Source organism: Trichechus manatus, unplaced genomic scaffold (genome assembly GCF_000243295.1).
Source record: "Trichechus manatus latirostris isolate Lorelei unplaced genomic scaffold, TriManLat1.0 scaffold00027, whole genome shotgun sequence".
Taxonomy (NCBI): Eukaryota; Metazoa; Chordata; class Mammalia; order Sirenia; family Trichechidae; genus Trichechus; species Trichechus manatus.
In genome coordinates this window covers 23611705-23682030 of record NW_004443963.1, presented here as the reverse complement: position 1 = coordinate 23682030, position 70326 = coordinate 23611705, and the positions used below count along the sequence as shown (strand labels likewise).

Genomic DNA, 70326 nt, shown 5'->3' with positions numbered 1-70326 from the left:
AGAGGGTTGTGGAACTAAGTAGATGGAGCAAAAGAAATATTTGACCATTGACCAATGGCCTTCAAATCCAGTTTAGGGCCCCAAGCATACAAGTCAAGATGGTATTATTCAACAAAATCTGTGAGTTCCCCCATGACCCCCTGTGAGCAAACAGCCTGCCTTAGAGGATAGGATAAGAATGGACAACTCAACACCAATTTGCTCCCTACTCAAAGAACAAAAAGTCTAGTCGAGTACAAGAAAGTAAACCCAATCCCAGTGACTTAAGAGCACTTGAAAAATCAACATAGAATTTAACACAAGAAATTGTGTAAATGCTGAGGCAAAAGGAAGAGCGGGAGCACTCAAAATCTGGTAAAGTTCCCCAGAAGGTTTTTTCAGCCTGTATTAGAAATGGTCAGGGCTGTGCTGAGAAGAATATCTAGTCAAGTGTAGAGGTTAATTCCTACAGTTTCAGGTCCTGGCACCAAAGTCACCTGCTGTGGCCATCCGTCCAGGACAATGAAACCTCTAAGAAATAGCCCTCTTTACTACCCCCATTCCTGGTGAACCAGCCTACCCTGGCTACTCTCTCCTTTAAGAAGCTACATGAATTCTTCCCAAACACTAAAGGGCTGCTAAGGTAGAGATAAGACCTGTTGCTGTACAGTCGGTTCTGACTCATAGTGACCTTATAGGACAGAGTAGGACTGTCCCATAGGGTTTCCAAGAAGCAACCAGTGGATTTGAGCTGCCAATCTTTGGGTTAGCAGCTGAGCTGTTAGTCTCCTGTGAACACCCATAGGTGGACCAATGGTCAGTGGGCATAGATTAGAGTTCTATGGAAAAGGAATAGCAAAGGAAAATGAGCCACTCTCTAAATGTGAGACTTGAGACCAGTGGGTCATGTCCTATGGAAGCTGGTCTTGGTCTAGCGTCCCTTGGAGCCAACTTAGAAACACCCTGACTTCTCAGGAGGAGGCATTTTGGAAAGCTTGGACCTGGTTCTATTGTCTGGCTGACTGTTCTTCTCTCCCTAACTCTAAATACTGGGCTTCCTTGGGGCTGAACTTGGGCCCTCTTCTCTTCTCTTTCTCTAGGACATCTCATCAGTTCCCATGGCTTTAAAAACTATCCTAACCATCCTTATTGCTGATGTTGTCCAAATGTGACCCTCCAACCCTGACAGGCCGCCCTTCTGAATCCACACTCACATCTCCAACTACAGTCTTGACATTTCCATTTGGCTATCTCCTGAACAGCTCAAGCTTGTCTAAAACGGAGCTCCTGAGGTTCCTCCTCAGGCCCATCCCACCGTCCTTCTCGCACCTTCCTGGGAAATGGCACCACCAGCCACCCAGTTGCTCATACCCGGAAACTGGGACTCATGATTGCATCTTCTTTCTCCCTTACCCCCCACATTCAGTCCATTAACAAGTCCTGTCATTCTCTACCTCAGCCCCAGTTGGTTTTCTTAATACACTACCACAGCTTGAAATTATTTTATCATTTGCTTGTTTACTTGGTTTTTGTCAGGCTCCCTTACAAGAATGAGAACAGGGGCAACGTCTGATTTTTGCTCAATGCATCTCCAACATTCAGCCAGCCTGACAGAGAGCAAACACTTAACAACTATTGGTTGAATGAAGAAAGGAAATAATTTATTGGTGCTTTCATCCAGAGTGAAATAGCTGCCCCATAATCGGCGGGCTCTATCCCATAGGCTAACTTCTGAGCTAGGTCAGGAACTGAGTCTCCCTGCCTATCTCCCCTACTCTTTCTCCACAGAGGGATACCAACCAGAAAAATACCCTCCTGCCCAAAAATGAGGCAACAACTACTAAATCCCACCTGTTTCAAAGAGCCTTCATAGATGATCACAGTGAAATTGGCAGCTTTATTGCTCTGCCAAGTGTGGAAATGTGACTTCCTTACGGAATCTCTGATCCACAGTTGCTATTTGGTTTGTTTGTTTAACTGTCCTTCCCCATCTCAGGGATGTAAATAGCGCTTCCCTGGCCTGGCCTGATCTGGCCCTGCTAAGTGTTTCTATTCCACAGCCTATGTGTTCTTGGCTGCCCAGGTGGGGGGGCACGCCTAGGAGGGCAGCAGCTGCAGCCTCAGAGAAGTGTAGGGAAGGGAACGAGCTCTGGACCCAGAATAATATGTCTATTCCCAGCTCAGGCCCTCACATACTATCTAACCTTAAGCAAGTCATTCCACTTCTCTGAACCTCCATCTTCCTGGACTTCTTGAGCCTCAGTGCCTTCCAGCAGAGATCTTCTGGACAGCACTCCATGACCAGTTAACACCATCAGAGCTTCCTGGGGTCAGGGCATCAGGCACTTCGGTGGCTGATGCCTAGAAATGGAGACCCAGAGCTCACTCAGACAATGCTCAGGTGCAGGGTGTTTTCTGAGGGACATGAGTTGTTTATTGAAAAGACGACCTTTGTGGTAAGTATAGGTTAAAAAGAGCTAACAAGTTGCCTTGCAACAGGACTTCTCAGAACCTTTAATATGAGCTTCAAGGAGGGAAGATTTGATGGGTGTGGAACCCCTCCTTGATGGACTGGTGGCCCATGGGTCCGACTTAGAAATGGCTCTCAGAACATCCCTGTATCCCTAGGTTTTAGCAGCTCACAACTTTCCCAAGGGCACTTTGTTGGGGAAAAGTTTTCAGGATGTCAGCTTAAGAGGGGAGTGGCACTAAGGGAAAGATCCCTCTGTCCCCAAGCCCCTAAGAAACTCAAGGCCCTCTTAGGTTTTCCCAAATGAGGAAAGTGGGGAGGAGATGGATGCCTGCATGGTTCAGCCTTCACCCCTGAGAACCGAGAGGCCACTCAGCCTCCTGGAGCGTGTCCCCATCCCCAAGTCTCAAAGAATAAAGGGACAACCAGATCTTGCCCATTTAGATGTCACACAATGGACAGTAAGGACTAACTGCCTTGGTTTCAGAGGAATGGGACTCCATCACTCTGCAGACCACACAGATCCTGTGGAAGAGGTGAAAGGCAGGGAGACCAGGGAGAGGACAGAGAAGTCAGTACAGTGGGGAGAAAGATGGGGAGAGAAATACAGAGGCCTGCTGTGAAACACAATGCATTTTATTGGCGACAGAACAGGTGGCAGAGGGGACTCCATGTTATATATATCAGAACTCTGGTAACCATCCCACCCAGAGAGGGGACCTCAAGGGCAGCAGAAGCCAGCTGAGACCCCCCTGAACAATCACAGGCACAGGCAGGAGCCAGAAAGAGGAGAATCTGAAATTTCCTTGACTGAGCATGGCCAGGGTCTGAATGGAGGAGCAAGAAGCCTCCAGTCTTCTGGCCCCAAAGAGCTTCTCCGCTGGAGGCGTGGGGATGAAGGGCGCCGGGGGTGGGGGTGATGTCAGGAGGGGAGGCGCAGATCAGGAGGGGAGACGCGGAGTGGTTGCGATGCGAGGGGCGTTATTTATCTGGAGCAGCGCTGGGAAGACGATGAGAACTTGATACTGCCCCCGCGGTTGCTGCCCGAGCTGAAGCCTCCGCCACTGATCCCGCAGCGACCGCCGGAGCCGGAGCCAAAGCCGCTGCCGCCGCCAAAACCACCGCCGCCCCCGAATCCACTGCCACCTCCCCAGCCAAAGCCGCTGCCTGCGCCACCTCCCACGCCGAAGCCACCGCTGTAGCCACCTCCATAACCACCAGCTGAGGCTGAAGTCTTGTTGCTGCTGCTGACCACTGCTGTAGGAGGGAGAGGAGAGTACATCAGTCAGTGCCCATGTCACTGTATTATAATCAATTAATGACCCACTGTGCCAGGATAATTGGGAGAGGATCAAGGCAGGCTTTGTACCAATGATCAGTGTGAGCCATTCTAATGTCATAAATTTTCATTCCCATCAAGTTAAGCCATTATGAATTATCCAGTGGCTGCTTCTACATATGATCAACTCTCCACCACCCATTGGAGATTACTCAGCCCGAATGTCTCCTCCCATTAACAGGCTCCCTATTGGATATTCCCCATCTACAGTCTAGATCTATTAATATTGTCCTGAACCCAGAACAATTACAAAAGCCAATCTGCTGTCCCCCCTTGCCCCACTCCCAGAAAATCCCTCCTACTTCCTTAGAAATAATTGTTTTGATTAGTTGCTACTGCCCTGTATTGGCAGATATTTGAGGATGGACTGTCATTGTCATGGTTACTTTGGCTACTTACAGATGCTCACAGCACTCTGACACTCTCCAGACATCCTGTTTGAGAAAGCAAGAGAAAGATGGTGTTCCATCACAAAGTTCACGGATCAAGGTGATGAATAGTAACCAGAACTAAATTCAGAAGTCTGGCAGTTCAGTACCCTTTCTCCATCCTTCTATGTACAATAACACAGAGACCCTGTGAACACTGGCTGCAGATGCACTTTGACTACATATGAAGGGAATGGTCTGGTAAAGGCAAGTACTTCTCCTCAAGGCCTGTGGAAGGCGGGAGCCTCTCTATAGACTGCAGTTCTCCATCCCCATTTACTTGATCACTTATCTGGCCCACAGCATTTGACCTCGGGCCAGGGGCTACGTGAAGATGGGATTGGAGGCCCACCTGCACTCTTCGCCTTCCAGCAGTTTGCGATAGGTGGCAATCTCCACATCCAGGGCCAGCTTGACATTCATGAGCTCCTGGTAGTCACGCAGCAGCCGGGCCAGGTCATCCTTGGCCTGTTGTAAGGCAGCCTGCAGGTCTTGGAGCTTGGCATTGGCGTCCTTGAGGGCCAGCTCCCCACGCTGCTCAGCTTCCGCAATGGCTGCCTGGAGGTTAGCATTCTGGGGAGGGGGAAGTAGGGAAAGGGATGAGCCAGTGAGAGGGCCTCAGGGTCTCTGAGTTTTAGAATGGATTGTTCCATAGCAAGCATCTTAAAGTCAGGCAATGTCACCCATCCCCTAGCTCCTCCATTTTGTCTTCATCCATGGAGATATTTTCCCATGGATTAGCCAGCCATCTAGACTGGCTTGTTCCTTGAACACCCTGCAGGCAGATGTTCCCTGAGATGACTTCTAGGAGTCCATCCTAGGCTAGGATTCTTAAGATCCTAGCTGTCATCCCTCACCAGTCTTCCCAGGCACCAGCACCTGTCACCATCCCACCTGCATCTTGACATTCTCAATCTCTGCCCGAAGCCTCTGGATCATCCTGTTGAGCTCCATGATCTCACTCTTGGTGTTCCTCAGGTCATCACCATGTCTGCCAACTGTGGTCTGCAACTCTCCCAACTAGAGAACAGAAGGGCAGATGAGATGTTAATGCAACTTTACGATTTGTTTTTATTTTCCCAACATCATCCACTGATACTTGAGGACCTTGGTAAGCATGTGTTAAAATGACATTGAATTGTGTTTCAGCGTGGGCACCCCTAAGGCAGCAGGGAAGGGAATGCCTGGGTTGTTGTGGGGAAATTTTCCCACCCTGAAGTTTCTGAGCAAGCTTGATGCCATGATTTAGCCTAGCTAGAATCAATCTCATGTGGCCTGGCATTGGGCAGGGGAACCACCTCCCCACAGGGGGTAGGGCTTTTTGTAACTCAGCAGCTATTAGAGGGATGTGTGCAGAGTGTAGAACCAAGAGGGGTCCACCCGCTGACCACTGACGCCTCACCACCCAGCAGCACCACAGGCCACAGCCTCCCTGAGGTCCTCAGTGGATCCTTTGAGAGGTACCTCACACACACCTTCGTCTGGTATAGGGCCTCAGCCTCAGCCTTGCTCCTTTGAGCAATATCCTCATACTGGGCCTTGACCTCAGCGATGATGCTGTCTAGGTCCAGAAAGCGGTTGTTGTCCATGGACAGCACCACAGAAGTGTCACTGACATGGCTCTGCATCTGGGACAGTTCCTGCCAACAAAAGGGATCTGTTCACTCTCTGGTCCTCTGCAGCAAGCACAGTGAAGCCCCAAGAGACTCCTGATCAACAATCCCATTCACTGATTATTAGCTCTGAATGTACATCTGCCCCACCCTTGTCCCCAACCGCTCAGAGAACCGCAAGTATGTAGCCCGTCCTATGGGACACCCACCATAAGCCCTTATCTCTAGGCTCATACCAGATAGCCTTCTAGGACCCTAGGTACTAAAATGCCCCAGCCTCAGATCTGAAAGCATCTTACCCTCCACCCCTACCCCTGTTAGCTCCAGAAGTAGGAAACATCCTCACCGCATCATAAATGCTCTTCAGGAAATTGATCTCATCCAGCAGGGCATCCACCTTGGCCTGAAGCTCAACCTTGTTCATGTAAGCGGCATCCACATCCTGAGAGAAAGATAGAAGCATAAAGGCTTCATTCCACCAAGGACCAAACAACAAACTGCTACTGCAGCAAGAGTTGGGGAAGACCATCCAAGGCTGGTCTCCACATGAAGGAGCCATTCACATCTCACTGGCATGGTTTAAGTTCAACCCTACTCAAATCTAAGAACAAATGAATTGATTCTTTTACAAGTCTTTCCAGACTAAGAGGCACTTGGCTTGTGTTTATCCCTCCAACTGCCTGAATTTCGCAGCTCCGTGGCAGCGGAGTAAGAGGAGATTGCCAAACCCAGCTGAAAACCTATGACTACAAGCCCCAGGAACCTCACACACAACCCTTACCTTCTTCAGGGTTACAAATTCATTCTCAGCAGCTGTACGTTTATTGATTTCATCCTCATATCTATGAGAGTAAAAAAGAAATAGCAGAGTTTGGGTTTTTAGGTGGTCATAAATACCACTGTTCTTTGAAACCCTGAACATTTATCTCTTCCATCCTTCTGTAGATGAATATATTCCCTTTACTATCTCCCTATTAGGGTGACCAACCGTCCAGTTTCTCAGGCAAACAGCCCTTGTTTTAGCACTGACAGTCCTGTGTCACGGGAAATCCCTCAGTCCCAGGCAAACCAGGACAGTTGATCACCCTACCATAAGTTGTCCCAGAATCCTTCAAATCCTAGAACCAGAATTTCCCCCCAACCTCCCGCCAACCTGGCTTATGAGGAAGTACTTCTACAACTCTAAACTTACCCCCTCTTACTACAATTTTATTTATAAAGGACTAAGCTTGGAGAAGGAAGGTGAGGAGGAACTTAATGAACCAAGCTATCCTCTATGAAGAAAAGGAGAGGAAAATAGGCTAGGCAACACCACTGCCCAGCAGTCAGCAGGAAGGCAGTGAGAGCCAGGACTCTGAAACAGGGTGGCCCACGGCATCTTCTCACTCGTACCCAATCACTCACTTCCTCTTGAAGTCCTCCACCAGGTTCTGCATGCTCCTCAGCTCTGAGTCTAAGCGTCCTCTCTCCCCGAGGATGCTGTCCAGGTAGCTACGCAGAGAGTTGATGTGGCCCTCAAAAAGGGGCTCAAGTTTGTTTGTGCCCATAACGGAATTTGTGCCCTGCTGCTGGAGGAGGCTCCACTTGGTCTCCAAGACCTTGTTCTGTTGCTCCAGGAACCGCACCTGCAATGCATTGGGAGAAGCAACATCAGGCAATGCTTGTAGCAGAGGAGGGAAAACTTCTTAGCTAGCTGAGGTAGAACTGGGCTCTGTATTTCCTGGTCCCTCAGCACAAAAGCACATTCTAGAAAGAAGGTAGAGTTGGGCTACTGTAGCTAGAGAGATTATGGTCAGACGGTTGCATCGGTTAGGGTACTAAAGATACAGCATGATTTGGAAAGTTGCAAAAGGAGGAGAGATGGGTAAGGGGAACTGGAAGCAGCCCCTATCTGGAAGCAGGGGAATTATAAAGATGAACCCCTTGGAGTTCCTGTGGACTTCATGTCTCAATCCCAACGTCCAAAAGTTCAAAGCACTCTGCAAAAAGGTGCATAAACCTCAGTGGCATCATTTCTGTCTAAGGCTCCAGTGAAACTCCAGCTCTTGAAAGGATGTGAATCACTAGGAACTGATACTGATTGAAATACCATAATCAGCACAACACTCTCTTGAGCCTCAAGGGAGACAGCGTGTGACCTACCCTTTCCTGGGGAAGGTCACCAAACACTCATCTTTTCCTGAGGAGGTTGGTAAAGCGTGCAAAGTGAGTTGCCAACTTCTCTACAGCCCCTTGAGACTAAGGTTCCACTTAAGCCTCTTTAATCCCTTCTACAGGGCATCAACTTCCTTTTCCTGGCACAGCAACATGTAGGGGAAAGGGTCACCTAAAAATCCACATAGGGCAGCTCATGTTTGGAAAGTTCATATTTGACCCAGTTCTAGGTCAGACTGTTCCCTGCTGGTGACTATGTCCCTTGTGTCCCTGGCCTCAGCTCATCTCAGGGTTGCTAGCTCTGCCAGCCTAGGCCTGGATAAAGCAATAGATGGGAAACCTGAGCAGACATTTAGACACCCAGAACTAAAGGATGGCATCTTCCCACTCTTGCCCCATAACTCACTTCCTCTTGAAGTCCTCCACCAGGTCCTGCATGCTCCTCGGCTCTGAGTTCCACTCACTTGTACATGTGGACAAACTTATCAGCCCTGAATATCTTCCCAGACCCTAAAGTTCTACCTAACCCCTCCTCCTCCAGCCTTGCCCCTCCTGAACTGATCCTAAATACTATGTCTAAATGTCAAACTCAAAGTCACAGCCTAGAAATGGAGATCCAGTCAGAGCCTTCATTACCTTGTCAATGAAGGAGGCAAACTTGTTATTGAGGGTCTTGATCTGCTCCCGCTCCTGGGCCTTTACTTGCCCAATCTGGGGGTCAATTTCCACATTAAGGGGCTGCAGGAGGCTCTGGTTGACAGTCACTTCCTGGATTCCTCCAGGGAAGCCACCAGGGCCAAAGCCACCAGGACCACCAAAGCCACCAGCTCCACCAAAGCCACCTCCTACTCCTCTGCCTCCACCAAAGCCACCTCCATAGCCACCCCCAAAGCCACCTCCATAGCCACCCCCACAGATGCTACGTCCTCCACCAAAGCCACAAGCCCGGGAGCCACCAGCTGCCACACTGATGGAAATACTCTTGTTGCCACCCAGGTTATAGAGGCTGCTGCTGCCAAAGCCGCCTGGTCCTCTCCAGAACCCATAGGCTCCTCCACCGGCTCCCCGAGAAAGGGCCACACAGCTCATCCTGCTGCTGCCGGAGACCACGGCGGAGCGGCCAGAGAAGCCCTGGCTCCCGCCACCAGATGTCTTGAGGACTTGTCTGTTCATGGTGAGAGAGCTTGATGAAGAGAAAAGTGTAAGAATCAAGGAGGAACGCTGAGAGTCGGAGGAATAGTGAAGGGAACTAAAGACCTCTGCAGAACCAATCCCTTTATATACATCTGAGGAGGCCGTTGGGCTCAAACGAAGGAGAAATAATTAATCCCAAATATTCATGGGTTGGGTTTGCCTCTGAGGCAATAGTTTATTCCAGGCTACTAAACACACCTTGAAAATAATCTGAAATGGTAAAAGTGCTAAGGTGGCAGGCTTACCTGTCAGGGGTATGGTGCCTGGCGTTGCCCCATGCTTGGGCATAGCCACCTCCTAGCTTTGTCTGACAGGACCCAGGAGGCTTGCTTATCTGCGTCAGATGCTCACTGGCCGTCTGTCTGCCTGTAGCTGCACCAGGGCCCTTTTAGAGCTGGAAGGTGGGGTGGCGAAAGTTCTGGCTGTCTGTGCGGTAGAGGCAGTGAAGCCCCCCAAAGACTCAGGGACAGTATCTCAATGAATGTCATGAATAACTAGAAGAAGGGCTGATACAATTTATTCCATAGTCAGCAGGTGGTTGTAGAGTGCCCACTATGTGCCCGCCTCTGTGCTAGGCTTGGGGACAAAGTGATGACTTCTCCCACTCCAGAAAGCCCAGAGCCATCATAAATCTGCCTCCTGGATTCTCCCTCTATCCAAAGGGAATTTTAGCACCTATGCACTTTGATGAGACATTGGCAACATTCAACTTGCCAAATGTGTGCTTGTTTTGAAAAAGCAGAGAAACGATACACTGACACATCTTGGGACTTCTCTAAGGCTTCTTTTTTTTTGCTCTCCACCTTTTGGCATTTCTCCGGTTTTAGTCCAAGTCCCAGGGAACAGGAAACTCAAACATTAATTCAACAAGAGATTCAACAAGTATTTACAGGTGGCCTAATGCGTGCCAACCCCTGTGCAAGGCAGCAGACACGCAGGAACCCTGGGGGTGGGGACCCAGTCTCCGGTGGAGGGGTTACGCTCCGGGGAGGCCTGCAGCCTCAGGTCTCCATAAACCTCCACCCCAGGGGGCCAGAGCCGGCAGAGCCAGCAGACTACTGAATGCATCTGACTCCAAAAGCATGAGAGTCAGCCTGCCTGGCGTTTTTCAGAGACCTAGGGAATGAGCTTGCTTTGTCCCAGAGGAAGACTTTCCTGCACAGCTCTGGAGCCTGCCCAGCCAGCTGCTTATCTCTCCAGGACAGGTCTTTTTTTGTTCTGTCTGCTGCATGTTAGACCCTGCCAAGGGTGCAGCCTGTGTGGCCTTGCAGGAGCCTCCTCAGAATCAGGGGAAAGGAAGAAAGGACAGGGCTTCTTCAAGTTCACTAGGCAGGGCTGGTGAGGGGCTCAAGTGCAGAGGCAGTGAAATCTTCAGTGACCTAGTTTTTGCATTTTTTCTCTCCCCCATATGTCACCTTTAAGCTATGCAACATCTCCTCCCTCTCCCAGGATAAAACTGTAAACTCTGTAGGAGCTTACAGGTTTATTGCCCAGTTAACATACCACATTCCTTGATTCTTTGGACAGTGCTTTGGCAACAATAAATAGGTGCTGGTAAAGGTTGGTCGGTTGGTTCGTTGATTGGTTGGTTGAATGACTGAGTCAATAAATCAATTAATTAAGCCCTTATGCTGGATTACAACCAGATAAAATGGAAAACTGGTTCAAATCCCATTACATAAGGTAGACTAACCTTATTGAGATCATCTTAACATGAGGAATCCAGGCTTCTCAAATTTGGGGTTCAGATTTAGGAAAATACACATGCAAAATAAAAGTCCTAGTGGAAAAATGTTGGAAGTTAACTAGACACTTGAGGTCACACAATCTGCCCCCTGCCCAGTGTTGGGATCTCCTCTCTAGCTTCTCTGACTTATATCCCTCATCTTCCACAACTGCTATCCAAGCAGTAAATGGAGTGTGAAATTAACCCAGGCCCAGGGATGGTTGCACACAGACATCTGCCTACTCTTTGCTCCCTCAGAGGAGCCAGGCTTGGGGAGTTAACCAAACCCAGGGCTGGACCAGACCTTCCCCACGACTAACGGCGACCCCAAACCCGTTGCCATCAAGTTGATTCCGACTCATAGCGAACCTATAGAGCAGAGTAAAACTGCCCTATAGGATTTCCAAGGAGGGCCTGGTGGATTCAAACTGCTAACCTTTTGGGTAGCAGCCGAACCCTTAACCACTGTGCCACCAGGGTTTCCAAGGCTGCTTAAATTCTCAGTGTGTCAGCCTCGTTAACCATCAAAGAAGGTCAATCATCTCTACCCTCTGGATCTCATAGGAACATAGCTGAATGAATGAAGTCTCTATAAGTATTTCAAGACAAGTAACACAAAAATTAGGCCTTTTTTTTTTTTTTATTTTAGTATGTAATAGGATACACCTTGGAACCAGACAGACTCAGTTTTTAAATCTCAACTTTGTCGTTGCGTATCCACGATCAAGTTATTTAACCTCTCTCTGCCTCAGTTTTCTCATGTATAACATTAGTAATGGTACCTCTCTCAGAGTCTTTGTCATGCCTATAAAGTACCCAGCACATTGTAAGTGTTCAGCCAATGTTCACAATTATTTTCAACCTTTTTTGTTTGCAAGTCTGCGAATACTGCACACAGAGAAATTCAGCTTTCATACCTGTCAGAAGAATCCATCCAATAAAATGATGGCTCTGTTTGCAAATTATCCAATGAGGCTCCACCGTGGAATGTGAGCACAGCTTGGGGTTAGAACTACAGAATGATAGCAACTCCACAACTCAGGGCGAGGGGGAGCTGGCCTCAGCTTCCAGCCCAATCAAGAGAAATCAGTGAACAAACACCAGGGGTGTGTGCTGAGCATTGACTCTGTTGGTCGCTGTGTAGTGCCACTTAGTTATTACATATACTTATATATAATATACACAATATAATATAATATGCTATGATATAATTAAATAGTATTTAGTTGTTATAAGTGTTGTAAGAGTGTGAAGGATCACAAAAGCAATGGTAAGCTGGAATCATATAGAAAAGCTTCATGAGGAAACATGAGCTAAATCTTTTAGGGAGAGTAGGATGTAGACAGGCAGAAAGAAAGGCATTCTAGCCCAGATGGCCATGACCCAAGGCTCAACATTGAAAATAAGTATGGTTGGATTAGGGAGTAGAGATCATTGTAGACTCTTGTCATTTGTGGCTACCCAACATCTTTGAACACCTTTCCTGCATTTGATAATATGCCACATCATGATCCCCACCCTCCTTGGATAAAATCCAGAAAACATATTCCCAAATTCCTTTGCAGCTAGAGTCTAGGGCTGTGACCTAGAGACTTCCAATGAGATGGACCCCCATGAGACCTGGATTCTGAAGTAGAAAATTTAGGGGGCTGACCATAGACAGAGGAATTAATCTTTCTGGAGAGCGCAATGCTGGAGACGTCTGGTTCTTATGGGCCGCGTTGGAGCTCTGCTATCCAGCTCCAAGCATCGTGAGCACAAGCAGCGGTGACTATGGTATTTTCACGAGAGCAGCCCCAGGTGTGTCTGGGCATGGTTCCAGGCTGCAGAGCTCCTACTGCATGAGCAACAGTGTCCCTTAGTAAACTATTTTCAGTTTACATTAGGCAGAATAGATTCTGAGATTTGCAGGTACGAGCCCTGACCAGTACAGTGATGAGATACGCCTGGCTGGAGCAGAGAGGGATTGTGGAAGAATCTTCTGGGAAAGTGAGTAAGGATAGGATGGGGGGCCTACTTATTGGGCCACACAGAAATGAGGCTGCTGCCTGGCCCCTTGTGGGGCCTGACGTCCAGAGCAATGGGTCCCTAGGAATTCTTGAGCCCATAGTGAATCAGGGTACCGTACTGCCTCCACCAAGGGGGATAGCAGCCATTGCCAGAAAGAATGGATTCTGAGCTATTTTATCATTCCTTTGGAGGGAATTAACCTGGGGGAGAAGGTTTGAGAAGCAAAGTCACAACCACCATTATCATCAGCTAGTCCTAGGCCTGGGCCTCCCCAGCAGACAATGGGAGGAGTAGAAAGAAGGGCATAACCTATACTTATTCTGGGGTCAGGTAACAGAGAAGACATGACCTGGTCCATGAGTGAACAGGCAACAAAGCAGGAACTGGGGAGTACATTAGTAAGACTAGAATGTCAATTCTTATTGGAGGGTCATGAGCAGTGGAAGTGATGGAAGGCAAGGAGACGACAGTCAGTGAGTTGAAATTCTTGATGGTCTGTCCCATCCGTCTGAACTTGGGGAACCCAATAAACATTTTGAGAAAACAGGGTTGGCTTAGATTTAACCCCAACACCTGGATTATTTGAAGCTTATTTCTTAAGTATCCTAAGTACTTTCTTCCTGGAGGAAGAATGAGTCACTGAATCGCAGAGTCTCATAGGATGCTGCAGCCAGGAGGTTATCCCGTCCACTCCTCTACCTCAAGGCAGACACCTACCTGGCCTCTCCTACTCTTCAGGATCTCCCGGGGAAAGCAATTCATCAAATCTTTTGACTTGCCCAGACCAGCAAGGCACCACTGTGACCTGACAAAGATCTTCTTGGATCTAGCTGTCATGCCTTCTGCACCAGGGGAAGCCTGACTGCTCTTCTTAAAAAAAAAAAAAAGTTGCTGTTGAGTCTATTTTGACTCATGGTGACCTTGTGTGTGTCAGAGTAGAACTGCTCCATAGGATGTTCAAACTGTGACCTTTCAGAAGCATATCACCAGGACTTTCTTCCAAGGCACCTCTGGGTGAGTTTGAACCACCATCCTTTTGCTTAGGAAGCCAGCACTTAACCATTTTCACCGCTCGGGGATTCCTGACTCTTTTTCTTAGGATCAGCGAATTTGAGGTTGGCAGAAGCCTGGCTCACCTGTCCACCATGCCCAAGGTGCCCACACCTCTCTGAGTCTAAATGCCCCTTTTAACATCAAAAATTGTGTTGATCATCACACATGTCACATACATTATGCTTTTAGTGTCCTTTGGGAATATTTGTTTTTACTTATGAATTCTGCAATACTTTCAAATAAAATTACATTTTGTGATCATATACATTTTGAAAATGGTAGTACATGTATGTGAAAGACACGCTGTTTATTCAATCTGCTGACATTTGTGCCCATTGGATCCTCAGAACCCTTGAAATAACACAACAGCCACCTAACTAGGGGCTGTTCAGCCTCAGCTCTCAAACTCGTGCCAACCAGCCTCCTCCACCACTGGACAGCTCTGTTGATTGGAGGGGGCTTGCGATGCCGAGCTGAGATTCTCCATTGGATTCTCTACTGGATTGTAACCCTCTGAGTGCTGTGCCCACCTGACTTTTAAAAGGATCAGTCTGGCTGCTGCATATAAAGTAGACTGTAGGGGCCAAGAGGAAATGCGGTAAGACGCACTTCCCCTTCCTTTGGCATCTTCCAGGAGGGAAACCAGCCTTCTAGTTTCAAACACCCGACTTCCATCTCCTGATATAAGAGTAAAGAGAAGCATAGGCAAAACACTTAGCATAACAATAAAACTGGAAGCCAGGTTTGCCCTGAATAAGCCTTTACTTGTATAAAATTCATCTGCTTGTTAAAAACTGCCCACTTCTATTTGCACTGAATCATGTTTGTCTAGTGTGCCTCCTCTAACCAGAGGTTTGTAAATAAGAGACATCATATTCTTGTTTTCACCAGTAGACCCAGGAAAGAGAAAGTTATGAGGAGGTTTACATTTATTTTCTGTGCAGTTATTTGAAAAGCATGTATCTCACTCTCTCCACTGATGAATTTGAGGGAATCCAGTTGGACTTAAAGCAGAGGGTGTGATCATGGTAGGAAATAAGGCAACCATGGGTACTGGGTAAGTAATCTAAGGGGACTTAGAGGTAGCAGATTCACAGCCCCTAGCATATGGAAGGTTCTCAAAAAATATTGAAGAAATGAAATACCATTGTAGAGAGAAAAGATGATTCTGCTAGGAGACAAAGGAATGACAACAAACCTCTAAGTCCCTGCAAACCTTTCCTTATAGTAAGCAAGAAGAGGAAAGGAGAAGTTGTGAGGTGTAACATGGAAGAGGGTGCAGATGTGGCAGTTGCCGGACACGAGTCCAAAGGACATCATAAGCCAAAAGGCCACACCCTGAAAGCAGATGACCCAGGGTTCCCTCCTCATCTCATTCTGAGCTTGCTCTCTCAGACATGCCTTGTTCTGAGCTTGTCTAGTCTTGGAACACAAAGTCCAGGCCCCAAACAATTGGATCATAGGCCAAACCATGGTCCTCCATAGTCTGGCTCTGACCTACCTCTCCAGCCTCCTTTCCACCAGTCCCTGCCCTTAATCTTGAGTGATACTGAGTACTTTTTTTCGTACACATATTGCACAGTATCACATGCCACTCCTTTAAGCTGGTATTCTTGTTGCCTAGAGCACCTTTCTCCCCTGCACTCCTCATCCCCACTCCAGATTCACACCCCTTTCACCTGGCTGACTATTTCTTAGGCTTCAAGACTTATCTCATATATTGCCTCCTGCAGGGAGCCTTCCTTCAATCCCTAAGCAAAAGTAAATTCTTCTTCACCTATGTTTCCTGAGCCCCAGTGTGGCTCTTAATGCTGTTCTGATAGTTTGGAAAATCTGTATTTAATGTGACTGCCTCCTCAACACTCCTCATGTATCCCCAAGGCCTAGTGCAGAAACTGATACATAGTAGGCACTCAACAAATGTTTGTTGACCTGAATTGATTTCTCCCCACTAAGCTCTGACCTAATGTGTTTGCAGGAGGAGGAGTTCCAAGTATGATGGAGAAGGTGCTGCACCCCTCAGGACACTGCACAAGGAAAGGAGTATAGTGAGAATCCAGCCTAAGGAAGCCATAGGAACACACAGCAACAGGGTGATCCGACGAGGTGGAGCCACTCCTGAGAGACTTCCTGAACAAAAAGACTTCCTCTTAGAGGAGATTAGAGTCCCTGCTCCTTTGAGAGAGCCCTTCTCCCTTTCTAGTTCCCATGTCCTACCTGTCCTTCAAGACTCCACTTAAATACTACCTCCCACATGAAGCTTCCGGTGATTGCCAACCACCCTCTACACACACACAAAACTAGAAGTAATTTCATCCTCGTCTGGACTCCCATAGCTTTTGTTTATAACTCCCAAGAGCATTTATCTGTCTATCTGGTTACCAAGTTATTTATGTGCACGTTTTTATCTAAACATTGTCAACTGGATTGAAAACTCCTTGAAAGCAATAACTCTTATTTGTATTTGGGTTCCTCATTGCCTAGCACAGAGTAGCCACTCAATAAACATTTATTCATTCATTCAACAAACATCTGTTAAACATCTACTATATCACAAGCACAGTGACCATGGAATATCAAGATGAATAAAGCATACTCTCTGCCCTAGTGGATGGATGAATTGCAAATGGCAATCAAAATCTTTTTCTCAGAAAACTTCTTCCTAGCTTATCCAGTTTCTCAATTAGCTTTCTCCATCATATTCTTGTAGATCAAGCCTACAACATTTCAAGTAAAAAAAAAAAAAAAAAAAAAAAGCTGTACATGGAGATGGAGAAGAACTTTACCTTGACCCAAAGTCAACCAGGAAAACACCACCAACAAGGCCCTCAGGGATACAGTCCTCCACTCCCAGCCTCCCCCCACCATGGGATAAAGAGATTGGTGTTCAGGTCCTACCTTCAACACAGCAAAAAGCTAGAGCAGGTGCTAAAAAGGCTTCTCCCCTCAGCCTGCTCCTTCCCTTTGTCCTGGGATGACTGACTATTAATATGCTCTGGGAGTCATGGAGGGGGACACAATTCCCTCAAATCTTTCCCTAGGCAGTTCTGTCACTGAACCCTGACAATCCACTCAGGAGATGTTAGTGAATATGCCTTGTTAGAGATCCTCTGGTCTTTGAACCTAAAACCTGGGTCCCAACGGTGAGCAAAACCAAAATCACACAGTGGCACCACACCTCTTTGTTATACCTTATAGATATCTTTATCTATAGATATAAATATATCTATAGATATAGAGAGAGAGATACACACACATATATAAACCCTTGTTATATCCTTCTGGATACTAGCAACAAGGTAGGGAAACTTCAGAAGTGTTGGTAACAGTTTTCTGGAACTGAGAGTACTGGACCCAGAGCACAGGGTCTTGGGGAAGGGGGAGTTGTTGTTAGGTGCCACCAAGTCAGTTCCAACTCATAGAGACCCTATGTACAACAAAATGAAATACTGCCCAGTCCTGTGCCATACTCACAATCATTGCTATGTTTGAGCCCATTGTTGCAGCCACTGTGTCAATCCATTTCATTGAGGGTCTTCTGCTTTTTTGCTGACCCTTTACTTTACCAAGCATGATGTCCTTCTCCAGGGACTGTTCCCTCCTGATAACGTGTCCAAAGTACGTGAGATGAAGTCTCACCATCCTCGCTCCTAAGGAGCATTCTGGCTGTACTTCTTCCAAGACAGATTTGTTCGTTCTTCTGGCAGTCTATGTTATATTCAATATTCTTCGCCAACACCAGAATTCAAACACATCAATTCTTCTTTGGTCTCCCTTATTCATTGTCCAGTTTTCACAGGTATATGAGACAATTGAAAATACCATGGCTTAGGATAGACACCTTAAACCTCAAAGTGACATCTTTGCTTTTTAACACTTTAAAGAGGTCTTTTGCACCAGATTTGCCCAATGCAATACGTCACTGGATTTCTTGACTGCTGCTTCCAAGGACGTTGATTGTGGAATCCCAATAAAATGAAATTCTTGACAACTACAATCTTTTTTCCATTTATCATGATGTTGCTTATTGGCACAGTTGTGAGGATTTTTGTTTTCTTTATGTTGAGGTACAATCCATACAGAAAGCTCTAATCTTTGATCTTCATCAGTAAGTACTTCAAGTCCTCTTCACTTTCAGCAAGCAAGGTTGTGTCACCTGCATATCACAGGTTGTTAATGAGTTTTCTTCCAATCCTGGTGTCACATTCTTCTTCATATAGTCTAGCTTCTTGGGTTATTAGCTCAGCATACAGATTGAATAAGTATGGTGAAAGGATACAACCCTGATGCACACCTTTCCTAATTTAAACCACACAGTATCCCCTTGTCCTGTTCAAACGACTGCTTCTTGGTCTAGTTCTTCATGAGCACAATTAAGGGTTCTGGAATTCCTATTTTTTGAAATATTATTCATATGATACACACTATTGAATGCCTTTGCATAGTCAGTAAAACACAGATAAACATCTTTCTGGTATTCTCTGCTTTCAGCAAAGATCCATCTGATATCAGCAATGATATCCCTTGTTCCACATCCTTTTCTAAATTCGGCCTGAATTTCTACAAGTTCCTTGTCGATGTACTGCTGCAACCATTTTTGAACGATCTTCAGCAAAATTTTGCTTGAGTATAATACTAATGATATTGTTTGATAATTTATTCATTCTGTTGGATCAACTTACTTTGGATTGGGCACAACATGGATCTCTTCCAGTCAGTTGGCTGGGTAGCTGTCTTCCAAATTTCTTGACAGGGACAAGTGGGCACGTCCAGCATTGCACTGGTTCATTGAAACATCTCAATTGGTGATCATGTCAATTCCTGGAGCTTTGTTTTTTGCCAATGCCTTCAGTGCAGCTTGCACTTCTTCCTTCAATACCATCAGTTCTTGATCATATGCTACCTCCTGAAATGGTTAAATGTCGACCAATTCTTTTGGCACAGTGACTCTATCTATTCCTTCCATCTTCTTTTAAAACTTCATGCCTCATTCAATATTTTGCACATAGAATCCTTCAGTATTGCAACTTGAGGCTTGAATTTTTTCGTCAGCTCTTTCAGCTTTAGAAATGGTTAACATGTTCTTCCCTTTTGGTTTTCTAACTCCACGTCTTTACACATTTCATGATAATACTTTACTTTGTCTTCTTGAATCACCCTTTGAAATCTTCTGTTCAGCTCTTTTACTTCACTTTGTCCACTCACTTTAGCTACTCTATGTTCAAGAACAAGTTTCAGAGTCTCTTCTGACATCCATTTTGGTCTTTTCTTTCTTTCCTGTTCCTCTAATGATCTTTTTCTTTCTTTATGCATGATAGCCTTGATGGCATCCCACAACTCATCTGGTCTTTGGTCATTAGTGTTCAATGTGTCAAATTTATTCTTCAGATGGTCTCTAAACTCAGGTGGGATATACTCAAGGTCGTAATTTGGCTCTTATGGACTTGTTTTAATTTTCTTTAGCTTCAATTTGAACTTGCATATGAACAATTGGTGGTCTGTTCCACAGTCAGCCCCTGGCCATGTTCTAACTGATGATATTGAGCTTCTCCATCATCTCTTTCCACAGATGTAGTTAATTTGATTCCTGCGTATTCCATCCGGTGAGGTCCACATGTATAGTAACTGTTTATGTTGTTGAAAAAAGATATTTCCAATGACTAAGTTGTTGGTCTGCCAAAATTCTATTATTGTTTCAATCACCCTAGCCATATTTTCCAATTACTGATCCCTCTTCTTTATTTCTGACTTTTGCATTCCAATCATCAGTAATTATCAGTGTATCTTGATCGCATGTTTAATTAATTTCAGACTGCAAAAGTTGGTAAAATTTCAATTCCTTCATCTTTGACATTAGTGGTTGGTGCATATATTTGAATAATAGTCGTATTAACTGGTCTTCCTTGTAAGCGTATGGGTATTATCCTATCACTGACAGTGTTGTACTTCAGGATAGATCTTGAAATATTCTTTTTGACAATGAATGCAATGCCACTTCTATTCAATCTGTCATTTCCAGCATAGTAGACCATATGATTATCTGTTTCAAAATGGCCAACACTAGTCCATTTCAGCTCACTAATGCCAAGGATATCAATCTTTATGTATTTCGTTTCATTTTTGACAACATCCGGTTTTCCTAGATTCATACTTCGTACATTCCACATTCCAATTATTAATGAATGTTTGCAGCTGTTTCTTCTCATTTTGAGCCATGCCACATCAGAAAATGAAGGTCCCAAAAGCTTTATTTCATCCATGTCATTAAGGTTGACTCTACTTTGAGGAGGCACTCTTCCCCAGTTGTATTTTGAATGTCTTCCAACTTGAGGACCTCATCTTTTGGCACTACGTCAGACAGTTTTCCACTACTATCCATAAGGTTTCCACTGGTCAATTTTTTTAGAAGTAGATTGCCAGGTCCTTCTTCCGAGTCTCTCTTAGTCTGGAAGATCCACTGAAACCTTTCCACCAAGGGTGACCGTGCTGGTATTTGAATACCAGTGGCATAGCTTCCAGCATCACAGCAATACACAAGCCACCACAGTATGACGAATTGACAGACAAATGGGGAAGGACCTATGCAAATATGGCACTTACTTGGGAACTGGAAGTCTGAGCCAAACCGAGGGTGGGAGTGCTGCCAGGACTGGAAGCCAAGGGCTTGGGTAGTGTGGATCAGGGCAGATGAAACAAATAAATTGAATTAAAAGATTTGAAACCCACAGTCAGAGCCTAAAGATGTGAAAAATAATTTCAGTGTACTAGAGGAAAAGCATTTAGGGGAAGATGGGAGTGTGGGGCCTCTGAAGGGGCAGGTAATGCAACATGTGTCCCCATAGCTCATCTGAACATGGAGAGCTGGTCAGTATCCAACTCAAAATATCTATAAGAAGGGTGAACCTATCATTTCAGAAGTGGATCCCCTCCCTCCAAGTAATCCCCTTATAGTAGCCATCCAGCTCCAAGCCTATGAATCATGGCCAGGATCCACTCACTTGGATTGTTCTGGAAATAGAGATCAATGTGATTTTTTTTCCTCTTTTAAGTAAAACAGGAGTTTTCTTATATAAATAAAAAACACAAAAACACTCACATAGCCACTTGCCTGCAAATACAAACATGTTTATCCAAGAGACACACATATTTATACAATCTACAGCTGGACTTTGCTGTGTAAATCATTCCATTCAACTGAGGTGGTCCCAAGAGAGACCTAGCAGTACCACCCAGGTGGCTGGCTCCTCCCACACCTCCCTTGTTGAGGGTGAAAAATATGTTAGCCTGCTCCCTTGCTTCTCACACTGGCCTATCTCAACCTACAACCTCCTGGTGGTTGAAGTTGAGAAACTCCACCCCTGGCTCCAACCCTTGACTCCTCCTCCCCACCCTAAAAACTCAGAGAAGAGCCAGTTCAGCACTTTCCCAGGGGAGGGGTGCAGTGGTGGGAAGAAGTCAAAGCCTAACTGGCTGCAGAGACTTCCTGTTCTGACACACGCAGAGGTGAGCTCTCAGACAAGAGGAAGATTAGGGCTGGGCTGGTGAAGAACAGAGCCATCAGCCCAGGGAGAGGCTGCTCCTGGCAGAGTGCCCTGAGATTAACCGTTTGCTGCTCTGCCTCTGCTTCTCAGAGGCTATAGATGAGGGGAGGGCATTGGCGGTTCAGTGGTAGAATTCTCGCCTTCCACGTACGAGACACGGGTTTGATTCCCCGCCAGTGCACCTCATGCACAGCCACCACCCATCTGTCAGTGGAAGCCTGCATGTTGCTATGATGCTGAACAGATTTCAGCAGAATTTCCAGACTAAGACAGACTAGGAAGAAAAGCCTGGTGACCTACTTCCAAAAATCAACCAGTGAAAATCCTATGGATCACAACAGTCCAATCTGCAACCAATCATGGAGACGGCACAGGACAGGGGAGCATTTCATTCCATGTGCACAGGGTCACCTTGAGTTGGGCCAACTCGATGACAGCTAATAATAACCACAGTAATGGATGGGGAGCTATGCAGTCTTTCTCTGGAAAAGAGAGATTATGCTGCCTGGAGCATTTTGGGATTGGTCCCGTATAGAAACAGAGTGACATCCAAAGCTGTACCCAGACCCCACCTCTGACTGTCCTTTCACCATTCTGCATTTCACCAACCAGGACCTTCAGAACTGGCCTCAATCAGGCAACTTCACCCTCCACTGCTCCAGAAGGCCTGCCTCACCTCCCTCCCCATCGCCCATGCTTCCACCACTCAGGAATAGCAACATAAACACTAGCTCAGAAGACGGAAAGGGGAGCAAGCAGGAACGCTCCATGACAACCACATGTTTTCACTCCTCGTCCAACAAGAATGACCTTACTGATTCCTACAACAGCTTCCGGAAAGCCGTATTTGCCCAGTGGGATTTAGCCCCATGCATGGAGTTGAATGAAAATAGGGAGGCCTTGCTAAACACTGAGAATAAACATTCTCCACACTACCTCTTGTTCTACGGTCAATGGAGCCCCCTTGACTGCTTTCTCCTCATACCTGTCAAACAACCCCACACCTCCAGACTTAGACTCCTTCCTTTGAGGTTAATCCTAGGCTCAGCATCGTGCTTGGGATGGCCCAGAATTGCCCTACAATGGGCATTCTTTGTATAATTGTTGGTTGCCTCTTGAGCTTGTACAACTGCTCTGTAGGCAGCCCTTGGGCTCCAAACTCTGCTCATCTCCCTCAGTGATCCGGGTACCTTGGAAGTAGAGGCTGAGAAATTAGCTGATGAATTTACTCTGTATAGACAGATCCTTCTGGCCCCAGCATCCACTTTCACCTGAATTATCTGGATACACAGGATTCCGGACGCTTTTCCTCAGGAAACAAAGACAATTGCTCAGAATGAATGACAAAAGCATTTTATTGAAGATTCACCAGAAGATGGATAGAGGGAATGAGAAGAGTTCAATGGGACACTGAGTGGTTCTTCTCCTGATCCTGCAGGGCCAGTTTATGCCAGATGATGAAGAATGAGTTTGGTCCTGATGCAGAGGGATATCCAGGATCTTGTGGGAGACAGCACTGGGCTGGAAGGGGATATGTGTAACCCTTGTAATTTGGAGATGAAGCTCCTGGTTATTTTTCTCCTCTGTCCATAGGAGGTGACAGGTCAGCTAACACTACTCTCACTCCAGGTGGGCCACCGGGTGCAAACTGAGAAGAAGCCTCAAAACTTCAAGAGGGCAGAGCCCAAGCCCCAGCAGAGAAGATCATCCAGGAACAGAGAGCTCCCAGGGGACAGTGGAGGTGACACTGGTCAGACGAGCCTTAGAGAGGGAGAGTGAAGGCAGGGTGAAGGAAGCATACAGACACCAGGACTGGGACCAGCTGGGCTCAGAGGAGTGTAGGGACCACATCTCCTCTATCGGTGGGATCTCTTGGTCAGGGTGGTAGTAGAGATGATCTTGCTGCCGGAAGTGTCACAGACTCCACTACCAAATCCAAAGCCACTTCCGGAGCCAGAGCCAAAGCCACCGCCCAGGCCAAACCCTCGGCCGATGCCGCCAGCACTGGCACCACCGCCGACCACAGCTGCAGAGAGAGGCAAAAAACACACGTTATTCCAATAGTGCTGACAACTAGGAGACCCAGCCCAAACCAAGGTAAGCAAATGGCCATGACAGGGGCAGAAGTACTTACAGATGCTCACAGCACTCTGGCATTCTCCAGAAATTCTGTGGGTGGAGAGAGAGAGAGCAGTGAGTCACAGCAGGACCCAGAGCCACACTCCACTCCATATGCACATCTCAAGCACTTTCTACATGTGTTACAATGTTTACAAGGTTTCTGATTTCCATCAGCCACCCCTTCTCATTTCCTGTCAGAAAGTCTTATCCCATCCTTGAATAGCCAAATTTTAAGGCCTGAGTGTGAACACGTTATACTGTCTTGGTTCATAATGTACCAGCAAGGCACTGAAGCAAGGGCCCAGAATAGGTCCAAACTCATGGCCCTAGACCCCTGCAAATTTTCATGTTGCCCCCTGTCCTACCACCCTCACCTGCACTCTTCACCCTCCAGCAGCTTGCGGTAGGTGGCAATCTCAATGTCCAGGGCCAGCTTCACGCTCATGAGCTCCTGGTACTCGCGCAGGATCCGGGCCAGCTCCTCCTTGGCCTTCCGCAGAGCAGCCTCCAGCTCTGCCTGCTTGCTATAGGCATTTTTAAGGGCCAACTCCCCACGCTGCTCTGCATCAGCCACAGATGCCTGTAGAGTCTGGCACTATAGACAAGGGAATTGGACAGGCAATCATCAGTGTCCTGCTTCCAAGGCCTCTACACCTGTCTCCTCTCCCTGGGCCAACTTTTTTTGGGTTAAGATATCAAGAGTCTGTGCTGTCCGCATCTTCCTTGACTCTTATGCATTTAATCCACTCTAGCTAGAGCCCACCAGTGGCCCCACCAGACTGATTAGATGAAGATGAGCAAAAACCAATGAAAAACAGCCAAGAAACCTTACGTACTGGGGTGTCATGTCCTGTTATCTGGGATATTGCTGAAAGGATCTGAGTACAGCTTATGTAAAAAGCTACAGATCCTCTCAAGGTCAGGGTCTTATGGCCTGGTATATTATCTGTTTTTCTACTATGGAGACATCTGCTTTAGGCCCCTGGCCCTGTACTTTGGTTGGAAGGGGGCAACACTTACCTGCTTCTTGACGTTCTCAATCTCTGCCCGAAGCCTCTGGATCATCCGGTTGAGCTCTGCTATCTCATTCTTGGTGTTTTTCAGGCTGTCACCATGTTGGTCAACTGAAATCTGGAGCTGCTGTACCTATACCCAGGGAGACACAGGAGACTAGGGGTAAGGGGTGTTTGGGTAGAGTCCATTCTTAAGTCAGTGGACACAGAGAGAATGGCCACAGCTGGCAAGGATAATACAAAATATCAAGTAGTCCCAAATCAGGCCAGGATCAGTGATACCTGAAAGAATCAGTTCATCCCTGACTTTTCTTCTCTTGGGCTCAAGCTGATAATTGTATACTCACAGACATCAAAAGCAGAGCCCTGAAAACCATTCTCACCTCCTGAGAGACCCCCAGCACCCACCTTGGTCTGGTACAGGGCCTCAGCCTCCGCCTTGCTCTTCTGGGCAATCTCTTCATATTGGGCACGGACCTCAGCGATGATGCTGTCCAGGTCCAGACTGCGGTTGTTGTCCATGGACAGCACCACAGACGTGTCGCTGACCTGAGTCTGCACCTGGGACAGCTCCTGCAAGGTAAATGTCTCACATCAGCCCCCCAGGAGAGTCTTCCCTAACTTCTGACCCCAGAAATCTGCTGTTGTCATGAAAATGGCCATGCCACAGGCTCAGATGGGAGCAGAGTTGGCATTTCCAGTGCATGTGGGCAAAGAGGGTAAAGGCCTATGTAGGAATCAAGTGGTTGGTGACATATCAGGACAGAAAATCAATTCCTCTAGTCTTTGCCGCTCCCTGGAAACCATAAGACACTCCATGTCTAATACAGTGGGTTTTCAGTATGTTGGATGGAAAGGAATGGAATGGACCCGTTTCACCCAAGGAATGCTAGGCAGCAATGAATTCTACCCCTAAGCAATCTTTAGATCTAATCACTTCTTCTAAGACAACTTCTGGCTCTGAGAACCTCCCAGTTGAATCTTTCACTTTAACCCTTTCTATCCATGACCTTGCTGAGAACCCACTGCCCTGAAGTAAGGGAGGTGGAGTCCTTTCAAAGAACTGTGAATTTCACCCACCAGCCTCCAAGGTAGAGGATTCCCTTTCCCTGAATGGAGGGGGGTAGGATGGAGTCCTCACCGCGTCATACAAGGCCCTCAGGAAATTGATCTCATCATTAAGGGCCACCACCTTGGCCTCCAGCTCCACCTTGTTCATGTAGGCAGCATCCACGTCCTGCAGAGGAGGAGGGGGATCAGAGATAAGGTGCAGGAATTACAATGGAGGCAGGATGTTAAGTGATATCTAAAGGTGTTCTTAGCAGCACCAGGTGAGGTGGTGAGGGACCAACCATTTGATATATTCTACGCTTAAATCCATGTGCCTACATAGAAGTTAATTATCCTTTGTCTGCATTGACCTGGATAGCACCAGATGGGATGGAGATGAGATAGAGACAGACCAAACCCACAATTCAAGCCAAAGACCACTACCAAAGGGAGGAGGTACCCTGAAAGCACTTTCCTATGCCCCTTCTCTCTTACCTTCTTGAGGACAACAAAGTCGTTCTCAGCAGCTGTGCGTTTGTTAATCTCATCTTCATACCTGCAAGTAGGGACAAGAAGAAAAAGAAAAGCCCCACAGTGAACTAGTGTTTCCCAGATCTTTGCTGCTTGTTTTCAAACATCGAGCTATTTGGAAACATCCAGCTAATTGGCTACCATTTCTCATGTTCATTTAGATATTCATTCGACCTACATTTATTGAGTAATTATTATGTACAAGGTGACAGCTTAGACCTGGTTTATGCAGAGACATGAAAACCAAACTTTAAAGAGACTATTTTCAAGAGGTAAGATGTGAGAAGAAGAACCAATAGTGATCTCACTGATTTTATTTCCATAGAAGGGTTATTGTTTCCTCCATTTGGTGGATTAAATTCTCAGAACTGTTGCTAACACTCCAGTCCTTTCACTTAGTGTGAGAGCAAATTGAGAGAGAGGGTTGGTATTTTCTCAGCCCCATGCCGCAGTGAGCATAATAAGAGCTACTATGTATTGACTGTTCACTATATGCCCAGCACTATGCTATGTGCTTTCTCTATCTCATTAATTTCACAACCGTATAAAGTAGGATATTATCTCCATTTAAAGATGAAGAAAACTGAGGCTCATAGAAGTTAAGCAACTACTAGTAAGATCACACAGCTAGTAAGTAGAGGAGTATTCAAACCAGATCTACCTGTCTGTACAATCTGTATTCTTCTGACCTTGCTATACTACTTTTCATCTGATTGATTTCTGAACTTGTTTTTATATGGCAAACCCAGCTCCCTGAATCTATAACTAATTTTCTGTTTGGGGCAACTTATGGATACTAGACATCACCCCAATGAAGTGTGACTATGTGGATGCAGGGAAATAGACTAGATGAACTTCCTGAGCTCTTTGAGATCTCTTCAAAGTCTGGGATTCTAAACCACTGGGGAGCAGCCTAGGGAGCCTGGGGCATGGCCAGGCAATTTGTGTGTTTAATGTCATCCCTTCCCTCCTCTTCACGTACTTGGTCTTAAAGTCCTCCACGCTGTTCTGCATGGCCTTCAGTTCAGACTGAAGGCGCCCTTTGTCATTGATCAAGCCATCCAGCTGCTTCCTCAGGACACTAAGGTAGCTCTCGAAGAAGGGCTCAAGGTTTTTGCTGGATGTGGTGGTTGTCTGCTGCTGGAGCAGTTTCCATTTGGTCTCCAGGACCTTGTTCTGTTGCTCTAAGAACCGCACCTATGTTGAAAAAGACACCAGCCAACTGATAAGGACCTGAAGCTTTGGCAGAAGGGCCCGTTAAGGCCAACACTAACAAGCCAACCAGGCAGCCCAAGAGCTACCTGAGTAGAACCACCATGTTGCAACTCTAGGCCACCATTCTCTAGGGTCAACATGGTGGCCCCATTCCTAAGCCCACAGCAGCAAATGGGCCATGTGGGCTATGGAGAACAGAGCACAAACAGAACACCAAAGCTTGACAGTGCAGCGAGAACAGCTTCCTAACCACAGGGATCCAAAGGCCATGGGAGGGGTTGCTTGAGAAAACATTGAACTTCTACGAAATAATGAAATAATAAAATAAAATTAGGAGAAACAACCACAAACTGGGGCCTATTGAATTCAAGGTGATCCTGACCTAAAGCAAATGAAAGATAAAATCATTAAAGATATTATTTAAATAAGCTTACTTATAAATGAACCTAATATGTCCCTGTGAACCTGCACACAACGGAGTATAGCTATTTAGGATCAAGGCCCTAGACATAATTGAGTCTCAGTTCAGTTCAAGGGGACTTCCCTGAACATTCCCTCCCTCTATAGAAATGTAAGTTAAGGTCTTGGCTTAGCATGACATTTCCACTTTATGTGCTTCAGAACTGAAAAGAAAGCAGGTGAGGGTGACTGATTACAGTTTAAACCCAAAGGGAGAATGAGCTGAAATGAGATAAGGAAGCACCAAACCCTTAGTCTTGTTTTCATACCTGTAGGCACTAGAGTCACCATAAAGCCTCTTTAAGCTACTAGAGGTTCATTCAACCTTGCAAGAAGAGCAAACATGCCCACTCAGTCTACTCCAGGACTGTTTGTTCTTGCCCCATACATTTAAGAGGACCGAGACATTGATGCATGGAGAACAGGGACAGCCTTAACCACAAGTGCCTCACTCACCCATCTAGTCACTGATTTTTGGGTGACTCAGCCCTCTGGGGTTGATCTGCTCACTATATTCCATCATACTTGACTGTAATTGAGCTTAAAGGACTCTAATTTCTAGATTTATCATGCAGAAGGAAGTAAGACTACAAAAAGAAAGGAGGCCCATCCCTTTCTTTCTTTGAATAGACTCAGAAGAGAGAAATTTTTCCCAGAGGCAGGGGGATGAAAGGGATGACCTTGCAGGGTCCTGAAGAGACCTGGATCCACCACTGGAGTCATGGACTCCTTTAATGGTCAGGGTGCATCCCTGGCCTCCCTGTCTGCCTCATTGGAATCCCTCTCATATGGAAAATCAGCCTGGTTTTCTTCCACTCCGAGAACAGAAAAGCCAAGCATTTAGTTATTAGTGAAGTTGACTGAGTTATTCCCAAAACCAAAATCTGAGAAAAAGCAGAGATCTAACAATCCTGCTTTATAGCTGGGATGACTAGAGTAAGATAAGCTGATGTGCCTAGTAGTCTGCAGCATATCCAGAAAACTCCAAATATTTGACTACTTTGAGCAACTTATCTTCTCACGAGTCATGGGACGAAAGAAAAGACTCAGAGTAATGATTCCTCTTTTACAGCTGGAATACTGAGGTCCAGAGAAGTTCAGAGTTTTCCCAATGCCCTTGACAGGCTCAGGTCTGAGGTCCCAGGGCTCTGGAACACTAGCTTCTACCAACCCTTCACTGCCAAGCATTCAGCTCACCTTGTCAATGAAGGAGGCAAACTTGTTGTTAAGGGTCTTGATCTGCTCCCGCTCCTCGGTCCGAACCTTCTGGATCTCAGGATCAATCTCCACATGGAGTGGGGTCAGCAGGCTCTGGTTGATAGTGACCTCCTGAATCCCCCCAGCGGGGCAGATGGGAAAGCCAGGACCACCTCGACCACTGAAGGAGCCCCCAAATCCACCGCCAAAGCTGCCAGCGCCGAAACCAGCACCAAAGCTCCCAGCTCCGAAACCTCCAGCACCCCCAAAGCTGGCACCTTGCCGGCAGCCAGCCACACTGATGGAGGTGCTCTTGTTCCCCCCGAGGTTGTAGAGGCTCCTGCTGCCGAAGCCACCAGAAGAGCAGCGACCCGCACCCCCAGACAAAGAGACGGAGCTGAAGGCAGCCCTCCTGCCCCCACCCACAACAGCCGAGCCACAGCTAAAGCCTCGGGACCCGCCTTGGATGTACTGCTGTCTGGAGATCATGGCTGGAGAGAAGCGAGCGAGCTCGGAGGTATGGGAGAGAAGTGAGAGGGCCAGGCCAGTGAATGCTGTAGCCCTCAGCCTGGGTCTCTTATACGTGCTGGAGCAGAAGGGCTTGGTTACAGGGGCATAAACGGAAACATGTGAAACATCTCTGGGCTGGGCCTTTGGCACTGGCCCATCCTTCTTGCACCTGCTGAGCATGTCACTAAACACACCTACAGATGTCATTCAGAGGGCACAGGTTACTGGATCCCATCACACTCCCCACCAGACAACCTGAACTGCTGCCCCAGGGCCTCCTAGATCAGAGAGCCTTGCCTGGGCCCAGTCCTGCAAGTCCCCCACCCATTGCACCTCCATCTCACCAGCCCCATGACAGCCTCCCTGCTCCAGACCAGGAAACCCTTCACCCACGCTCTCACGCCACAGTATTTGGGACCAGAGGGCCTGGGTTCAAGTGAACAGCCTGCCACTTACCAGCTCTGCAAGCCTTTAGCAAGTCATTCTCTGAGGCTCAGTGACTTCATCTATAAGTTGGAAATAATGCAAACATTTCTTCATCACCTCTCAGGATACAGTGAAATAATGATTAATGAAGTGCTTTGTAAACTCTCAGAAGCTAAGCATATATGTGCTATCATTGTCGTTATTATTCCTCCAGACCCAAAATTGGCCCCACATACACATACAAAAGGGGAAATCTTCCATACAAGTCTAAACCTTCCAAACCTAGACGAAGACTCACCTAACATGACAAACAGTTATTGAGCACTTACTGTATGCTAGGCATGCAGCAGAGTGCAGAATACACAAAAGTGAGAGACAGTTTAAAAGAGAAAACAGTCTAAAGGCAGAAAACCCTCCCTACTGAAACCCTGACTCTGTCCCAGGCCCTCAAGACTCACCGTGTGTCCACACGGTTCTAGATAAGCATGCTCCAGGCACATCCTAACTGTACCCCCACCTGCTCCGTTTGCTGCCCAGCTGTTTGCTTCCCAGCAGGACCGAGCACATTCTTTTTCCATAATGCTGTTTTTCCAACATTCAGAGCAGGAGTTTATGACTTTTTGGTGCTGGGAACTCCTCTGGCCGTCTGATGAAACCTATGGCCCCCTTCTCCAAGTAATGCTCTTAAATGCAAAATCTTGATTGTACGCCTGAAATTAACTTCTTCCCCACTGAGCGCAACAGATCTGTGTTTAAATCCAACCTGTTGCCACTTTCTAGCTGAGCAGTGTTAGGCAGGTCACCTAACCTCCCTGAACCCATTCTCTTATCTATAAAATGGGGACTCCTGCCTCACAGGTAGTGAGACAATGCACCTTTAGCACCTGGCACATAATAGGTCATACAGTGCCTGTACACACAGTGCCTGGCACACAGTAGGCTTCATTCGCTTCCTGCCCAGACTTTGCCATTAACACAGAGAGAAACCAAGTGAATTGGCATTTCCCCTCTTCTCCTGGCTGCACTCAGTCCTGTGTGAAGGAACTCTCCATTTTGGAAATGATCCGAAATCTGAGGAACAGCGGCATCCAGGGCCCTGATCATTCCCAGAGGCCCAAGCTGACCCTGACCAAATGAAAACTGACCACAGCAAAAATAAAAATCTCCCTCAACTCAAAGAGAAAGAGCAGAGGCCTTGGTCGAGAAGAGAGTGAGTGGGCAGTGGCTCCAGGCGTAAGGGACAGGGCGTGTGGAAGGCCAGGCTGGCTGGACCTCTCCCATCTCAGCCAGCTCCTTCTCTCTCCTCTCCCCTACCCCATCTCTCTTCACTCCTACCTCTGATCTGCACCCCCACTCTCTTTGCCATCTACCTCAACCTTTGCTGAGCTCTTCCTGTCCCTGCCCAGGTGGCCTCTAAGCAAATGGAAGGTGGGTGAGGGGCTGCGGCAGTGAAGACAGGAGGAACCCCAGACTCATCAAAGGGCCAAGGGAGAAAGTCCAAGGACTCACCCATAGTAAGGGAACATTCTAGAGCCAGGACCATCTCCTCAATTGGAAGGGGTTGGCCATTCACTCACCTATCCAACACATGTTTATTGAGCAGCAGCTTTGTGCCAGACACTGTGCTAGCTGCTTTACATATATCTTATCATTTAATCTTCTTAAAGGCTCTATGCAGTAGGCATCATTAGCCTTGCTTACAAATGATGACTTGGAATCTCAGTGAGAAAAAGCAGCTCCCAGGGTCACAAGTAGCATATGGTGGAGCCAGGACTTGAACCCACATCAGTGTGGTCCCAAAGGCTCTGCACTCTATGACCTCGCACCCATACCATTCTGCCTGGTATCAAGTCAGTGGTTTAATTTGTGTAGCAGGGCAATCCAGAATTAGGCACCGAGCAAACTCGATTGAATGTACTGTTAAGGTCAAGGGGGTTTCAAGGACACTGACATCCCAGGAGCTACCATTTTCCACCCTGGCCCCAGGAGGGAGCATTGCTAGGAAGGAAGGTGGAGCTGCTCCAAGTCTGGGCTCTCAGTATGCGAGCTGAGCTGCTGGAGCAAAGGAGACCCCTGATCTACCCACTTGGGGTGCTAAGGTCCTACTGTCTAGTTTCCTGCCGCAAGTGGAGGTGGGAGGCTCGCCAAGCTCTCCACCTGAGTGAGGGCCCGGAGGTCAGACCCCTGGCTGCCCCGCCTTTGTCTTCATACCTCATACTCACAGCGCCATTCTCCCAGCTGCACTGAAGGCTTTATTGGGGACTTTTATGAGTTAGGAAGAGGGTTTCCATCAGCAAAGTTGAAGCCCCAAGGGGGCTCAGACATTTTTTTGCTTTTTTTCTGCAGTGGCTGCAGCACTGCAGTACTAGGAGGAAGTTTTGTGATACGTTGAACCCAGAGTTGTGGTCAGTACATAAAACAAGATGCAAACAGTGGGAAGGAGGGGGTGGTGCATTTCCTGGAGGGTAATATGTATATTATCACCACCACTCACTGTCATCGGGTCAATTCCAACTCATAGTGACCCTATAGGACAGAACAGAACTGCCCCATAGGGTTTCCAAGGCTGTAAATCTTTACAGAAGCAGACAGCCACATCTTTCTCCTGAGGAGCAGCTGATGGGTTCCAATCTCCAATCTTTCGATTAGCAGCCAAGCACTTTAACCACTGCACCACCAGGGCTCCTCGTGTATGTACATAATCAATCTTCTTTGGGCCTCTGGTGCACCCAGACCGTGGAAGCGACGATGGAGATACTTCTCTATGCACGTAACTCTTAATTGAGACATCCATTGCCTCTGAGACACAAAGTAAAATGAGGGAAAGGCTGCAGTGCTTCTTGAGTAGAGAGCACCCATGTACTGGACACTGAGTGAGGTACCTTTCTTTAATAGCTACGTTAGTCACCAAACAGCAACAGGTCTTGTCTAGCTCGCTGTATGATCTGCAGAGGTGGCTCAGCTCTTTTCTGTCCTTGCATTCACCACATGATTGGGTGTTTGATTTATGTGGCCCTGTCCTTTACACAGAAGGAGCCCTGGTGGCGCTGTGGTTAAGGGCTGGGCTACTAACCGAAAAGTGGGTGGTTCTAACCCACCAGCGGCTCCTCAGGAGAAAGATGTGGCAGTCTGCTTCTGTAAAGATTTACAGCCTTGGAAAACCTATGGGGCAGTTCTAGTCTGTCCTACAGGGTCACTAGGAGTCGGAATCAGCTATGTGGCAGTGGGAGGTTAGGTCCTTTACGCGGGTTCCTGGGTGGCACAAATGGTTTGTGCTCGGCTACTAACCAAAAGATTGGTGGCTTAAATCCATCCAGCAGCTTCTTGAAAAAGAGGCCCAGCGATGTAGTTCCATAAGATTACAGCCATTGAAAACCCTATGGAGCACAGTTCTATTCTGAAACATGTGGGGTCACGATGAGTTGGAATTGACTTAACGGGCAATAGGTTTGGTTTGGATTTGGTATTTACACACATGGGGTCGCCATGAGTCAGAATCGACTCCACAGCAACTGGTTTGGTTTTTGGTCCTTTACAAGAACCCGATAAGGTATGATACTGTCCTGAGGGGTCAATTCTGTGCCCTCCAATTAACTAAATCCAAATTAATTTAATTACAAATCCTATAATAAACCCACAACCAAAGGAAGAAAAGTCTAGTCTACAGCCATATCCCGTGGTCTTATCGTTAAATCAGAATCACCCAAAAGTTCACAAAATCCTCAAACTGTAGCATGAGAAACTGAAGGTAGACATAAGGAAGAACTTCTTATGCAAGAGAGATTTTACCCCCTAGAGTGAGGAGACAAAGAGAAGAGTTTGCTTTCCTGAAAGTGAGAAAGTTCCCTGCCACCTATCTGGGCCTGCCCTAGAGGCAAGGGATCGAACAGAATGACTCTATCTGGCAGCAACAGTGGCAAGCTGGTCCCCACACCCCCCTACAGCTTTTACTATTGTCCTCCATGACCCTGCCTCACTTGGCAGCTGTTCCCAATCTTGTCAAAGAGGGATGAACAGCTGACAGGGGTGTGGAGCAAGGGAAGGAGGGTGTGTTTGCTTAGGGCTTTCTGGGTGGGGGTGGCAAGCCCTCACATTCAGCCCTGGGATTACAGAGATCCCGAGGTCTTTTTCCACCCTCTATCCCAAACGCCCTACCTGGCCAGGTCTGTGCCCTCTGCCCATTCGGTCACCCTGGCCTTGGCTGCTGCACTGGGCCTGAGTCACTCTTTGGGGAGCCAGAGCCAACTTGGGGATCAAAGACTCTGCTGTAAGGGACCAGTCAGCATTTCAGGAAGGGGCCAGAGGGCAGTGAGAGGATGAAGACCCCTCAGAGGTGGGGTGGGGGTCCGTGCAGGGCCTCTCCTTTCCCAGGGGTAGAGAGTAGCCCCTCCTGGCCTCCCACCTGGATAGGTGCAAACAGGGGTTTCTCAATATGTTTTAACAACAAAACCCTTCTTGAGACCACATGCATAGACCCATTTGTAAAACAAATAAAAGGAGAGATGCTCTGAGGAGGGGCTGTGAGCCCTTCCACACAGTGGCTTCCTCTCTGACCCCCAAAAGCAGGGTCTTCAGGCTCCAGGAAATCAGTGTGGAAACCCCTGGGGCCAGGCCATTCCCGACCTTCAACAAGCATTTCGAAGTAACACATTTACTACCAGTGAGTCCTCCTGGCCCATGATGTAATCTTTGAGTTTTATTAAAACTGTCTCTGTTTAATTTTTAAGCCCTAAATCTAATTTCAATAAAACTGATTTTCTTTTTTTTCACTCTGCCTTTAGCTTGTTGTGGCTGTTAGGCCTCTCTCTGGGACTCAGTTTTCTCACCTCTGAAATGAAAAGATTGCCTTCTGACGTCCCTTCCAGCTCCACCCCTCCTACTTCTCTGTCTTTTTCTATACAAAGGAGCCCCAGTGGTGCAGCGGTTAACTACTCAGCTGCCAACCAGAAGGTCGGCGGGTCAGAGGTTCAAACCCACCAGCAGCTCTGTGGGAGAAAGCTGTGGCAGTCTGCTTTCATAAAGATTACAGCCTTGGAAATGGGTATGTGGCAGTTCTACTCTAGCCTATAGGGTTGCTATGAGTCAGAATCGACCCGACGGCAGTGGGTTTCTTTTTTTTGGTTTTTTTCTGTACAAGCCTCATATCCCATTGGTTATGAACGTGGGCTCTTGAACCAGACCACACTTGCATTCCAAACCAAGCTCTGCAACTTAGTAGCTGTGTGACCATAGGTTGCTTATTTAACCACTCTGTGCTTCAGTTTCCTCATTTACAAAAACCGCAAAGCCAAACCCATTGCCATCGAGTTGATTCCAACTCATAGCGACCCTATAGGACAGAGTAGAGCTGCCCCATAGGGTTTCCAAGGAATGCCTGGTGGATTCGAACTGCCGACCTTTTGATTAGCAGCCAAGCTCTTAACCATGGCGCCACCAGGGCTCCCCATCTGCAAGGAGATGTGGTGAAATGGCGCTTATGTCACAGACTATTGTGAAGATTACGTGAGTTAAAGCATTGACAGCAGTGCTGGCACACAGGAAGCACTCGATAAGCATGAGTATTTATTCCAATAACATGTTGACCCCAAGCCCAGATGCCTGAGAAGAGAAGCCTCACTCTGTAAGTGGAACTGCCTCCCGAAGCTAGGGACCACTCAGGTTGGTGAGGTAGAGCTGATTTTGCTAAGCGCTAGACCCTGTGTTCCTGAAATGCGGTTTAAGTTTTGAGTCAAAATCCCATCCCCAAACTCTCTGGGTGGTACAAACGGTTAACGTGCTCAGCTGCTACCTGAAAGAGTAGAGGTTTGAGTCCACCCAGAGGCACTTTGGAAGAAAGGCCTGGCAATCTACCTCCCAAAAATCTGCCATTGAAAACACTATGTAGAACAGTTCTACTTTTGACACACGTGGGGTCGCCATGAGTCAGAATTGACTCAACAGCAACTGGTTTGACATTCTCGTAACTCTGGCAGAAGTTTTCACTTTTCTGGGATCTTCTGAGAAAGACTGAATAGCCAGGCTAAAAGAGTGGAGGGGACATCAAGGAGGGTCCATTCCAACATGAACCAGAAGTAACCAGTGCCAAGGAAAGGAGGGGCATGAGGAAAGCCTCTATTTAGGCAGATTGATTTGATCGCAGAGTCTAGGAGTGTGGGAGAGGCAGGACAAGCAGGTCGGCCAGTTGGGGAATTACTTGGGTGTAGGGTGTGAAGCGGGATCTGGGCTCAGAGTAGGGAACTGTAGAGGTGAAGAGGAAAAGGTTGGCTCTGAGAGACAGTGGAGGAAGAATCAGTAAGATTGGTGAGTGATGGAAGCAGGGTGGGACAGAGAAAGCTTCTGTGGAGGGCTTAGAATCAGCAGGCCTGGACATCACTAAGCTGCCACTAACCAGCTGTGCAGCTTTGGGCGGGAGACTTAACTTTTGTGAGCCTCAATTTCCGCACCAATGAAATGGGATATAACATGCCCTCTACTGAATTCTCGGGCTGCTGTAAAGGTCACAGGCAAAGTGATGCATTTGTGAACCACAAAATCTTATTAAATGTGGATGTATCTTGATGACTAAAAGTGGGAGCTGAGAAATCCAAGTTAACTCCAACATGATGCTCTGGGAAGGTAGAGGCCAGGTGGAAGGGCAGCAAAAGGAATCAATTCTCATTTTAAAAAAATATATATATATCATAAAGTCACTTCCCACTCATGGCAACCCCGTGTGTGCAGAGTAGAACCGTGTTCCAGGGGGTTTTCAATGCTGTGAACTTTCAGAAGCAGATCACTAGGCCTTTCTTCCAAGGCTCCTCTGGGTAGGTTCAAACCACCCACCTTTCAGTTAGTAGTCAATTCCTCAACCGTTTGCACCACCCAGTGTCACCAGGAATCTCATAAGTTCCCCCATAAACCAGATGCTTTATGCTTGTTCTCATCACAATCCTGCTTTTACAAAGGAGAAAACTGTGGTTCAGAGAGGTTAAGTAACTTGCCCGAGGTCACACAGCTACTAAGTGGCAGCGCTGGAATTTAAACCTAAGTCTGCCTCATTCTGAAGCCCAAGATCTTTCCACTGAACAAATCACACTGTCTGCCCCACCCAGAGTTGGTGGAAGGCTGAATAGTCATCAGGGGGTGACTGGGTAATGAGCAGCCGCTCAGTAACCACTGTTTCCTGCCTTGAGCAACTTACATGTTCCCTCTGAGCCTCAGTTTCCTACTGTGCTCTATGCAGGGGAGAGAGTAATACCCAAGTCTTAGAGTGGTTGAAGGCGCTCTGGAGGTGCAGTGGTTAAGCACTCAGCTGCTAACCAAAAGGTCGGTGATTCAAACCCACCAGCCACTTCACGGGAGAAAGATATCGCAGTCTGCTTTCTTAAAGACTACAGCCTTGGAAACTCTATGGGGCGGTTCTACTCTGATATAGAGTCGCTATGAATCGGAATCGACTCAATGGCAATGGGTTTGGTTCTGGGTTTAGAGCGGTCGAAGGTAGTGAGTTAACATGCTTACTTAGCATGGCGATTGGGACATAGCGAGTGTGTGTTTGTGCTGGTGGTGGTTGTTGCTGCCTCAGCTGGGCGGGACAGACTCTGGAGCCACAGACAGCTAGCTGTACTTGCCATTTATTGAGACACAGGCAGAGGCAGGGGTGGGGGGTGGGGGTAGATTCAGGATGGTGGTCTGGTGGGAGACTGGGGAGGTTGAACGGCCTTTGGGGGACCATTCCTGACTTCTGTCTCTCCTTCCTCAGCCTGCAGATGAGCCAAGGAGGTGAGGAAGCTGAGACGGCCTGGGAAATCCAGCCTCCTCTCAATGGTCTAAAGATGCCCCCCAATCACCAAACACATCACTCAGGCTTGTGACTTTAACCTCGCCTCCCATCTCATTGCAGAACCAAGGAGAAAACCTGGATAGATATGAGCCCTTCCCCAAATGCAAATCACATGCCAATAGTCTGTTATGCAAATACTTGAGATCTTTGGTCCTCTGGGCTTTTCCTGCTCATAAGGAGGGTGGGTGGGGAGGGCAGAAGAGGAGGGTGAGGGGGGCAAGGAGAGGCTTGCAGGAGTCTCGGCTTGCAAGGCTTAGCAACTAATACCTCCGGCTGGTCTTCCGCAGGATGGAGGTGCCCCCAGAGACAGCGCCCCCCTTGGCAGAGCTGTAGCCAACATTGGTGCTGAAACCACCTTTGATGCCTCCCCCATCCCCAGCCAAGGAGATGCCACCCCCGATGCCAGCTGTGCCACCTCTGCTCACAGTGGTAGAGTTGCCAGTCACAGCTGCAAGGCAAAAGGTCTGGGTTAGGCAGGCAGCTGTGCCTGGAGAGGGCCAGATGACATCTAGGAGTGGGTGAGGGGTGGAATCAAATCAGGCAGTGGAGCCAAGGGAAACAGAGGAACCAGGAGTGGGAAGCGTGTTTTCTGGGCACCCCCACCCCAAACCTGCCCCAGGAGCGCCTGTGGAGGAGAGTGTGCTTGAGGCCAAGGACAGATTGAATGAACTGAGCAGAGGAAGGGAGCTAGACTGGGGACGGGTGGGGGCTGGGCAGCAAAATACTCACAAATGCTAACCGCGCTCTGACATTCTCCAGACATCCTGGGGGAAACAGAAAGGTCAGTGTCCCCAAGAACCCGAGTAAAATTCCTTTCCTTCCTTCTGTCTCTACACTGGGTCATCTTGGTAGGTCAGCTCTCGAGAGCCAAGGCCCGAATGACAAGACCAGAAGATGATGGAAACTGTGCCCATGTGATGTGGTCCATACATACAACAGAATATTACTCAGCCATAAGGAGAGATGAAGTCCCGATACACGCTATGACCTGGATGAACCTCGGAAACATTATACTAAGTGAAGTAAGCCAGACACAAAAGGACAAATGCATGATTCCACTTATATGAAACATCTAGAATAGACAAATGCATAGACACAAAAGGTTATTAGTGGTTAGTCTGGGAGGAGGGGGCAAAACCAGTTGCTTTTGAGTCAGTTCTGCCTCCTGGTGACCCCACATGTGTCAGAGAAAAGCTGTGCTCCATATGATTTTCAATGGCTGATTTTTTGGAAGCAGATTGCCTGGCCTTTCTTCCAGGCACCTCTAGGTGGACTTAAACCTCCAACCTTTCAGTTAACAGCCGAACATGTTAACCATTTGCACCACCCAGGGACAGGAGGAGGAGATAATGGGGAGTTATTGCTTAATGGGTACTGAGTTTCTGTTTAGGGTGGCTGTAATCTTAATGGAAGCAGATCACCAGGCCTGTCTTCGGTGGTACCACTGGGTGGGTTCGAACCACTAACCTTTAGGTTAGTAGTTGAGCACAAACCATTTGCGCCTTCCAGGGTCAAAGCTTCCTCTGGTGATAGAATCTGATGCTGCAAGAGAGTCTCCTACATCTTCCCAGCCTCATTTGGTTGTTGGCAACCATAAGGGTTAACAGTGGGATGATTGTGCCAACCAAGGAGAGAGCAGGCAGAGGAAGGTTCAGTGAACACGAGTGGGAAATCACCCTTAGATGATGAGTTAGGAGCCCAGCCTCCTGGGTTCCTCCCTTGGTTCCCTGACCCATCATTAGACTACACAGGCTCTTTCACCAGGCAGCACAGGGAAGGCCTCTGAATTGGGGAAGGAGGGGGCACCCACCGGCTCTCTTCGCCTTCCAGGAGGGTACAGTAGGTGGCGATCTCCACATCCAGGGCCAACTTGACATTCATCAAGGCCTGGTAGTCACACAACAGCCGTACCAGGTCCTCCTTAGCTTGATGCAGGGCCACATTCAGGTCTCCAAGCTTCTTCTGAGCATCCTTGAGCGCCAGCTCCCCACGCTGCTCTGCTTCTGTAATGGCTGTCTGCAGCTGCTGGCACTGCCCAGGGGATGAGAGGTGTTGGAAACACCCTCCAGAGTCATTCTATCCATCACTCTGCCCTCAAGCCAGGCACCACCATCCCCATCCCTTTGCCCCAACCAAATGGGAAAGAAGGAAAGGAGAAATACTTGTCTAAAAGAGATGCTATTACACAAGCAGGATCATGTAACACAACCGGGAAAGTCTTTACTGAAGTCTAACTTCAATCTCTCCCACTGCAGCTCAGCCCAGTGCCTCAGAAGAGATTTTAAAAAATAATGCAACAACCTCATCAATAACCAAATGCTTCACTCTGGTCTGGGGAGGAGGCCACACTTTTTAGTCATCCCCTAGATGGAGTCAGCAGCTGTGACCTGGACCCTTGAACTCCCAGCCTCCTGATCTGGCCTCCTGGAGATGGGTCCAGTCTCCTTGGAGAGGGTCGTTCCACCTGCTCTACCACTTATATGCTGTGTGACCTTGGACAAGTCTATTCCCCTATCTGGGCCTTTCGCCCCTGTAAAAGGAGAGTGTTGCTCTTGATGGCACAGCATTAGAGTGTGTCTCATCCATCAGAAGAAGAGTGGTCTCGTCCCTCAAGATGACAATGAGAAGGTCCCTCACCCCCACCAGCCTCCGGGCCTGACCCCAGGTCCTTAGTTCAAGGCCCACCTGCTTTTTGGCTGCATCCATCTCACCCTGCAGCCTCTGGATAGTACGGGTGAGCTCAGCGATCTCTTTCTTGGTGTGCCGCAGGTTGTCCCCATGTTTGCCAGCCATCACCTGCAGCTCCTCATACTGGAGGCCAAAGCAATGACCATGAGACGTCAGATGGTTTCCAGGCCACATGCATAAGCACTGGCCCCAGAGCCCACCGTCGAGGCTGGAGGCCCCTCCAAGGGGCCCAGTGACTCAGGCCTCTTGCAATGGAACAATGTCTGTGTCCAGCCCTGGCCCAAACACCTGAGCCAGTTGTTTTCCTCACCTTGGTCTGGTACCAGGACTCAGCCTCGGCCTGGCTTCTCTGGGCAATCAGCTCATACTGGGCCTTGACCTCAGCAATGATGCTGTCCAGGTCCAGACTGCGGTTGTTGTCCATGGATAGGACCACGTTGGTGTCAGACACGTGGGTCTGCACTTGGCTCAGCTCCTGCAGAAACAAAAATCACTGCCACCTGCACCCCTGCCCCAGGTCCTGGGGATGCCATAGAAGCATGGAGGACGGAGGCCCCCAGGTGACATCAGGAGGCCTATGCTCTTCTCCAGGCTTCACCCTAAAAGGAGACCCACAACTGCAAGGAAAAGTCTCATGTCCCCAGCTGTGAAATGGGGCTCCCATTTTTCTAGACTTCACTTCTCTTTGTGGATTTGCAGGCTTCCAAGAGATTAAAGGAGAAAGGGCATGTGCACTTACTACACACAAGCTAGGTGCCAGGCGCTTGCTAGCACATACATTTCCCCTTTAATCCTCAGCACACCCTGCAAGGCAAGCAGGGCCACAGCTGGCCGCGTGCTTTGGTACATTGGTAAAAGGGGTCTCCCAGGAGGAGGCAGCCTGCACTGGGGCCTGAGGAGCTGAGTATGGGCCAGATTCCAGCCCCACTCTCCTCTCAGCCAGTTAACAACCTGCACCACTGTTCACAGTGTTCCTGAAGGTAGGTATTGTCATCCCTACTTTGCAAATGAGGAAGGTGGCTCAGAGAAGAGGAGTAACACACCCAAGGTCAACAGGTACAAGGGTGAGGCCCCAGCTAGAACCAGTGAGTTGAGCACAAAGCCCAAGTGGTTTCCTCTAGAATATTTATAGACTATTGCGATGTTCTTGAACTCTTTCTGTGTTTCTAGGACCATCAGCTTACTAGAACAGGAGTCTAGAAATATCACCTCTAGAACACATAAACAAGAGTTTAAAGATCCTATGACAGGCAGGTTAGGTGGTGGGCAGTCCAGGGTCTCTGCCCCAGCCTTGGGGACAGCTCCATTGTTAGGTCCTGACTCTGTCGGTCCCCAGTTGGGCTCTGCCTCTGTCTTTCCCATGGTCCTTCCTGCCCTAGACTGCCAACAGATTGTCCCAAAGACCAGCTCTGCTCAAATCACTTATCCACTCAGTACTCCTCAGAGGTTCCCAACAAGTAGAGAATCTTCCCTCTAAAAGTCCATATGTTCTGTATTCTGGACTTGTCTCCAGCTATTCACGTACACTGGTCCTTCACTGTAACCAAAGCGACCATAGAGACAGACATATATAATAATAACAACAACTCTCACTTACTGTGATTCCAGACACTGTGTTAGGTACTAACTCATTACATGCCCTTTTAAAATAACACAAAGAGTTTAAGTTAACTTGCCCCAAATCATAAGCTAGTAAGTGGGGAGCCCAGTTTCAAACCTAGGGAGTCTGATATAATATTAACAACAACTAGAACCTCGACTACTCACTATAATAATAACACCAGAACCTAAGATGACACAGACTAAAATAGACAGAAATAAAAAGAAAGAGAAATACCAAAGCTGAAACCAATATCCATACTGATTTAGACTGGCAAAGTAGATTGTCATTAAGAAGGCAGATCCCAGAGGGGGCGGGCAATGCAGAAACTGAAACATTCGAGGTTTAGGGAAAGGCATGAGCTCTGGAAACAGACAAACCTAAGTTCAAGTCCCCCACCTGAAATTCATTAGCCGTGTACCTGAAGAAGTCGTTAAGCCTCATGATGCCTCAGTTTCTTTTTCTGTAAAATATCCATAATAATACCTTTTTCGTGCTGTTGTTGTGAGGCTTTGGTAAGATCCATACATAGCCCATGGTGAGTGCTTAGTAAAATGCATTTTTATTTGCCCAGAGTTCCCTCCTGTTAGGCATATTTGCTACAGATGGTATCATTTTGTCACAACCCTGCTTTGTCGTCTTTCTCATCCATGACAAGACTGCCAGCATCATAGTCTCAAAGCATCACACCCCCTCCATGCTTTCTCATCTCATCTTCCCTCTACAGACCCATTCCAAAGCATGGTCCTGAGGGAACTCAACTTGGAAATTTTAAGACAAGCAGGCAAAAAATATCTACCAGACATCACCATGAGCGGATGAGGTGGTGGTCTTGCTAGAACAAGGAAATAGAAAGGTCAGCCTTTCCAAAGAAATAGAGTAAGCGTAAAAGGAGAGAGAGTCTGAAGTGACATCACTGGAGGAGGGGATGGATCCCACAGACCCCAGGCTAGAAAGAGGCCTCAGAGGCTGCTTCCCTAACCTACGAGACATGCCAGTGATGGGCAGTTCACCCTCCAAATTTCCGATGGTCGTCTGGCTTGGCCAAAACCAGACCATGGGATCAATTTCTGAGTGCCATATTGACCATCATGTCTCTTATAAAGTATGTCAGTCAACCAGGGAGCTGCTGCTTTGGCCATCATTTCTACCCACTGATGGGTGATGAGGAAATTTGACAGGAAGTGGCCCTGGCTTGGTCCCTAGCCTGCCCTCTTTCCACCTATCCACCTATTTCTCCCCATACACTTTCGATACCCAACCCATCAATCACTTGTTGTTCCCCAAACACACAGTGCTCTTTGATGCCTCCAAGACAAGGCACAGGCTGGGGCCCCTGGCTGGCAGGCCCTTCCCACTACTCCTTTAGAAGTCTTATCTATCCTTCATGGTCCATCTCAAATGTCCTTTCCTCTAAAGGCTCTTCCAGCCTTCCAGGAAGGGTCAGCCACAGCCTCCTTCATGGTTCTCTTCACATGACAACTCAGCACCAGACTGCAGGCCTCCCAAGGGCAGGACTTGGCCTTTCTGTTGTCACATTGAAGGCACTCAGTCATTGTTTGTTAAATGGACAAGTAATAGCAAAGGAAAGAAACGCTTAGTACATCAAACATGTGCATTAGATAACAAGGAAGCCAATTCCTAAACATTCAGAGAAGCGAGGGAAGGAGTGAGAACTCGTGACCTGGCCTAAAAGAGACCAGAACCTAAGAGAGGGGAATAAGGAAGCTCTAAACAATGTATTTCCATTAATGAACCTAGTAAAGAAGAATTTGGGGAGTCACCTGAAAAATCAGCTTGGTGGCCCAGAATATTCCCCAGCAAGCTCCATCCTGACCAGGCATGCAGAGACAGGGGAGAGAGAGCAGCACAGCCAAGGATAATCTGGAGGAGATGCTAAGGCCAATGGACAGGGGCTGCTAGATAAACCCTAGGCAAGAACAAGGGAGGCACCATTGGGCCAATTCCTTCAAAAGACCAAGGAAAAGCCAGCAACTCAACTGCTATGTTATTTTCCATCAAGGAGAACAGTAATCAAACTGGAAAGGGAAGGATAAAATGCTTGAGAGGAAATGGAAGCCCAAGACAGGGAGAGTATGAGAGGCCTTGGCCTTGTTGGTGAGCTGGGGGTCCAGCCAGAGAAGTATGTCCCAGGAGACCAAGGGGATGTTGAGGGAATGAGAGAACTCCCCCTGGTGATCCTTGAGAAATGTGGAGCATAGGGGAGGCTCTACTACGTCCTGATGGTCAAAGGTGAGAGAGGCGTTTAGAATTCTCCAAATTAAGCTCAATGTCAATCTCCTACAAACCTCTAGAATGAATCGTAAAATGTGTCTTTGAGGCATAGAGCCAGCAAGAGTCCCCCAAGGAAAATCAAGCCAAATAGATTTCATTATCTTTCATGATTGTGTTACTAAACTGCAAAAAAAAAAAAAAAAAACCTGCCATCAATTGACCAAGGCTTTCTTGGCATTCTTGTAAATAAGACAAAAAAATTGGGCTAGATGGCATGGGTAGGTGGATTTGAAAGTAACTGACCCACTTCAACCACAGATTGTGGATGGTTGGGGTGATGTCAGCCTGAGGGGAAGTCACAGTGAAGAGCCACAGAGCTCAGTTCCTGACCCCGTCTGCCTTAACGTAATGTTATCAAATAACCAAACTAAAAGTTTACCAAGTCTGCAGATGACCCAAGTTGGGCGTAACTAATATACGAGATAAAAGAATCAAGTTTCAAAATACCCACAACAGCCTAAAACAATGGGATGAAGCCACAATAACATTTCACAGGGAAAGAAGGAATAACTAATTCTTGCACTTAGTTTCAAAAATCCAACTACCCAGAAATTGGAGGAAGGTGGGTGCATGACTGACTTGAAAGCATTCATGTGAAAAAATCCAGGGGCTTCTAGGAAGGGCTTCTAAAAATAATATATAATCAAATGCAATATTAGAAGCCTCCACCCCACTTTTTTATGAGTTCTGGCTAAAAACACCCAAGTTCCCTGAACTTCCACACATGCCACAAATTCCAGTCCCCAATCATCCTGACCTCTAACAGACTGTCATATGAAAGACATATGTCACATGGAAAACAATTGTTTATTTGCAGCCCGGAGGGCAGAATCAGGAGCAAGAAATGAAGTCATGGGAAGAAGATTCAGGCCAGCTTTCTAACAAAGTTGTTCAACAATATAACTGCCTACCCTAAAAAGTAATGAGCTCCCTGCCACTAGAAGTATCCAGGTAGAGGCTACATGACCACCTGTCAGGGATATTATAGAAAGGATTCTTGCAGTGGGCAGGAGATTGACCTACTGATTTTAATAGTTTGATTCTATAGTCTGTTCACGTTAAGTTCAAACCTCTCAGCCTAGTTTGCAAAGCCCCCTTGACCCCTATGACCCCTTCTGTATTCCTAGGTCTACCCACTGCCCACAGCTCTCCTCCTGCTCCATCCTGGGACCCTAGTACATCCTCTCTGCCCATCTCTGCTCCTCCATTGCTTGCTCCATTACAAACTGGACAGGAAGAGGGGATAACAGAGTGTCAAGAGTCAGACTTCGGAGTCTGGGAGAACCAGTTTTTATTTCTGGCTCTGTCTCTTACTATGTGACCTGAGGCTTACTCTGGGACTCAGAGTCCTCAACTATAAAATGGAGACAACAATAATACCTACATTATGGAGTTGTTGAGAATATTATGCAAAAAGCTTAGTCCAGTGTCTGGCGCATCATAACCACACAATACATGGACATTATATTAATAATTAATAAAAGGGTCAAAGTTCCATCTTCTATCAATTAAGTTGCACTGATTAATTCAGATCAGACCTCCAGGGAAATCCTCAAGGTATTTGTAAATGTATGCAAACTATCCTGGTCCACAACAAACTCACCATTTCATAGAGATGCTGCAGGAAGACAATCTCATCAGTCAAGGTGTCCACTTTGCCATGCAGATCCATTTGGCCCATGTATGCCGCATCCACGTCCTGGGTGCAAAGGATAGAACAGGGCAATGTTTCAGTCCCCAGGGCTTTTACTTCTCCAAGTTAATCCAGCATCCTGGAAACCAAAGGACCACCTCTCCCGACTCCCTGACACCCTGCTCACCTTCTTGAGCATCACAAACTCATTCTCCGCAGCAGTGTGCTTGTTGATTGCATCCTCGTACCTGTTACACAGGGAAGTCTCAGGCTAGGCCCAGCCCAAACCAAAAAAAAAAAAAAAAAAAAACCCAAACCCATTGCCATGGAATCAACCCGTGTATTATGGAGTAGAACTGCTCCATGGGATTTTCTTGGCTGTAATCTTTAAGGAATCAGAGCAGTAGGCTTTTCTTCTGCGGCACCACTGGGTGGGTTCAAACTGACAACTTTTAGGTTAGTAGTCAAGTGCCGACTGTTTGCTCCACCCAGGGACCTACTCTCAGCCCAGTTCTGCCTTTTAGGCATAGGACCCACTCACTTTAAGGAAGTCCTGATGGGCCCCATGTCAGCCAAGCTCTCTTTTGGGGATCAGCTCTTTAATGCAGCCAGCCAGTGAAAGAATGTGGGATACTGTCTTTATTTCAATATTCTCTCCTCCTCGCCCCTTTTGAGGAAAAGGGCACAGAATTTGTGCAATAATATGGCAATCAAGAGTAGCCTTCTCCTAGCATTAATCCAAAAAACACAAAATAATAAATGTTGGAGAGGTTGTGGAGAGACTGGAACACTTATACACTGCTGGTGGGAATGTAAAATGGTACAGCCACTTTGGAAATCAATTTGGCGCTTCCTTAAAATGCTAGAAATAGAACTACCATACGATCCAGCAATCCTACTCCTTGGAATATAGCCTAGAGAAATAAGAGCCGTCACACGAATAGACACATGCACACCCATGTTCATTGCAGCACTGTTCACAATAGCAAAAAGCTGGAAACAACCTACGTGCCCATCAAGGGACAAACAGATAAACAAATTATGGTATATCCACACAATGGAATACTATGCAATGATAAAGAACAACGATGAATCCATGAAACATCTCATAATATGGATGAATCTGTAAGGCATTGTGCTGAGTGAAATTAGTCAGTTGCAAAAGGACAAGCATTGTATGAGACCACTATTATAAAAACTCAAGAAAAGGTTTAAACACAGAAGAAAACATTCTTTCATGGTTACAAGAGTGGGGAGGGAGGGAGAGGGGTATTCACTAACTAGATAGTAGACAAGAATTATTTTGGGTGAAGAGAAGGACAGCACACAATACAGGGGAAGTCAGCACAACTGGACTAAACCAAAACGCTAAGAATTTTCCTGAATACAGCCAAACACTTCAAGGGACAGAGTAGCAGGGGCAGGGGCCTGGGGACCATGCTTTCAGGGGACATCTAGGTCAATTGGCATAACAGTTTATTAAGAAAATGTTCTGCATCCCATTTTGGTGAGTGGCATCTGTGGTCTTAAAAGCTAGCGAGCAGCCATCTAAGATGCATCAATTGGTCCCACCTGGAGTAAAGGAGAATGAAGAACACCAAGGACACAAGGAAAGTATTAGTCCAAGAGACAGAAAGGGCCACATAAACCAGAGACTCCATCAGTCTGAGACCAGAAGAACTAGATGGTGTCTGGCTACCACCAAAGACCGCTCTGACAGGGAACACAACAAAGAGTCCCTGACGGAACGGAGAAAAGCCGGGTGCAGAACTCAAATTCTAGTAAAAAGACCATACTTAATGGTCTGAGACTGGAGGGACCCGAGAAGACATGGCCCCCAGACTCTCAGTTTGACCAGAACTGAAACCATTCCTGAAGCCAACTCTTCAGACAAAGATTAGACTGGACTATAAGACATAAAATGATATGCATAAAGAGTGTGCTTCTTAGCTCAAGTAGATACATGAGACTAAATGGGCAGCTCCTGTCCAGAGGTGAGATGAGATGGCGGGAGAGAACAGGAGCTGGGTGAATGAACAAGGGAAATCCAGGGTGGAGGGGAAGAGTGTGCTGTCACAGTATAGGGAGAGCAACTAGGGTCACATAACAATGTGCGTATAAATTTTTGTGTGAGAAACTGGCTTGAACTGTAAACTTTCACTTAATGCACAATTAAAAAAAAAAAAAAAAAGAGTAGCCATCTCTTTGGATCAGAATCAGAATCCTTAAGAGGCTTTACGAGAACAGGTGAAGATGTGTCAACAGTTAACCTTGGCCTTTGCTTTCAACAGCACGATGTCATTTAAAGAGACTAACTCCTCCCAACTACTTTCGCTGAGACATTAAGGTTTAGGAATTGCCAGTGTCAAATTATGGAGAATGTTATTTAAAACTATGCCTTAAGATTATAAATGGTCATATCAACCCATCATAATATATGAACCTTATCTGGATCTTGCTTCAAACAAACTGTATTTTTATAATTTATGACATTTATGGGACAATTGCAAGTCAAAACTGATTGGATATTTTATGATATTGAGGAATTATTGTTTTAAAAGTTTTAGATGCAATTTAGGTATTTTTTTATGTTTTATTAAGTCAAGATATGCAGATGAAGTATATGAGTATGTCCAGTAAAATACTTGTGAACGGAATGACGTGATGGCTGGGATTTGAGAAGTGAGTAGGGGTATAGATAAAACAAGGTTCGATATCAGTTCATAATTATTAAAGCTGGGTGATGAGAACATGGAGATTCATTATATTATTCTCTCTACTTTTATAAATGTTTACATTTTCTATAACAAAATTATGAAATTGTCACAAACAACATGACAGTTCAGGAGGCAATGGATCCTGGATCTGAGTGCCTAAGGAAACCAGATCTGTCTGTGACCCTTCCCTCCATGCTGTTCCTTCCCCCTGCCCCTTGCCATGGTCCGGCTCCCCTCACTTGTTCTTGAAGTCCTCAACGAGATCCTGCACATTCCTCAGCTCTGAGTCCAGCCTCCCCCGCTCGCTCTGGATGCTGTCCAGCTGCCTCCGCAGGTTGCCCAAGTAGGACTCAAAGAGAGGCTTCAGGTTGTTCCTGGTGACACCCATGTTCTGGCCCTGTTCCTGCAGCAGCGCCCACTTGGTCTCTAGCACCTTGTTCTGCTGCTCCAGGAAGCGCACCTGAGCCAGAGCAAGAAAGGTAAGCTGGCACCATCTCCCAGCCATGGGAGGGGCTGAGGACAGGGGCCCACCACCTCCCACCAGTGGTCCATTGTCACAACCAGTCACAGACCAGGGCATCAAAGGGACAGTGCAGGGCCTAACCTTGCTGAGGGGAACAAGCTTTGCTGGAAATGGCAGTGCAATCAGAGAAAAAGAACTCTACAGAGCTAATTAATGTAAAAGCCTCAGCTCAGCCATTTACTAGTTGGTGACCTTAGTGAAGTTGCTTCTCTCTGGGTCTTGCTTTTTACTGTCCTGGGTAAACTGGACTAGATAAATGTTTCTGAACCCTAACTCTGCATCAGAATCAACTGTTAAAAATGTGTGTGTGTGTGTGTGTGTGTGTGTGTGTGTGAATATATATACACACATACAGAGAGAGAGCAAATTTGGCAAAATGTTAACAATTAGTGAATCTTGGTGAAAAGAGTATACAAGAGAATATTGTACTATTCTTGCAACTGTTCTGTAAATTTAATTTTTTTTCCAGAAAAAGAAAAGTTTTTTAAAATACCAATGCCCAAGCCCCATTTCTATAGACTCAGAAAGGGAGCCCTCAGGGGTTCTCTGCCCAGCCAAGGTTACAAGCCAATGGTCACCAGACAATCTCTCAGGCCCCCACCTTCCAGGCTGTGATTCTGAGAGCCTGAGAAAGGGTTTTGTTTCTGTGAGCTCTGAGATAGCCCCACAAAAGAATAAAAAGTCACTAGAGGAAAAGGTGAAGAGGGTAGGCGGAACAGCTTGCTTCACACTCTGCCATCCAGTCTCCCAGGTTCCAACCTCCACAGCACCTGGACCCACAGCCATGTGGTCAGGAGCACTGAGTAGCATTGCACCTGTCGTGAGCAGTGACGAAACCTCATGGTGCTGAGGATCATGGGGAGGCCCCATGTCCCCAGAGCTCTAGATCCCAACCCACGCTGGAGTCCAGGAATCTGGGTCCCAGTCCCACTTCTGCCTCCAAGTACCTATGTGATCCTGGAAAAATCACCTGAGCTCGCTAGACCTCAGGTTTCTCTTCTTAAAAATGGGCACAATATCACCTACCCTGACTCCTCATGACACCACTGTGGGTACCACAGAAGAAAGGGGAAATGAATTTCCTTGGAGAAAGCACAAATCAGTGAACCAAGGTATAGTCAGAATCTTCCTCATCAAGTCCCACTGCCTGAGGACTTAGGGTAAAGGTAGACAATACCAGCGAAATGTACCAGAATATGCCAGAGAGCAGTAGAGAGCCTCCCCAGTCAATGAGGAGACAAGGGAATCAGTCAGGGTACTCCAAATCTGAGACAGATTAAACTCCATACCCCCAGGTCATGGTGACCTGGTGATCTGCTCCTCATGGTCCACCCCAAACTGAGCTTCCTGGATCAAACAGGGAGGGGAAATAGGAGAAGAAAAGAGGGGACTTCCCCTGGGAGCCACCCTATTGGGTCCTGATTACATGTTTGCCCCTTAGGCCTCCTCCAAAGCTGACAGAACAGGATACAGATTCACAGTTCCATGCCCTCAGCCTTGGATAACTTGTTCTACTCTGAGCCATAGTTTTTCCAGCTGTAAAATGACAAAAGGCAACGAAGACCACCCACTAAGAGGAACAATAAGGACAATCCATTGTTTAGTTGTGGTATTAGGCTGATGTGTAACCATATTAATGACGGCCACAATAAAGATTCCAGAGTGGTAAAGACGGGCTTGGTCAACAGTCCTCAAGTGTAGATTCACTTGAGCAATTGCATTAACACCCAGAAGACCATCTCCAGCCATCTTGGCATCCTCAACTCAGGCCAGGAGAGCTCCAAAAATTATCCCATTAACCCTCCATCCCAGTGCACACGAACAGAGAACAGCTTTTGCCCAGTCCACGCTTCTCTTAGAGGCCCTGCTTCTATTCCAAGGGCTCCTCCTCCCTGCCCCCTCCACTGAAACCCACCTTGTCAATGAAGACAGCGAATTTGTTGTTGAGGGTCTTGATCTGCTCCCGCTCTTGGGTGCGCACCTGCTGGATCTCTGGGTCTATCTCCACGTTGAGGGGGGTCAGCAGGCTCTGGTTGACAGTGACCTCCTGGATCCCGCCAGGAGGGCAAGTGGGCCCAAATGTCTACCTGCCAGCTCCCAGGCCCATATAGGCCTCACCAGTGAGGCCAAAGTCCCCCAGAGCCTGCCCTGAGGAAGTCCCTCCAGCCACACTGGCTGAGATGCTCTTACTGCCCCGCAAGTTGTACAGGCTCCGGCTGCCAAAGCCACCTGTGCTAGGCTCACAGCGGGCCCCCCAACCACTGCCACTGCTTCGGGACATGGTCACCGAGCTGAAGCTGGTGCGGGTCCGGGACCCACCCCCTCCATTAGTAGAGTTAGAGCTGAAGCCCCCTTTTGTGGAGAACCTCTGCCGAGACATAGCAGACCTCATGGCTGTCAGAGGGATGCAGAGCAGGCTGAGCTGGGAGCTGGAGCTGGGGAGGGAGCGCAGTGAGCTGCTGGGCCACTGATGGGCTTTTTATCTTTTCCCAGCTGGGCTGGTTCTTAGGCTACACAAACACTCCTGCCCCATCGCCCCAGGAGGCAAGGGAGGGGCTCTGTGGGCCGAGGAGTGCCCCCTCCCCCAGCAGGAGGAAGGGGCTGCTCCCAGTTATTACCCACGCTCCAGAGCTGGGACGGAAGACTGTCTGGGGCGGGATGTCACCTTCTGCCCTCTCGAGCTCTCCTCCCTCCAGACAGAATGATACAGACCACCACAGCCATCCCTGCTGCCCAGTGATTGGCTTGATCCCCTCCCACCCAGCCCTGATGGCTGCTCTGTTCTGTGGGATTTGTCCCAGGCCCCTGTCGTAAGCCAAGGCCCCAGGGCCTGGGGCTGTGCAGGTGGTAAGGGAAGACATATTGAGAAATGGGCTGCTGGAGAGAATGTCCACGCCTGCTCCAGTCCCACCCTCCCAGCCCACAGCCTCATTTCCTCCTGGCAGGTCCAGGGTAGGGGGCACAGGTGGCAGAGTGAGGGTGGGGGCAGTCTGTTGTTTTGTCATACACTGACAAGTGGCTGAGTGGAGACCTGTGCTGGGCAAGGTGTCTATAAGGACAAAAAGAGGGTTCCTGCCCAACCATGGGCCTGGGCATCAGAGGAGGACACAAGAGAAGGCCTGGGCTTCTAAACAGTGGCCTGAAGCCTGGAGGCAAAGCACACCATTCTGGGGCTGAGGAGAGGCAGGGACACTTCATCTAGAGCCTGGAACCCCTGACACCCTGCCCCATGGTGGAGCCTGTTCAGAAGGGCCCAGCCATTTAAGAGAGAGCTGACCCATCCTGGCTGGAAATACGTACAGAACCAAGAGACCCACATAGCGCCACCATCATTATCATATTCCCCTGCCCACAAGGAGCCCAAAGGCTTGATTCAGAGAGATCAGGGGCTCTTTCAATCACTTTATATGGTTCCCTCCATGCCTTGCCCACCTACAGGCTACAAGGACAAAACACAGTGCTTAGCAAAAACTGAATACGTGAGGATGAGGGAGTGAGAGGAAGGGACCTTAGAGATTGTCTCTTCTTCCGTTCTTACAGGGAGAAACAGACCTAGAGGGGAGCAGACACAGGCACTTGCTGTGCTAGTCACACAGCAGCGAGGAGAGGAGGCAGGAGATGGGACCTGGATGGAGGGGTCCCACAGTGCCGCAGCCCAGAGGGGACTGTGGCATCTTTTTCTAGGGCCACTGGAAGGTTGTAAGTGGCTCCCAATTGCCAGAAGAAGGTGAATCCACTTCCACTGGGCAATGGGGATGAGGGGTCCTCCCCTCTCACCCAGCCCACACAGAGGACATGGGAGGCCACTTTGCCTTTTCCAGCCCTTAATCCCCAATCAGTCTCTTAATGCCAAGAAGAGGTTTTCTTCCTGCTTGGAGTGAGGACATCAGGCATTTGGGGTATCCTGGCTGGCAGATGAATCCCCATGGAGTGCTGTGTCCTCAGGCAACTCTTACCCTCTCTGGGCTTCATTTCCTCACCTATAAGCAGTGTACGCAATGGAAGACCTTTGGAAAAGCGAGGGCCTGAGATCCCAGGACTGAGCTAACACTTCCCAGTGATCTTTGTCTCCTTTCCCTGAGGCTGTGATCGCTTTCTCAGCCTCCCTTATCTCTCTCTACCACATGGTAGGTAGTAGAGACTGTTGTGAGTGGGGCTTCGCCTCCAGGATGTGGCTGTGGGCCCCTTGGGGAAGGGAGAGATGTCAGCACTCTGAGTCACGGCCGCAGCGGGAGGTGGGAGTGAGAGTCGGGCTGTAAACACAAACTTCACCCTACCCCAGAGACTGACAGTCACTCATCCAAGTCGTCCCCACACATTTACCCAGGACACACTCCGTGCCAGACATTGTGTTGGGCTCACAGAGCTCACTGGGGCTACATGGAGACAGCCTCCCTCCCACCAGTCAGGTAGCTCACCCGCCCCAGTCCAGACAGGGGACATGGATTCCACTTTGCCTTTTCCAGCCCTTAGACCCAATCTACTCTGACAGAGGACACCCAAGCTCACACCTTCCTTCTGCAGCCCAAGGAGAAGCAGTGTCATCTCTCCTGCCATCCATGGAGAGGGAGGGCTGCTCCCTGCTGTTGCTTATTTCCAGTGACCACTATCTCTGGAGTGTCACCTGGCCAGAGTCCCTCCTTGCCAGTAGGAGTAGAGGGGGTTGAATGCTGCTGCTTATAGGAGATGAGGCAAGACAGCTGATCATTCATCAGCCAATGTCAATTGAGTTTCTAAAGGGGGCCAGACTGGGTGCTAAGCACTAGGAAAGATACAGAGCAGGAGGTGATAAAGCTGCTGCCCTTAAAGAGCCCCCATAGGGAGGTAGGGCTTTCTGACTTAATCATGATTATTGTGATTGTCCGCATTGCTAGTTGTCATCAAGTTGGCTCCGACTCATGGTGACCACATGTACAGCAGAACGAGATTCTACCTGGTTCAGCACCATTGTCACAATTGCTGGTATGCTCAAGTCCATTGCTGAGGCCACTGTGTATTTTGAGTGCCTTCCAACCTAGGGTGCTCATCTCCAGCACTATATTAGTCAGTGTTCTGTTGTGATTCACAGGGTTTTCACTGGCTAATTTTCAGAAGTATTTCATCAGACTGGTAGATCACCTCACTCCAAGCAGGAAGAAAATCTCCTCTGGGCATTAAGGGATTGCTTCTAGTCTGTCTTAGTCTGGAAGTGCCTCTAAAACCTGTCCACCACCTGTTGGTATTTGAAATATCTGTGCCAGAGCTTCCAGCATCATAGCAAAACACAAGCCGTTAGAGTATGACAAACTGACAGACAGATGGTGTAATTATTATCATAGCCAGCATTTATTGAGCACTTACTACATCACAGACAGTGGTCTAAGCCTGGAGGCAATAATGCATTTCATCTCCAAGCTAGTTATGCTCTGTTCGTCTCCTTCCCACCCTCTGCCCTGCTCTGTTTCCAAAGAGACTGACCCCTCCTTGCTACTCCCTTACTCTCTGTCTTCCAGTTGGGCTGGCCAATGGAAGACACAGGCAGTAGATCAGAGGAAAGGAGAGAGAGAGGCGAGGTATTTCTTGCCCCCTCCAGCACTGTCTCTGACAGTGGTTACATCCCTCTGTGATTACAGCTTCTTCTGTGATCCCTTTTCCACAGTTCCGGCAACTCTAGAATCTGGTCACTCCACATCAGTTCTACAGAGGTGACCAACTCATCTTGATTTTTCTAGGACTGCCAGGTTTTAGCCCTGAAAGTCCCGGGTTCTGGAAAATCCTTCCAAAAACCAAAACAAAACCCATTGCCATCAAGTCAATTTGACTCATAGTGAGCATATAGGACAGTGTAGAACTGCCCCACAGGATTTCCAGAAAGTGGCTTGTGGATTCAAACTGCCATCTTTTTGGTTGGGAACTGAACTTTCAATCACTGAGCCACCAGGGTTCTAAGCAAAACCCCTCAATCCCAGGCAAACCATGACAACTGGTCACCCTTGCTCTAGAGATGATACTAGCTTCCCACGGTTGCTAGTCTCTGGCCTCCCCATTCTTTGTTCCCTTAGCCCTGCCCACACCTCTGCAAGCAACCTCTTCACTAAAGTCAGTGGCATTGAACTATCTTGGGTGAATTTGGAGTGAATTCCTTCTGAGATCCTTAATAGCACAATTCCCATACAACCCTATGAGGTAGGTATTATTATTAAATCCTTCTTACAGATGAGGAAATTGAAGCATGGAGAAGTTAAGTAACTTGGTCAAAGTCACACCACTAGTAAATAGCAGAGTTGGGATTCAAGCCCAGGAATCTGGCTCCAGGACCATGTTCTTACTCACTGCACTGCCTCTCCCACACAAGGCTAAGAAGCCTCCTTCTGGGATAATTTTGATGGACAGATTCATGGATCTGAGGAAGGGGCTGATTCCCCCTAAAGCAGGGAGATAAATAGCAGCCCAGGCTCTGGAGTGCCGAGTTGAGCCAGGTCACCCCTAGGTCTGGGAAGTGAGAAGGAGCAGGAACAACACTGCAGAGGCTGATGAGGCTGCTGGGGGTGGTGTAAAAGGTGCTCCTCCAAGCCCCTCGGAGCACCTTGTCCCAGACACCCACATCCCTGGCTTCCTGCAAAGCTTCCTAAAGGAGCAGAAAGGAGAAGAAATTTCCATCCTTATGTTCAGACAGGCCCAGGCATGGGATGGGAGCCAAGAGGTAGGAAGGTTAGGGGGGGTAGTTTCAGTCCCAAATCCCCATCAGAGCCTCCAGGCACAATCTGAGCTGCAGGTCCCTGTCCTGGGTGCAGGAGAAGAACCTGCCCAGGAGTTCAGGTTAATAGAGAATCTGGGTCTTACACTAGAACCCAGACAGATGTAGAACACAGGACAGCAACAGGTACAGCCAGACTGTGCCAGGGACAGGAAGAGACTGGTGGGTGCAAAGATGTGGAATTGAGGAAGGTTTCCAGGAGGAGGAAAAGTTGGTCCAGAATTTGGAAGAAAGAGGGGCAGGGATGAAACGGGATGTCCCAGGTCAGGAGTAGAGCCTAGTACAGTTAATTAACCAGGGAAGGAGTTATGAGAGTTGCTAACATCAGTGGAGATGCAGGGAAATGGAGGGCATCCCAGAGAACATACTGGAAGGCTTGAAGGAATGCTTTGATAAATTAATTGGGATGAGAAGTGAGACACCTATAAAGCATACTTGGACAACCACCAATATTTTACAAATTGCTTTCTGAGGAGAGTGGGCTGGGGAGGTGCACAGTTTTTGTTTTGCTGCGTGAGAGGTATGCAACCCCAGGGGGAGAGCTGAATTGCTGAAAGAAGTTGTAGAGAAACTGCACATTGTCACAGGAACCCTTCGTCTCTGCCCTTCAGCCTCTCCTCTAAATGTACTTTGAAAACATATTTAAGACTATTGCTTAGAATCAGTGCTAAATTATTAATCTGCATGAGGTACTCCTGTCCAGGAGAAGGGCCAGGCTAAGGCTCAGAAATGAAAGGTGGGAGTGAGGTAACAAGAACCTGGGTAGAGCCTGAGCCAGGGCATTGAACAGTTCAACAGCTGCTGTTGAACCAATTTCGACTCATGGCTACCCCATGTATGTTAGAGTAGAACTGTGCTCCATAGGGTTTTCAATGGATGATTTTTTGAAGTAGGTCACCAGGACTTTCTTCCAAGGTGCCTCTCTGACTGGAATCAAACCTCTAACCTTTCAGTTAGTGGCTAAGCACCTTAACCGTTTGCACCACCCAAGGACTCCTTCCCCAGGGTGTCTGAATTAGTCACAGGACGCCTCTGGCCCTGGAGGCCGTGGGCTCGGAGAAGGAAGATCTGGCTCTCATGGGTGGGAGAGATTATGCCATAAGGGGTGGGAGACACACTGTAATCATTAGGAGGGGAGGGCCTTCCAGAGAAACCCGAGTCCTAGCACAGCGCCTCATGTATGTTTGTATTCAATACAATTTGTGGGAAATACTGAGGGTGAGAGGGGAGGAGGGAGTGGGGAGAGAGAAAGAAACACTTCCCCTGGGGAGAATGAGGTGCTGCTTCATGTCAGAGAAAAGCTAGAGAAATGGAGGACCAGAGAGAGGAATGAAGAGGACAAGACCTCTTGGTTCCAAGCTCCAGATTCTGATCAGTGGGCCTGAGACCTCCCACCTCTCTGCTACAGGACAGTATTTGGCATATTGCTTAGAATTGGTGCTAAATTATTAACCTGCATGAGCCATCTCAAGTCCAGGAGAAAAGCAGGCTAAGGCTCAGAGACGAGAGGTGGCAGTGGGGTAACAACAATCAGGCTTGCTGGTGCAGACAGAGCAATGTTAAAATTCCTCCCAGCGCAGCTGGTTGCCCCTAGTGACTCATGGTGCCAGGAAATCTATCAGAGTCCCCTTAGCAAGGAGAATGCTGTGTGGAGATTCCACCCTCCTCCCCTACTGGCCACGCCCACTCAGAAGTTTGTCCAACTCAGCCTGGAGGCTGGGGGAAGAGGAGAAGATGAGGCTGGCTGGCTGACTGAGGAGGGCTGGCCACTGTGCACCTTGACGTGGGGTGGACGGCAGACAAGCGAGATGGGCAAGCATTCAGAGCAGCAGACAGAGAGCTCTGAAGAGGAAGCAGTGTGATTTTATTGATTTTGCAGAATCCTATTGGGCTGACTCAGGCTGTGGACAGTGGAGACAGAGCTGGCCAGGCAGAGCCCAGTGACGGAGGTAATGGAGCAGGCTTGACTGGTTCAGAAAGGAGGTGGGAGCAAGTGGCTGCCAGCTCACTCAGTATGTGATGGATGTCTTCAAAGTTGATTCGACCGTCTTCTTCAGGATGGTGCGGCAGCTGGAGCCAGAGCCAGTGCCAGAGCCAGACACAGAGCAGGAGACCAACTCAGGGCCCTGCCCAGATCCCAGAATGACTTTGGAGCCGCCAGTGACGACGCTGGAGCAACTGGACTCAAAACTACCTTTCCCGCCTCCAAGTCCGCAAATGCCCACCAGGTCTCCACCAACTTCTCCAGGCACCATAGTGCTGTCTCCTACTGCAGCTGCAAGAAATGCACCAGGGTCACAGCAGGGTCCTCATCTCCCCACGGGGACCCCTCTCCCTAAGTCCACTGATACTCACGGATGGTGACCTGGCTGGTGCACTCCCCAGACATCCTGGACAAGAAAGGGCAAGAGGAGGAAACGCTAAGAAAGGGTGCAGAAAATGCATCCGCCAGGTGCTTGTAAGCCTCAGAGCAGCCACCCTGTCCTCTCAGCTGGTAAAGTCTACATCCCCAAGGTAAAATCCCTCCCCACAGAGCTGGCTGCCCTTAGTGACTCACAGTGTCAGGAAAGCTATCAGAACCCCCTTGGGCAAGGAGAGCACTGTGTGGGGACTCAATCCTCCTCCCCCACCTTTCCAGGCTCACCGTCCCATATCCCCCCTCCCACCAACCTGCCCCCACCTGCACTCCTCGCACTCCAGCAGCCTCCGGTAGGTGGCGATCTCCACATCCAGGGCCAGCTTTGTGCTCATCAGCTCCTGGTAGTCCCGCAGAAGGCGGGCCAGGTCCTGCTTGGCCCTTCTCAGAGCAGCCTCCAGTTCCTCCAGCTTGGCCTGAGCATCCTTGAGGGCCAGCTCCCCGCGCTGCTCCACATCAGTGATGGCTGACTGCAGGTTGGCATTCTGGGCAGGGAGTGAGGGTGGAAATGAGGGAGGAAGTGGCTATGGACCCAACACTGCCTCCCACAGCACTCGTTGTGGATATAATGTGAGGGCTGGGGTAGACCATAAACTCATGGGCTCAGAACTACCCATGGCCACCCCACGGTGCCTCTCATTCTGCTTCCTCACCTCCCTTGCCACCTCCTGAGGTCATCTCCCCTACTTCTTCCCATCCTCAACCCTCAGCACTGCACCTGAATCTCTCCCAAGGTACTTAAACCTCTTCCTGTCCTATATAGATAATTGTCTACAGGGCTCAAGGGGTCCTTGATATTTTTAGGACAAGCCACATTTCAAATACTTTGTCCTGTTATCAAATCATATCAAATCATGTGCCTCAGTTTCTGGTATAAAAAATACCATCTCTGTACCTACTCCTCCAATCTGATGGAAAACTCCTAGAGAAAAGGCAACATCCCTGTCTAGTCAGACATAGAGTTGTATGACAATCTTCTAATGCCTTCACACTTAACCCAGGAAAGAAGGCATTCCCTAGAGGCACTCATTCATTGTTTTATTCCCATACAAACACCTGTGGATGAGGACTATCATGAGCATTTTACAGACGAAGAGACTGAGGCTCAGAAAGGTGGTGAGTGGCAGAACTGGGACCCCAAGCACACACAACTGACGTTCAGTCCACTGCTCTTACCACAGCTCACAGCCCGGCACAGGGAAGCCAAGTTTATGTCTGTGCATGAATAGGAAAAGTAAGGGGGCAGCTATATCCCCCAGAGGGACTCGGACAGGAAAGCCCCACTGCTATGTGTGTAGAGCTGTGATTCCCAGACGTGGGTACATTGTACCACTTAACCAGTTACAGCTGAGTTGATTCTGGTGACCCCGTGTGTTTCAGAATGGAGCTAGCTCCATAGGGTTTTCAAGGCTGTGACCTTTCAGAAGTGGATCACCAGACCTGTCTCCCAAGGTGCGTCTGGGTGGGTTCAAACCACCAACCTTTCAGTAAGTAGTCAAGCGCTTAAACATTTGTGCTCCCCAGGGACTTCTTCCCCAACAAGGGACCAAGAAATTCAGTGTTTGGCTTTAAAGTCCCTGCTGAGCTTGAGGAGTAGGAATCAAAAGAAGAGATAAGAAAAGAGATGGCCCTGAAGTCATCTTAAAACCTAATAGTTCAAGTTAAACCAATACAAAAGTCCGCCTTGAGCATTGTGCTCTTCTAAGAATTATCTATATGGGATCAAACTGACAACAGCAACTTGTAAGGATTAGATAGGAACCTTAGGGGGCAGTGAGTTTATGTTAATGAGGGAGGGACAACTCAGAAAAGGCAGGTGAGAATGATCGCACAACTGGAAGAATGTAATCAAGGTCACTGAACTGTACATGTAGAAACGGTGGAATTGATGTACATTTTGCTGTGTATATTCTCAACAACAAAATTAATGAAATTTAGAGGAAAAATTCTTTTAAAAAGATGAGTTAACACTTTCCCCAAGAGACCAAAATCAAGGTATACACTTGGACATGGATTACAATGTGGATGGTGCCCCCTGGGGTTGTGGCATCATCTCAAAAAAGCCAAAATGCAGGCTAGATTATGGGAGGAAGGCTGAATTTATCCAAAATGTGACTTGAGGATCTCTCCACCCCAAATTATCCAAACCTCCAGCCAACAATTACATTTTTCAACCCAAAACCAGTGGCAATTGGAGAGAGAGAAACTAGGAATTGGAGAAGGAGTTGAAGGACTAAGGAGAGGGGGGTCAGGAGGGCTCAGGGAGCCTTACTTGCTTCTTGAGGTTCTCAATCTGACTCTGCAGCTTCTGAATCGCTTGGTGCAGCTGGGAGATTTGGGCTTTGGTTTCCCTCATGCTGTCTCCATGAAGCTGGACAGATTCCTGAAGCTTGTGGTACTGAGAGGGGAGCAGAGGCAACCCCGGTAGTTGAGAGGACCCCCACCTTTGACCCCAAGACTGTGGAAGAAACTATGTTCTCAGGTCTTTTCCTCCTTACATCCTCATTTGGAATATGGGTTAAATACCTGAGATCAGGAAATAATGGGATGTGCTTGAAGAGTTCTAAACTCTTCTCCTGTGTGGCCTCCCACCTGGAGTGGTAGGAAATGGTCACCCCACACAGCCCGGGACCTTCAGGGAGATCATTGGAACTGCCCCAGTGGGACTGAGATGGGTGTCCACCTGGGGCAAGGGCATGGAGAACCAGCCTGCTCCAGCATAGTGCTGCCCCCCAGGCCCCACACCTTGGTCTGGTACAGCGCCTCAGCCTCGGCCTTGCTGGTCCGAGCAATCTCCTCGTAGCGGTCGCGGACCTCAGCGATGATGTTGCTAAAGTCCAGGCAGCGGTTGTTGTCCATGGACAGTACCACAAATGTGTTGTTGACCTGGATCTGGAGCTGGCTCAGCTCCTACAGGGAAGATTGAATCAGTGTCCACCACCTCCTGGGGGCCCCAGGGAGGTGGTCAGGATGCCTGGGCTTTCTGCCTGAACACTGTCAGGGGGGCAGCCCTCATTCACCCCAGGTGGCATTGAGCATCACCTGCCCTCTGTGGGGTTCAGTGTTCTCATCTGAAAAGGTGGGTTGTAGGAGGTGGTCTCTAAATACTCTTGCAGCTTCAATATCAAAGGCAAATAGCTGTCAAGGCCTTCTGTCACCTGGTCCCTACTGCTTCTCTGCCCTCATATCACACTCCTCTCCCCTATCCCCTACTCCTACTTCGCCAACCACAATGGCCTCCTGCCATTTCCTCAAAGACACTAGTCATACTCCTAACTCTAGTCTTGCACTAGCTGTTCCCTCTGCCTGGAATCCCTAGATACCTACCAGTATTGCTGGCTTCCTCACCCCCTTCAAATCTTTGCTCAAATTTTGCCTTCTAAAGAAGGCCTAAACTGATCACCTTTTTTTAAATTGCTGCCTGCCCTGCACCCCCTCCCTATATTCCCAATTCTTCTTTCCCTGTTCTAATTTTTCTTTTTTCCATAGCCTTTATCACCTTCTAGTGCACTCTAGAATTTACTTATTTATTAAATCTATTGTTTATTGTCTGTCTTCAAATAGAAAGTGAGCTTCATGATTTCTGTCTGGTTACTCACTGATGTCTCCTCAGTACCTAGCAATCCACATGGTAACCAACCAGCTGTTATCTGGTTGATCTGGACTCATAGTGACCCATACATCTGTATAGTGTGTCAGAGTAGAACTGTGCTCCATAGGGTTTTCAATTGCTGATGTTTTGGAAATAGATCTCCATGCCTTTCTTCTCAGGCACCTCTGGGTGAACTCAAACCTTCAACCTTTCCTTTAGCAGCCAAGCACGTTAACTGTTTGCACCACTTAGGGATTCACGTAGTAAGCACTCAAACTGTTTGCCGAATGACCAGCAGGGATCTAAGTCACCATAACAGGGCTTAATCTCCTGGCTAGTTTCCCACCTTGCCACCGGGAACTCACCCTGCCCTCTCCCCTTGTTCCTCCCCGCCCTTGCAGATCCTCACTTCTTCATACAGACGCCTCAAGAAGCAGATGTACTCTCTCAGAGCCTCCAGCTTGCCTTCCAACTCCATCTTGCTCAGGAAGACCTCGTCCACATCCTGGAGACAGTGAGACAGACACCGTGTACCTCCCACTTCCTCTTTGCATTCCCCACTCTCTGGCTTGGGAATTCTGTTCACCCACTGCCCCCACACCCACTCACCGACTTGGATACCTACTCCTTTCTCCTCAACCCAGCCCTGCCTTGCTCTCCCTTCCCTGACACTGCCCCACTCCAGACTTCAGGAAGCCTTCCTTGCTAAAGCCCAGCCTGTTCTACCTCCACTCCCTCCCCCCCTCCCAAAGTGACACCCAAACTCATCACTCTGCCCCTCAACTGAGTCTTGTCTTTTGATCTCAGTGTCTGGTAGATGTCCATTTCCCTGCGGGTTCCCTGTAGACTCCCTCCTTCAAGATCCCCCAGTCCCTGCCCCACTGACTGGACGTTGTGCACAGTGGGTGCTCAGGACAGAGGGGAGCAGTTGACCCCCACTCACACCTTTTTGAGGATCACAAAGTCATTCTCAACCGTGGCACGTGTGTGGGCCTCTTGCTCATACCTGCCAGATAAGCAGAGGAGGGCCCAGCCTGAGGTGCTGAGCTCAGAGTCCATGCCCCTGCCTCCAAGCATGACCTCCCAGAAGAAGCCACCCTTTCCTTCAGATGCTCCACAGGACATACCACCAGCCCCCTTCTCCACCTTTCCTAGGAGGCAGCTCTTGTCATGTCCTAGTTACATCCCTCTGCCACTCTTTCAGCCCTCATTTCCCTTAATGACAATAAGACCTCGTTATGTTTTTAAGGCACATTCAAATACCTTTTTTCACTTGCTGCTCACAACCACCATCCTAAGTAAGCAGTTTGGGTTTTATCAGAACGGTTTATATGACTTGCCCAAGATCCCATAGATGATTAGGGGGCCAAAGCAGACCTAAAATCCAGGTCTTCTACTTCCTAGCTTGGGCCCCTTCCAGGGCCCACCCCAACTCACAGCCCATCCTCCCAACAGTCCTGGAAGGTAACAAGATCAGGTGACATTTTCCCAGTTTATAGATATGGAAACTGAGGCTGGGAGAGGTTAAACAGCTACTCTTCCCTCATAATTGCCCAAACCCAATCTCCTTATTAGTCCAGGACACTCTGCACACAACCAGATGACCTAGATGAGGAGCTCAGAACCACAACCCAGCTGTGAATCATGCTGTTGGCCTGGGGATGGTCCCACTAAATTGATTCCCTTCCACTCCTGAGACCAGAGAACATCTGAGTCACATTGGCTCACAGCCTGTTGAACAGGAATTTTTCTAGAAAAAAACAATCAAGGCATTCCTGAAATAAGCCCTTTCCAGCCCTGACCAGAAACAGGGGCCCTCAGAGCGGGGGCCTGTTGGAACCAGGAGACAGTCCAATGGAGACAGTCTCCCTGACCCTTCTCCAAGGCTCCCCAGATCTGGACAGGGTGTTGCAGGGCCTCGTTTACCTGCAGCAGGTGGGGCGTCCTGGGAGTCAGAGGGAATGAGGATGCGAGAGGGGGCTTGAGGGACTGCCATCCCTGCATCTCTGGAGGCTCAGCATGGGGGAGAACCTCTGGCTGACAGACCCAATCTGAGTCCTCCCAGATGCCTCCCAGGCCCCATGGCAAAGTGCTGGGGAAGTGGCTTTGCCTACTTGGCCTTATACTCCTCCTCCTGGTGCTGGCAGGTCTTCAGCTCAGCATCCAGAGCCCCTCGTTCTCTCTGGAGCAACTCCAGGTGCTTCCTGAGACGGTCCAGGTAGTCCTCAAAGAAAGGCTCCAGGCCCTGGGGTCTGCCACTCATCCCCTGCTGCTGGAGCAAGTGCCACTTGGTCTCCAGCACCTTGTTCTGCTGTTCCAGGAACCGTACCTGCAGCCCAAGCAGAGGGTCCCTGAGGCTCCCATGGGACTTTCTGAGCAGAGCCTCTGGAAAGTAAAGCCTTAGGGACCCTCCAGTCAGCCTCCCTTTTCCGTACCTCTCAACCCAGCCTTGGCAGGGGGGCCTCATGCCTTCCATGAGACCTGAGCACATCTAAGAGATTGGATGAAATAATGCTGGCCAGCCTGAGCCCCAAGCATGGAACAACAGAGCCTTGGTATAACCAAAGAGACTCTGGTTAGACCACAGGGAGGACTTCCTTGCTGCAGAAGTGTTTAGAAAAGTGGTAGAAGGAGGCCAGACTTCTCCCATTCCCACGTCCATCAAGAGCACCTTCTCTGAGGGAAGCACAGAAACAGGGGCTTGGCTGAGTTGACCCTCACCTTGTCAATGAAGGAAGCAAACTGGTTGTTGAGGGTTCTGATCTCTTGGGTCTCCTGCGTCCGTACGATCTGGAACTGGGGGTCAATCTCAATCTTCAGTGGGGTCAGTAGATCCTGGTTGATGGTCACTTCTTGGATGCCCCCTGGAGGACACAAGGAAAGCCCAGGCCCACCCCTCCTCTCCCCAAACCACATCCTCAGCCTTTCTCCTGACCCCCAGGTCCTCCCACGAGAGGCCCCTCGGCGTCCTCGAAAAGAACTAAGGCTCTTGCTACTAAAGCTGCCCCTGCCCCGGCTCCCTGAGCGAGCAGAACAGGCTGAGTGAGCACTGAAGCCCCTCTGGACCCGGCACGGGGAGAGAGACATGGCAGGGACTGATGGTCACGAAGCTGTAGACAGACAGATTGCCAAGGTATGTGAGTTCCTGCCCTGGGGACTCAGCACAAGACTTTTATCGCCTCCGTTGCCTGGGCTGGGTCTTGGAGAGCAAGATGCTCTCGGCCTGACTGTGTCTGACACTCGGCTTCAGCTGACCTATCCTGACTCACACCTCTGCCCTCGGAGGCCTCCCAACCACGTGCAGAGTGCAAGGGAGAAGGAGACTCAGACCCTATCCCTGGAGCAGGCCCCGAGCAAAGCCACCAAGGATCATTCGAGGAAGGCTTCCTGGAAGAAGAGTTTGGGAAGGAGATGAGTCATGTTTGAAGGGAGAAGAAGATGGAGGGACTCAGATGGAGCATCAGTAGCCCCTGGAGATGCTGGACAGAGAAGAATGAAGCTTCTCAAAGAAAAATCTGCCTTCAAGAGTTGGAGAAGGAAGGCACTTTGCAGCTCTACAAAGCCAGGTCAAGAGAGCTGCTATTGTCATCACTGGCTAAAAGACACTCCAGGATTTGGAAATGAAACAGAAAAACAGGGTGTCGAAGTCCCTCCTCTAGCCCAACCCAGCAATCATCCATAAGGCACCACCCTAATCACACCAAGCTCTCCCTCCAGGATGGCCTAGAATAGAGTGTCTCTGAGCCCAGGCTGTCACTGTTCCTTCCACAGACACCCAGACACCAGGCCCATCCACCTAGGGTTAAGTGTTGCATTTACTCGCAGACAAACCAGAGGGACCCAGGCTCAGAAATAAAATGTTCATTTAGAAAAATACTCTGTTGGGGGATTAGGAGCAGGAACAGGAAATGTGAGGTTCCACCCGGGACAGCTTCAGGACTACTTTAACCTGAGAGTCTGATAAGCAGAGGGGCACGCTTGGATGCACCTAGTGTTTAGTACAACCTCCCACCATGCCAAGTCCTGGGAGGAAGCCAACGAGTAGCCTTTAGTTCAGCTCCCGCACTACCTCAAGCAGGGTTGGGCAGCTCTGATATTTAGAAATTTCTAAAATTTCTTCTTTCCTTGGCAAAAAATCCAAAGCCGTTACAGTCGAGTCGATTTCGACTCATAGCGACTCTGGTGTTGTTGTTGTTAGGTGCCATCAAGTCGGTTCCCACCCTATGTACAACAGAACGAACCACTGCCCGGTCTTGCACCATCCTCACGATCATTGTTATGCTTAAGCTCATTGATGCAGCCACTGTGTCAATCCATCTTGTTGACCCTATAGGGCTATTTCGCCCAGCCTCACGCTTTTGTCGAGACTGGTGCACCCTGAAGCTAGGATGCTAGAGGAAGGGGGCCTTTGATAATGTACCTCTAAGCGAGGCCAGAGACTAGCATAATAAACACTCAACAGATATGCTATGAGGAAGTTAGTCTCAGCAACGTGAACAATCTGGTAGATACTCCACCCCGAGGCCAGACAACGGCAAACATGTCTCCCCTCCCTCCAGAGGATTAGAAGTCCCTTCCTCCTTCCCCTAACCCCATCTGTCAGCAAACCTGAATGAAACTGAACCACAGATGACCTCAAGGAGAAGAGGCGGGGCCTTTGGTAGGGAGAACAAAAGGGTTTAAGGGACTGAGGGGCCAGACGAGGAAAGAAGAGAGAAAAGAGCCAAGGAGGCGAATCAGGGGCACCCAGGAAGGGGAGGCAGCATGGAGCAGCCCCAGAGTCTACAATAAGGAGCTGGGAAACAGGTTGAATATCATAGAGGACCCACCTCCAAACCTGATCCTCTATGGACTCTACGGACCACTTTATAGAAGCAAAGTTTTTGGTTTTTGGTTTTTGTTTTTGTTCTTTTTTATTGTGCTTTAGATGAAGGTTTACAGAGAAAAATTAGTTTCTCATTAAACGATTAATACACATATTGTTTTGTGACATTGGTTGCCAACCCCATGACATGTCAACACTCTCCCTTTCTCGACCGTGGGTTCCCCGTTACCAACTTTCCTGTCCCCTCCTGCCTTCTAGTCCTTGCCCCTGAGCTGGTGTGCCCCTTTAGTCTCCTTTGGTTTTATGGGCCTGTTTAATCTTCGGAGGAAGGGTGAACCTGGGGAGTGACTTCGGTACTGAGTTAAAAGGGAGTCCGGGGGCCACACTCTCAGGGTTTCTCCAGCCTTTGTCAGACCAGTAAGTCTGGTATTTTTTTGTGAGTTAGAATTTTGTTCTATATTTTTCTCCAGCTCTGTCCAGGACCCTCTATTGTGATCCCTATCGGAGCAGTTGGTGTTGGTAGCCGAGCACCATCTAATTGTGCTGGAATCAATCTGGTGGAGGCTGTGGTACTTGTGGTCCATTAGTCCTTTGGACTAATACTTCCCTTCTGTCTTTGGTTTTCTTCATCCTCCCTTGCTCCAGATGGGATGGGATCAGTGGAGTATCTTAGATGGCCGCTCCAGAAGTAAGGTCTTGTGCAATCTTTCTGGGCTCCATGAATGTGCTTGAGAAAGATTTCTGTGGCCTGAACTCTACTGTCCCTCCCTTCTAGTATTAAGGGTGGAGGAGAGAGGTCACACTTGTGATGGGGCCAAATCCACCTCCATGGAACTTCCCCATATTTGTAATTCTATAATATTAAAATATTAGAGTTGGAAGGAAGCTTCAAGTTCATCTGGTCCAACGCCCTTGTTTTACTCTTCAGGACTCTGAGGCCCCATAGGGTGTGGGGCAGGGTGTAGAGACTGTGCACCCTTGGGTAACCTGAGAGATTGCACCAGATGACCTCTAACTCTACTTTGGCCCATCTCTCTGTGATCTACCTGCTTTGCCCAAGGTCATATACATACCTAATCAGGACTGGAAACAGGACCCTCACCCAGCTCAGACCACCGCCCCATGGAGCAGCCCAAAGTGAACCTACTCCTTCTTCCACATGCTCACCCTTCAAACTTTCCAAGATAACCACACTCAACAGTTGATCATAACGCTATGAAGTCTGTCTTGTCCACCACTCTAACCAGCTCAGGGTCTGGCACACACTAGGCATCAATAAGTATTTGTTTTAAGAGATGAATTTTTATCCATGACATTTAGACCCAGGGAACTTCTTAAATTCCCAGATTCATAAATGCTGTTGTAACATATTAAAAAAAAGTTGCTATCCAGTTGACTCCAACTCATGGCAATCCCATGTGTATCAGAGTAAAACTATGTTCCATGGCTAATTTTTCAGAAGATCACCAGGTCTTTCTTCCAAGGTGCCTCTGGGTGGACTCAAACCTCCAACTCTTTGGTTTACAGCCAAGCATTTTCCTCTACTAAAATAAATATATATATGCACTAGTGATGGAGAGAATGGCAAAATAGTTTGGAAATTTCAATGCTCGGCCCCTTACTGCTGGGTAATTTCTTCTTCCCCACAAAGTACGTGAAGGGATCCCAACTCATGCAGTAGCAAAAGTACAAATGACTCTATCATGGACTTAACATTAAACCCAGGAATGCTAAGGATCTGATAGGTTATAGCTCTCCTCAGTCTCCTCTTCTCCAGGTGAGCCATCCTCAACCATGCCTCAAATTTACAGTCTCTCCCCACCCATTTCCCCACCTCTGGGAAAGCCCCTGGTCACCACAGCTTGTTGTAGCTCTCCAGCAGCCCCCCTTCTCTCACTGTGCCACCCCAAATTCACCCTTGGCCACAACTACAACTCCCCAGCCTCTTTCTCTCTAATTGCGCTCAAGCCTGTCCTTGGCTTATGCAATTGATTTGTTGCCCTAAATACCATTTATTCACGTGTATTTATTTATTCAAAAAAATATAGGTGGGCACCTACAACGTGCCAGGTCCCAAGCTGAAAGTTAGGAATTCAGCAGAGACTAAGGCCAGCTCCTGCACCAAGAGAGTTTAGAGTGCAGCAAGGAAACAGACATTAAACTAGTAATTAGACAAGTATTTAATTGCAATTATGATAAAGAGAAAAGTATAGGGCATGAAAAAGACCTAACCTAGTTTATATTCTGTTTTATCCTTGAATATGCCAGAAATACTCCCACCTCAGGACTTTTGCACTTGTTGTTCCCTCTTCCTGGAATTCTCTTCCCCAGATTTCCACAGAGTTTGTTCCCTCACATCCTACAGGCCTTTATTTAAAAGTCACCTTCCCTGGCCACCCTAAACCAAAATTACAACATTGAGGCCCCATCTCTACTCTGATACTTCTTATCCCCTTTCCCTGCTTTATTTCTTTCTACTTAGCACCTATCACTTCCTAACATACCATGTATTTTACTTATTTATTCTGTTTGTCAGTCTCCCTGCACTAGAATGTGAACTCCATGAGGGCAGGTATTTTGTCTGTTTTGCTTTCTTCTGTATCCCCTGCACTTAGCACAGTACCTGGTATACAGGAGGTGCTCAATAAATATTTGTTGAATAAATGAGTCCCCATTCAGTTTCGTCTCATTGATTTCCCCCCATCTTTCACCTATTAAGATCCTTGTGACTCTCCATCTTATTCTCGGAAGCATTAGTCACTCCCCCCAACCACCCATCCAAGCTTATGGGCATTGGTACATTTGAGGAACATGATTTTGTTATTGTGTGTGTGTGATTCCAAAGAAAGGTGATCTAACAGAATGCGGAAACTAACAAACAATCATTAATGTCACACGCAAGTAAAATTTTGCTGAAGGTAATTCAAAAACAATTGCAGCAGTACATCAACAGGGAATGGCCGGAAATTCAAGCCAAATTCAGAAGAGGATGTGGAACGAGGGATACCATTGCTGATGTCAGATCTTGGCTAAAAGCAGAGAAGACCAGAAAGATGTTTACCTGTGTTTTTTTGACTACACAAAGGCATTTGACTGTGTGGATCATAACAAATTATGGATAACATTGTGAAGAATAGGAGTTCCAGAACACTTAATTGTACTCGTCAAGAACCTGTACACAGACCAAGTCAGTCGTTTGAACAGAACGGGACACTGTGTGATTTAAAATCAGGAAAGCTGTGCATCAGGGTTGTATCCTTTCACCATACTTATTCAATCTGTATGCTGAGCAAATAATCTGAGGAGCTGGACTACATTAACAATCTGTGATATGCAGATGACACACCCTTACTTGCTGAAAGTGAAGAGGACTTGAAGCACTTACTGATGAAGATCAAAGACCACAGCCTTCAATATGGATTACACCTCAACATAAAGAAAACAAAAATC

The 70326-nt window shown here is 48.0% G+C and overlaps 4 protein-coding genes across 5 annotated transcripts in view; all 4 read right to left on the bottom strand.

The window, feature by feature from the left end:
- Positions 1 to 9225, bottom strand: part of KRT3 (keratin 3) — a 16779-nt gene extending 7554 nt beyond the window's left edge. Inside the window, exons 1-10 of one of the 2 annotated variants that reach the window (XM_023729118.1) lie at positions 8937 to 9225; positions 8620 to 8879; positions 7234 to 7454; positions 6611 to 6671; positions 6176 to 6271; positions 5692 to 5856; positions 5111 to 5236; positions 4569 to 4789; positions 4188 to 4222; positions 3435 to 3706 (exon numbers count right to left, since the gene is read on the bottom strand). In XM_023729118.1, the coding sequence (XP_023584886.1) occupies positions 3435 to 3706; positions 4188 to 4222; positions 4569 to 4789; positions 5111 to 5236; positions 5692 to 5856; positions 6176 to 6271; positions 6611 to 6671; positions 7234 to 7454; positions 8620 to 8879; positions 8937 to 9156 (1677 nt within the window). In that variant the 5' untranslated portion in view covers positions 9157 to 9225. Of the gene's footprint in view, positions 1 to 3434; positions 3707 to 4187; positions 4223 to 4568; positions 4790 to 5110; positions 5237 to 5691; positions 5857 to 6175; positions 6272 to 6610; positions 6672 to 7233; positions 7455 to 8619 lie in introns of those variants that run through there. The other variant, XM_004374003.3, reaches the window with a different exon arrangement.
- Positions 9226 to 23363: 14138 nt separating this feature from the next.
- Positions 23364 to 29582, bottom strand: KRT4 (keratin 4). The gene is made up of 9 exons (XM_004374004.2): positions 29094 to 29582; positions 27205 to 27419; positions 26187 to 26247; positions 25783 to 25878; positions 25050 to 25214; positions 24649 to 24774; positions 24003 to 24223; positions 23642 to 23676; positions 23364 to 23533 (listed from the first exon to the last, which is right to left on the bottom strand). Exons 1-9 carry the CDS (start codon positions 29580 to 29582, stop codon positions 23364 to 23366), a joined length of 1578 nt encoding a protein of 525 aa, XP_004374061.2.
- An 8529-nt stretch (positions 29583 to 38111) lies between these two features.
- Positions 38112 to 51699, bottom strand: KRT79 (keratin 79). The gene is given in 9 exon segments (XM_004374066.1): positions 38112 to 38299; positions 38581 to 38615; positions 39662 to 39882; positions 40537 to 40662; positions 40850 to 41014; positions 46038 to 46133; positions 46255 to 46315; positions 49024 to 49244; positions 51223 to 51699. Coding segments are annotated over 9 exon segments (1590 nt in total).
- Positions 51700 to 58052: 6353 nt separating this feature from the next.
- KRT78 (keratin 78) lies at positions 58053 to 65198 on the bottom strand. The gene is made up of 9 exons (XM_004374002.1): positions 64773 to 65198; positions 64166 to 64380; positions 62997 to 63057; positions 62461 to 62556; positions 61205 to 61369; positions 60732 to 60857; positions 58724 to 58944; positions 58399 to 58433; positions 58053 to 58318 (listed from the first exon to the last, which is right to left on the bottom strand). The coding sequence occupies exons 1-9, from the start codon at positions 65136 to 65138 to the stop codon at positions 58053 to 58055; spliced, it is 1551 nt and encodes a 516-aa protein (XP_004374059.1). The 5' UTR covers positions 65139 to 65198.
- Positions 65199 to 70326: the final 5128 nt, after the last annotated feature.

Excerpts from the sequence above, each read along its gene's own strand:
- KRT4 (XM_004374004.2), bottom strand. The coding sequence starts at position 29,582 with ATGATCTCCAGACAGCAGTACATCCAAGGCGGGTCCCGAGGCTTTAGC. Across the intron at positions 27,420-29,093 it reads TTGCCTCCTTCATTGACAAG|GTGCGGTTCTTAGAGCAACA; the intron begins GTGAGCTGAATG and ends TTTTCAACATAG. Across the intron at positions 24,224-24,648 it reads TTGAGAACGTCAAGAAGCAG|TGCCAGACTCTACAGGCATC; the intron begins GTAAGTGTTGCC and ends CCTTGTCTATAG.
- KRT78 (XM_004374002.1), bottom strand. The coding sequence starts at position 65,138 with ATGTCTCTCTCCCCGTGCCGGGTCCAGAGGGGCTTCAGTGCTCACTCA. Across the intron at positions 58,945-60,731 it reads TTGAGAACCTCAAGAAGCAA|AATGCCAACCTGCAGTCAGC; the intron begins GTAAGGCTCCCT and ends CTCCCTGCCCAG. Across the intron at positions 58,434-58,723 it reads CTGGAGTGCGAGGAGTGCAG|GATGTCTGGGGAGTGCACCA; the intron begins GTGGGGGCAGGT and ends TTTCTTGTCCAG.